Raw genomic sequence first — 70,675 nt, 5'->3', positions numbered from 1 at the left:
TTTCACTAAAAATTTCATTTTCATTCACTGATGATTTCTATTATATCATTCTGTAGAGACACTGATACATTTTCGGTCATCTCAACCCTATCAAAATAACACTTGATACTTGCATACACATTGATCAAATTAGAGGCTAAATCATACTCAATAAACAAATACCAAAATGATTAATTTCATTCAATATTATCACTTACTCGAAATTTCGCATATCCATAAAAATGTTTACCATGATTTGTATCTCCATATTTTGACAAGTACATGACAGTAGCAATTCATTAAAGTCTCAATATTGTCAACCTCAACTCTTCTGCATAAACTCATTCTTTTAGAAGTAAAGGATTGTGCCGAAGATGAAGAAGAATTCATTTCTTATTTCAGTCAGCTCACCAATACTCACAAATGGATGATCCAATTTTCTCTGATAAATTTTTAGGATTTGTTCATGGAAATGAAATAGAAGAGGATGACAATAAATAGTTAAGAAAGCAAACAAAGTTATCGGTTATGTGATCACATGCTTAACTTTTGGTTTAATATTATATAATTTCTATAAAGTTTAGAGTTTTTTATAAAGTTTTAAACACTTAAGGGGCTTATATGGACCTAACAAGACTTTAGAGGTTTAAATGACTATTGACCATAACTTTAAAGGCTAAAAATAGCTTTTTGCCTAAATTTAGTTTTAATAGTGAAATAAGTCTTTAAAAAAAATTTCTAATTAATTAGGTCCTTCATAATTCAAATTCACCCAATTACCCTTTAACTTTTATTTTTACCCAATTTAATTTTTTAAAGAGATTCCATTAAGTCCCCATTTAATCAAGTATACATGTGTGGCTCACAAAAAATAAAGTAAAATATTACCTTTAAAAAAAAAAAAAAAACCTTAAGCCCTTTTTTAGTCCACCAAGTGAAATCTGCCGGAATGATGAAGTTAACAAACTTTGAACAATTTGAACCATAATCAAAATTCCATTAAATAAAATTTATCTGTAAGAATGAAGATAACAAAATCTGAACAATATTTAGGCTTTTTATATTTTTTTCAGTATTTAAAGTATTCAGGAAAATAGATATACATAAGATATTTTCTTAATAAAAAATAGATAAATAATTTTTAAGAAAAATAATTTTTTCTATTAATTTCCTTTTCTTTTTATAAATAATTCATTTAATTAATTTCAAATAAGTCGAATCTTGGTCAGACTAATAAATAGAACTAAGATCATAGTTAAAACCGCTATTGGAAAACCAAAATAACTATATGAAAAAGCTAAATAAACTTTTTTCTATATCTATATAAATATGTTTGTAAAAAAAAAAAAAAAAATTCCTAATTCCTCAAACACAGATTGCAACTTTTATCGTATTGTGTTCTTTAAATAGCAATTCTTTTCAAAATCTCAAAACAAATCCCATTCTAACTAAAGATTTTTGTGGTTTCGAAAGATCTAGCTATAGGAAAACTAAGAACGAAGAGCTTCCACCTTTCCACTCACTTTTTGGTCTTAAGAATGTTGGTTTTAAGAATGAGTGATTATTTTTTTCTAATTATTTTTTAAATTTTAATAATTTTATTAAAATATGAAAACACTTATACATGTATAACGTAAATATGTACTATTAGTTTAATATGACAAATTAAACAATAAAAAATATTTTATACAAAATATTTTCATATATTTTATTTTTAGCAAAAACAAACTGAGCATAAACAATAAAAATTATATTTAATACAAATACAAAGGAAGGCCCAATTTTCATTTTGATCAACGTAATAAATCATAAAAACCAAAAAGGGACATAATTTCATAAAAAAATTTTAAGTTAAATTTTTTTTGTTTATTTTTTTATTTAGGAGATTAAGAATTTTTAAATTTAAAAAAATTACTTTTTAAATATACAAATAATATTTTGTTTATATTTATAGTAATTTCCTTAATTAATTTTTTTAATAACATTAATTAGCATGTTAAATTTAAATTTATTTAATGAAAATTAAACTGGGAAGGCTTTAACTGCTTGTCAAAAAAATGTTAGGAAGGCCTTTGGCCTTTTTTCTTCTTCAGGTACATATTTGCTTCATGATCATGAGTGTGCTCCCATGGCCATGAAGAAAAGAAGAGCCTGTGCATTTGCATTTTAAGGTCGAAGGGTGACCCATAATCTTTAACTTATCATAATGACTTGATATTTGGGAGGCCCTTGAAGCTTGAGGTCCATGTTCTATAGGCCATAATTCCCCTCTCAGAGCCCCTCTGACTCCTCTCGTGGGATTCACGTTTTTAGACTATATGTATGCTTGCTGCCTCTTTTGTTTCTAGCGTTTCTGTAGTCTATTTTGTTCTTTTCTTTTTCGTTTCCTTTACTTAGTGTTTCAATTTTTGTGGTTTTTTTTTTCCCTGATAACCGCAGCCCTTAAGATCGCCTTCCAGATAACTATGAAAGCGTTTTGAGTCATAGCTGCGCTATATTAAGCTCTAATTGGGTTTTCTTTTTAGGGTTTTCCTATTGAGTTGTCCTTCTTGTCCCACTGGAGATTGCTTGAGGCATTGCCTTGTTCTCTGTGCCTGTGCTTCCCATTTTGTTTCAACTAATGGGAATCAGGTCCGTTGATACTTTATCAAATGGTTCGTTCTCTCTTGGGTGGGAAACAAATGTAAAATTTTGCCCAGATTTGTATTTGTTTTCTTGGCAAGAATGATGAATCAATTAGATGTTTGAATGGAAATAATCCATTACCCTTTGTTTGAATCCTTAGTTGTGCAGTGGAAATGAAGAGAAAAGAAAAGAAAGGAAATCTAATTTCCATTATGAACTCTACTAGTGAGGCATATTAATTGTTTGACTTGCCCATATTTTGCTAGTTGATTTCAATCAAGTATTTGTTTTTATTGTCTGTCTGAACTGAAATGCTGTCATAATTGTGCAATTTCGTGTGATTTGAATCATCTGTCTTTGTTCTGTTGGTTTCTTACCTGGTTGTTGTAAATTCATTAGCTTTATATGTTATTATTCTGTGAGTGGCGGAAAGTCTTATTCACAGACATCTTCGTTTCAGCAACAGAAACATTTCCACCTGATGCGTATGTGCACCATCACGGCTGCCAATCCCTATTTTATGGAATGGAGCTTTTAAATAAGTGAATTGGTTAATGAAATATATGTTGATGATGACAAATACAGGGTTGTTTCTCAAAACATTTGCAGTGGCCGCCTAAGAGCTTTCACCTTCGCCGGGCTTGAGAGCTGGTGCTGCTTCAATGCTTCCTTGGATGTCTGAGACTCCAATTCCCAAATAAATAAGAGAGTTACAGCACTTAATTGCTTCATTTGATCAGGTTAAACTCTTAGGTAAATCAAATCTCCGTTAAATATTACTTAAATTCTCCGAAATTGTTTACTTTTTTCACATCTTTTAGGTTTTCTGTGTCCTGAATTTACCCTTGTACGATCAAAAGTCCACATTGGGCTTTTTACCGTACAAGGGTAAGTTAAAAATAAAAATTACAAAAAATGGGTGCGATATGAAAAATTTACGAGATCAGGGTGAGAAAAGTCAAGACTCCTAAAAACGCTAGTGTCAGTAGCGTTTTAATGCTCAAAACGCTATCATTGATAGCGTTTTGTGCAAATTAAAAAAAAAAAAAAAAAAAGCTGGACGCTACTATAAGTAGCGTCCAGCTTTGTTTTAATTTTTTTAATATTTTAAATAAAATATAAATATTATTTTAATAAATAATATTATAATAATTAATATTATATATTATAATATTTTTATTATAAAAAATTATTTTTTAATTTAAAATTAAATTAAATTTTAATTAAATAAAAAATATAAAATATTATTATAATAAAAAAATTAAAAAAATTAAATGAAAACCTGGACGCTACTGTAAGTAGCGTCCAGTTTCTTATTTAATTTTTAATTATTTTATTTTATATTTTAAATAAAATATAAATATTATTTTAATAAATAAAATTATAATATTTAATAATATATATTATAATATTTTTATTATAAATATTATTTTTTAATTTAATTTTTTAATTTAAAATTAAATTAAAATTTAATAAAATAAAAAAAATAAATAAAAAGTTTAAGAAAAATTAGACCCAATTTTTCTTTTAATTTTTAATTATTTTATTTTATATTTTAAATAAAATATAAATATTATTTTAATAAATAAAATTATAATATTTAATAATATATATTATAATATTTTTATTATAAATATTATTTTTTAATTTAAAATTAAATTAAAATTTAATAACATAAAAAATAAAAAAAAATAAAAATTTAAGAAAAATTGGACGCTACTATAAGTAGCGTCCAATTTTTCTTTTAATTAAAAGTAGCGTCCAATTTTTCTTAAATTTTTATTTTTTTTTATTTTTTATGTTATTAAATTTTAATTTAATTTTAAATTAAAAAATAATATTTATAATAAAAATATTATAATATATATTATTAAATATTATAATTTTATTTATTAAAATAATATTTATATTTTATTTAAAATATAAAATAAAATAATTAAAAATTAAAAAAAAATTGGACGCTACTTATAGTTGCGTCCAATTTTTCTTAAAATTTTTATTTATTATTTTTTTATTTTTTATGTTATTAAATTTTAATTTAATATTAAATTAAAAAATAATATTTGTAATAAAAATATTATAATATATATTATTAAATATTATAATTTTATTTATTAAAATAATATTTATATTTTATTTAAAATATAAAATAAAATAATTAAAAATTAAAAGAAAAACTGGACGCTACTATAAGTATAAGTAGCGTCCAATTTTTCTTAAACTTTTATTTATTTTTTATTTATTTTATTAAATTTTAATTTAATTTTAAATTAAAAAATAATATTTTATAATAATAAAAATATTATAATGTATAATATTAAATATTATGATTTTATTTATTAAAATAATATTTTTAATTGAATAAAAAATTAAAATTATTTTTCAATTAAAAATTAAATTAAATTAAAAATTAAAATTAAATTACATTACAAATTTTTTATATTTTTTTAATTTAATTTTAAATTGAAAAATAATTTTTTATAATAAAAAATTATAATATATGATTTTAATTATTATACTATTATTTATTAAAATAATATTTATATTTTTATTTAAAATGTAAAAATAAAATAATTAAAAATTAAATAAGAAACTGGACGCTACTTACAGTAGCGTCCAGGTTTTCATTTAATTTTTTTAATTTTTTTTATTATAATAATATTTTATATTTAATTAAAATTTAATTTAATTTTAAATTAAAAAATAATTTTTTATAATAAAAATATTATAATATATAATATTAATTATTATAATATTATTTATTAAAATAATATTTATATTTTATTTAAAATATTAAAAAAATTAAAACAAAGCTGGACGCTACTTATAGTAGCGTCCAGCTTTTTTTTTTTTTTTTTTTAATTTGCACAAAACGCTATCAATGATAGCGTTTTGAGCATTAAAACGCTACTGATACTAGCGTTTTTAGGAGTCTTGACTTTTCTCACCCTGATCTCGTAAATTTTTCATATCGCACCCATTTTTTGTAATTTCTATTTTTAACTTACCCTTGTACGATAAAAAGCCCACATTCCTCATTATCTGCAACTATGTTGAGTGCCATTTGCATCTCTACAAACCATTCCTTTTTGTGCCTTAATTAATTAATTGCCTCTCAATGCTGTTTTGACAACATAATTATGTGTGAAATCTTACTTTTTGAAAATAGGAGTGCATATTGCTGTATTGTTTAGTCTTGTTGATGATGCAAATTTTGGGTTTGTTTCACAAAACATTCGTAGTGGCCGCCTACGAGTTTCATTTTCGCCAGGCTTGAGAGCTCCGTGGATGTCTGAAACCTTCATTCCAGTCCTATTAGATTTAACATCTGTGGTTGTAATTACTGCCCACGATTGATTTGAGATGAGCGTTCTTTGGTGTCATCATGTTATCGTGGAAAGTTGCATGGTTATGGTATAATGTAACATGTGTGCAGAGCCCGCAGATTGAATTTTTGTTGATAGATGATTTAGAAATCCAAAGGCTTGTACCTCAAAGCATTTCTAGTGGCTGTCTATTTCACAGATGATTGAGAAGTTCCAAGGCTTTGTATCACAAAGCATTTCGCAGGACCTGAGAGCTTTTGCCACTTCAAATCCCCCCCTTAGATGTTTGTTTATTTAAATAGTTGTCTAAAAATGCTTTTTAAGAAATTTAGAAAATAGAGTTTCTTATTTTACGGGAAACTAAAAAATTAATTTTTCAATAAATTTTAATTAAGATTTACATACGGTTTATTTTTATTTTTCAACTGTTTTTAAATAGAAAATAATAATTTTTTGTAAATCAACTCAACTCAATTAAACTTTTATTTCAAAAATTTAGAATCGACTATATGAATTGGCTTTCTTCATTCTAAACGATTTTTTATTAAATTCTCATAAATGTGTGTAATGTTTCTAACTATTCTCCTCCAAGTTAATAATTTTTTATAATTAAAATTAAAAATTATTTAGAAAATATTTTTTACAATAGTAAAATATTAATTATATTATTATAAAAAATAAATAATACATTAAAAAATGCAAAAGTCAAATAAATTTTTTGAATTAAAATTTTTTTTTATTATTATTGATATTGAGCAAGTTTTTTTTTTTTTTTAATCGTCTCTTGTTTTTAGGTAAAATGAAAATTGAAGGCTTTTACAACATGAAAAATGAAAAATAAAAAATTGTTTTTTATAAATAAGCCTCACAATATTCCATATTTTTTTAAACCTTCAATTTGATTTTACATCAGATTGCCTACAGGCGGTATCATGAAGCACTGAAAGACTTCACAACTGATTTCAATCCAAAATTCATGAAAACTGTGTAAAATTAGACAATAAGATACTGAAGTTTCAGTAGGATTAGCAAGAAAACATTAACTGGCAGTGATGAACAACCATTAGAGAAGAAAAAGTGAAACTGTGGAGAACATAAAACAAAAGATGAAACCAAGAATTCAAGTTAATGAAGATCAGTTTATATTCTACTCCGAATCCAATCCATATAGATCATTCTGCATGATCCTACTGATTAGTGGTTAATATTCAATTCTGTTTCCAATTTTTTTTAAATCAAGGAACGAAAAAGCCAAATCACTGTATTAAATACCCCAGAATCACATAATTTCTTTTGTTTCTAAAGAAATAATGTATCAGTCAAGAAACCCAGTTTGGCGCCATACGGCATTCCTCACCTGTCTCAGATCCCTCCGCTTCAGCGTTCTTCCAACCCCTTCCAGCACCGAAAACGTTGTCTTCGGCGATTTTCTGGAAGCTCTGGCCACGATCTCGTGAGGCGGCAGCATCTCCTCATCTCCACCGCAGCGGCCGTCATCGTCGTCATCCCGGAACTTGCTATTCCTCTGCTTCGCCATGGCAATTGACAGTAACGGCACATTCATAGGAGCTGATTGGTTCAGCTTCCTCGCACCAGGAACAGACTGCGAAGCGTACTCTTTCTCAGCCTGAGGCGGCCTCGGTATTATCGGAATTGACTTCGAAGACGAAGGAATTGAAGGCTTGCGATAGAGGATAGAGTGGTAATTAGAGTCCGGCAAAGCCGCGAGAATCCCGGAGTTTCGAGAGAAAGATTTGCCGCGGTTGTTGTGGTTAATGCTTTCTTTGGCAGTTGTGGGGTGAGCGGGGCTTTGTTCGGTGTAGTCATTGGTCCAGAGAACGTCATCCTCATTCAGCTCATCTTCGTTACCGTTTTCTTCGACGGCGGAGGGGGAGATGTTAAGGAAGCGGTGGCGAAAGGTGGGGTCCATGTAAAAGCAGGAAGATGATGCGGCGGAGAGTCGCGGATCGTAGTGGAAGTGGGAAAGTAGAAATGGACAGTAGTTGTGTTGGGTGAGAAGTTTATTGGTTGATTTGGGTCCCAACGGCGAAGAAAGCGTGCATCGAAATCGTTCTTATCTCCATGTTAGCGTGGAATTTATCTACTCTGGTCGGTTTCTTTTCGCTGCTTTTCAAGCCCCACTTATCTTTGTTTGCTTGTTGCTAAAAAGATTGTTCGACATTTCCACCATTGCACAAAGGTTGTCGCACTTACCTATTTATTGAAATATTATAAATAGATACTGATAGCTGTTCGATGCAGTAATAAGCCTTACCCCAATATCACCTAGCATGCTAGCTTGATAAAGGGCTTATACCTTTTGGAAAAGTTATGAAGCGGGAAAAAAAAATTTATATTTATGTTTAATTAAAATTTGTAATTTTAAAAAATAATTTAATATGATAGACTCAGTTCACTTTCTAATATTGATAAATGATATACTTGATCCTTGGAGGGGACTCTACCTGACTGGTTACATAAGATGGACAGAGGTTAGTCTAAATACCTTAGTAATGACACAAATAGATTGGAAATTTGAAGTATTGTGAAAGTGATAAGATGCATTGGTATTAACCGTTAAGGTCAAAGGATAAGTAAATGTTTCGAACGAGATGTATATGATAGGTGCTACAGGAAAGTTACTCATAGGATGCCTTAGGATAAGGAACATAAGTCATATTTTGAGAAAACAGAGATTATTTAAATAAAGTAATGAGGACTGAAGTCACCAAGAGACGTTAGGGCATAATGAAAGTGAGGTAAGCGCTAAAATTGATTAAAGTTATCAAATATCAAGTTGAGAATAGTGGAGTTATAATGAATACTTGAGATGTCAGAACAATGGTCAATGAATAGCCAAGAGATAAGAGCATCTCTATGAAGAGATTATGACAGTTAGGACACTATAGTAGAATCAGAGAGCAGTAAAATGTCATATATAATATACAAGGAGTAATGATTGCACTTGTTCTAATAATCTTCTTTTCCTTATCTCTTGTTTATTCGAAAATTCGATGATGAATTTTTCTTAAGGAGGGAAGATGTAACAACCTAATTTTTCTAACAAAATATATTTTATTTTTCTTTTATTGACCTGATAATCTATTGATATTTTATTCATGAATTTAAATTAATATTTTCACAATGATAATTTTTGTTAAATAGGTATCATTTTGTTTTTCATTTATTATTATTATTATTATTATTATTATTATTATTATTATTATTATTATTATTATTATTATTATTATTATTATTGTTGTTGTTGTTGTTGTTTTTCTTAAGGAGGGAAGAATGTAACAACCTAATTTTTCTAATAAAATATATTTTATTTTTCTTTTATTGACCTGAAAATCTATTGATATTTTATTCATGAATTTAAATTAATATTTTCACAATGGTAATTTTTGTTAAATAGGTATCATTTTGTTTTTCATTTATTATTATTATTATTATTATTGTTGTTGTTGTTGTTGTTGTTGTTAAATTTGAACTTAATTTAGGTGCGATCGGATCGAGGATAGCTCACCAGCGTTGGGACCGCAGTTTCAGCCAAATCTGGCTACCCGGCGGCCCGTCTCAGAACATGATCGATATTATACTCAATTTTAGCATTGTCAGACGTTCTGGATGCGTTCCAGGTGTCAGAATTGACATAGGTAAACTCGAACTACAAGTTGCTCATTTTTTGCTAATACCTATTTAGAATAAAATTCATAAAATATTCGTAGATGATCAGAAAATTATAATTTCTTTTGCAATAGCCTTATTATATTATTAAGGACCGCAGGGCAAAATTTTAGGATTTTTAGAGCTCGTTCGGGTAGTTTTTGCAAAAGGATTAGTTATGGGGGCTAAATTATAATTTTTCAAATTGTGGATTATTGACTGTTTGGGTGGACCCATGAGGGGCCTTGTGATGTGATTGAGTTGTGATTATGTGATTAGCAGATATAGAAGTGTATTTTGAAGCCTTTTTCAGGTTGGGTAGGTCCCAAGTATAGGGGAAATTTTACCGGATTTTCGACATGAATTAGGCTGTCTGTTGCCTCTTTAGAGTTTTTTTTTTTTTACTTAGTACTAATAAATTTATAATTTAATTATTAGGTGATCGATGTCAGCTATTTTCCTCCATCCAGCAGCCACAATAGTCCTCGGTGTACTGTGAGTAAAATATTAATTTTAATTATAATTTCGATATTATTATATGTTCAAGCATGTCCATGCATCACTTATATATATATATATATATATCTATGTAGTTAAACTCTTGGCACGTTTTATATTGCATTCACAACTGTTAAAGTGCCATGGATGTTGTTGCGGTAATTTGGAGCAGTGTGCGTGAGTTGGCGTGCGTGTGGTGTGGTGTTGGGTATGGACAAGGCGGGTAGACACTGCTTGAGATTTTCTCTGGGACCTGGTCCTTCGGGGTAGACACGGCTTGAGTTCTTCGCTGGGACCTCGATTTAGTTTATTAAGCGAAAGTCCGGCTTAAGTTCTTCACTGGCACAGGTTGGATTAAGAGGGCTGTATAGGGAATCAGCTCCCATATATGTATTGTTTGACACTCTAGGATGTGTGAGTGCTCCAAATTACTTTTTTGATGTGGTTTGTATGAAATTTATGACGATGTTGCATTTCACTTCACAAGGTGCATTAAGTTTAGATAGCTATAGAGATTATGGTTAAAAATTGATATTTTACTCTCTGAGTCGAATGCTCACTCCTGTTCACCATATTTTTTCAGGCTACAGGAGAAAACCTTTTTTTCAGAATAACCTGTTACTTTCCTCGCAGGTTATGAAAATAAAAATTTATTAACTGTATTATTATTATCTAAATTTGTAATTTATAACTCCCCATGTACTAGTAGTCATATTAATCCTGTCAGGGACTGCATGAATTTAAGTTTTTATATTAACAAATGAAAATTTTTTATGAGTCTTGAATAGTTTGTAAATGATGTAACAGAGTTAAGCTGGGCTCCCCTAATTTTAGTTTCGGATAATTGTTGGGCTAAAGTTAGCCGGAAATAAAATCATAACAGTTTAATTTAAATTATTTTATATGCATATTGGGCCTAAATTGTGGGCCTGGTCATGGGTTTGAGAACAGTAAGGCTTACTACAGGTCTCGGGGACTTTATGCCGGCCCAGGTCCTAGTGCCGACCCAACTCCTAGTGCCGGTCCAGCCCATAGGTTGGGTCGTGACATTTTTAATTACTTATCGTAAATATAATAAATCACATAATCTATCAATGCAAAAATTAAAATTCAAAATTTCTTCATTTTATGAAGAAAAATCAATAAAGTTATCTCCTTTTTAACACTAATTATTGATTCTGCATTCATAAATTTTAATATGTAATAATAATTTGTTTAATATTCATTAATTTTATTTGAATTTTTTATGAGTTAAAAATCGCATCTCTAAATATAAGCATTTAGTCTATTCAGTTTAGAATTTAACAAAATTATTTAAGTTGAATTTTATAAAAATTAAATTAAATTAAATTAATCATTAACTAATGCTTCATTTATTTTATAAAAAATAATTTATATATAAAAAATATTTTTTATTAAAATTATTTTTTAAAAAAAATTTTTTCACAATAATATTTTTTATTATTTAATTATAATATTAAATAAATAATACGTATTTACAGTATGCATGCATAAATGTCTTAACATTTTAGTAAGGTTGTCAAAGTTTCAAAAATGAGAAAAAGTTATATTTTTAAAAAATAACTTAATTTTTTTAGTTAAAAAAATATTTTTCATTCATAATTTTTTTAATGCTTAAAATATTAAAAAATATAAAAAATATTTTTCAACAATATATTTTCCATAAAATAAATGGTTCAAATTAATTAAATCAAAACAAATTATAAAATAAAAATACTAGACATTTAATCATTAAAAGAATAAAATTTTTTAAGTCATCATTTAATTTTGAAAGGAATTTCACTTACGTCCTTTATTTTCACTTTGTTGTTACAAAATTATTTAACTTTAAAAATATTATATTAAAATCTCTAAATTTCAAAAGTGTTATACTAAAATTTCTCTTATTATAATTTGTTCAGATTTTCGGTAACATAACGTGTCAAATTTTAAAATTAAATAATACATTATAAAATACAATATTATACCTATTGCTATTAAAAAATTTATATATTAGCATTTAAATAAATAAATAGATATATTTAATATATAAGTTAAAAAATTTATTTAAAATAAGTCAGAAGTCATAAGTAAATATATAATTTATAATTTATATATTTATTTTAAAACTATTCTTTAACTAAATTAAAAAACTACATTATCATAATAATTTTTTAAAATATCAATATTATCCTCATTTTAATAACCATAACACTTAATTATATATTATTTTTAATAATTTTAATTAATTAAATTATTTTTAAGCACCGTTTAATCAAATATTTAAAAGTTATTATAAAGTAAATTTTCCAAATAATTGAGTATTTGTTTTTAATTTGATTTATAAATTAAAAATATATTTTAAATCAAAATTTAAAAATAAATAGATGTTTCTAGTTAATAAATGATAGCTAATAAATATTAATCATTTGGTAAAGCTTGTGTTAATGATTGTTGTCATGTATTAAACTACTAATAGAAAGGATAATTGTTCAAACATCAATTACTATATTATTATATTTTCCCTTTTTGACGTTCTATATAATTTAAATTATATATAATTTTATGTATAAATTGGCAATAAATAAATATATTTTTATTTACTATTATAAATATTATAATTATTGCAAGAAATATTTACATTATTTTAATAATTATTTAATATAGTTAATTATTTTTATTTAATAAATATATAATAAATAGATAATAACTAAACAACTCTTCTCATATTTTCATAATAAAAAATAAATAATTTCAAAATAAGGAAATAAAAGACTTAAATTCAAGATATTTTCACTTTTAATATCTTTTAAAGTTGAGAAAGACCAATTAAATTATTATTTAATTAATTTATAAATAATTATTTAAATAAAAATATAATATGGGATAAAGATGAATTGTTATTAATAAATTTTAATAAGGTAATTTAATATAAATAAAAAATAAAATAAAACTAAGCTGCGAATTAAGAAAAAGAAGCTTAGAATTTCTCATATCAGCAGTTGTTGTGCCCAATAATTATTAACGGCTACTTTTAATTTTTAATAAATTACTTTCAGCTACCTCCCAATAATTAAACCAAACAATCATTAAAATTTTTATTTAATTTTTTATTAATTAATAGCAATTTTGATTTTATTATTTTTTATATAATAAATTTTAATTTTTAAATTGAATACTTTCTGGCTTAATAATAATTTCAGTACTATATATAATTGTTGGGTCGCAATAATTATTAACGGCTACTTTTAAATTTTAATAAATTGCTTTCAACTGCCTCCAAATAATTAAACCAAACAACTATTAAAATTTTCATTTAATTTTTTTATTAATTAATAGCTATTTTAATTTTATTATTTTTATATAATAAATTCTAATTAAATTCAAATTCAAGACTTTATGACTTAATAATAATTTTAGTATCAATATATTAGAATGTATCTGATATAAATTTAAACTCGTATAAAATAGAACTTAACAATCATTAAATTAAATATTTATATATTAAAATAAATTATAATTAATTAAAATATATATATAAAGTATATAAATTTATATACAAATATTTAATTGAGTAATACTAAATAGCTCAAATTGAGCAAACTCAAATAAATTAATTATACCCTTAATTAATGAAAGTAATGAGAAGAAATATTTTTATGACTAATGTACCCTTATAGAAAAACTTGATAGCGTGAAGGTAGTTTTTGGTGCCATATATCACACATGTATTGATTACAGCATGATATTGTATATTATTATTTCAAAAATCAAATCGGCCTGATCAATCAGATAGTAATTGAAAATCAGATCAGTAATCAATCTGATTTAAATGTTAAATCTAAATTTTAAATAATTAGATTAAATCGGTGTGAACTACTCAAATAATCAATAAATAAAAAAATGACCAATTTAAAATAAGCATTGCAATCAAATTACACTTCAACAAAACCAAATGTAGAGAGGAGACGCCAAGATTCAATCCAGGCAGCTCTAAAGATATTTAAAAAAGACTGATGATTTTTAACTAGACCAAATCGGCTAGTGGTCTAGATTTTAGTTAATCCTACTCAATTGGCCAGTTTGATGACTATTGAAATTAATAAAGTTTTTCAAATCTAACCTGATCATTGAATCAATGAAGGTAGAGTAGTAAAAGTTTAAGGATCAACCGGAGTTGAATTATAGTTTAATCAATATACTAATTTTAACAAGTAATTAGTTTTATTATTTTAAAATGGAATTGAACCAGTTAATTAAACCGATTTAATAAAAAATTAAAATTTAACCTAATTCTTAAATAAAAACCCAGCCAGTGAAAAATATTTACAAAATAGGAGGTATTTTGTGAGTTTGATCCTGCAACCTTAATATATAGTAAATGCATTTTATGCTTATTTTTAATATTTTACTTTCAGTTTATTTATAAAACAAAAAAATTTTCTATTATTTAAATTATTTATATTAATTTAAAATAATTAAAAACTATTAACCTATAATTATTACAAAAAAAAATGAAAATTCTTAATTTTATCTATTTATAATTTAAATATTTAATGATGTAAATAATATGATATATTAATATATTAATTTGAATTATTAATTTTTTATATCATTATTAATTTTATAATATTTATTTAATGGTGTATCAGTTAAACTCTGGTTCAACTCTAATTAATCCTTAAATTCTCGACACTTTACCTTCATTGATTTAGATGATCAGGTCAGATTTGAAAACCTTGATTAATTTCAATATCTATCAAATTGGCCAGTTGAACTAGATTAACAACAATTTTTACCACTAACTGATTTAATCTGGTTAAAAATGATAAGTCTTTTCATCTGGGAAAAAAAAAAAGTATCCTTTTTTATAGTAGGTATCTAACCCTCTAGTTGCAGGGAAAAATAAAAAAACATTTTTCACTTTGTAAATACGTGCTTTTAATAGATAATTTATTTTAATATTATTTTAAATTATTTAATTAATTTTTTATTCAAATTTTTAATGTACAAAATTTAATATATTAAAATTTATCTTCATTAGTATTAAAATGATTATTTTATTTTTTACTATAAATAATTATTTTATTATAAGATAAACATTTATTTTATTATAAGATAATAATTGTTTATAAAATATATCAACATATTAATTATAATAATATATTATTATTGTTTTTAAAATATTATTAATTCATATATTAATACTTATCTAGTAGTATACTGATTAAATCCCGATTTGATCATAGTTGAATTCTAAATCCCTAACTCTATTTTAACTATTCAATGATTGAATTAGGTTTCAAAATCTTAATATTAACTCATATTGAACTCATTTGGCCATAACGTCCATTTTCTTATTCGTATAACCCTATTTCTCTTATTCTTCCTTCATCAATAATATCAAACATATGAAGTATTCGAGTTTAGTTCGAGTTTTACATGTTAGATATCTGTTATTCAAATCGGTTTATATAAATAATTAATTAAATATAAAATATATTTTTTATAATAATATTTATAAATTTTTATATATTATATTTTAAATATATAGAATTTAATTTGAAGTCTATACCATAAAATCTAAGAGGAGAGAGATAAGATACTTTAGTTCATACATATAAGAATTATAAGGGAAGAAATGGATTAGAAGCAATAGCAATATAATTACATATTGTCACGACCCAACCTATGGGCCGGACCGGCACTAGGACCTGGGCCAGCCTAAAGCCCCCGAGGCCCGTAGTAAGCCTTAACTATTCATTAACCCAACTCTAAGGCCCATTTGGGCCCAATTTCAAGAAAACAAACGGACAGAGTCCGGCCATAAAATGGACTTTCCAACGGGGAGTTTTCGACTCACCCGACCTGTAAACACAATAAACAATCCATTGGGGAGCTCAGCTCACCCTCCACATACTCATCAACATAATAATAAATGGGAGCTCAGCTCCCTCATCCAATCCATCAAAACAGACTTAAAATATTAAGTTTACAGGTCCAACATGATAATAATATTACAGACCAAATTCAAATAATTACTGCTAACACATGCGGAAATTCTAGGAGTAATTAAAATTACACAATATTGATAAACAACCTGCGAGGTAGAAAAGCAGGTTAACCCAGAACAAAATATCCTCCTGTGGCCTGTAAAAATTTTTGAACAGGAGTGAGCGTTCGACTCAGAGAGTAAAATATCAATCTTAACTATATTCTCTATAACTATCTGAAACTAATGCAACCTGTAGAGTGAAATGCAACATCAACATCATATTCACATCATAGCATCAAAAAGGTAATTTGGAGCACTCACGCACCCTGTAACATCATTCATAATATATGGGAGCTGATCCCTATCTGACTCTCTTAATTCCAACTTTGGTGCGTGAAGAACTCAGCTCGGACTTCCACTGAACGCCCAAATCGGGGTCCCAGCGAAGACCTCAAGCCGTGTCGACCCCGACGGACCGGTCAATAGAATTACTCAAGCCGTGACTGCCCCGTCCTATCCATAGTCCACACCACATCACACGCACGCCAACGCACGCACACTGCTCCAAATTACCACAACAACATACATGGCACTTTAACATTTATCAATGCATCATAAATCGTGCCTAGAGTTTAACTACATAAATATATGCATATAAGTGATGCATGGGCATGCTAAACATATAATAATATCGAAATTACAATTAAAATTAATATTTTACTCACAGACTTGACGACAATCACTGTGGCGGCTGGGCGGAGGAAGAAGGCTGACCCGGCTCACCTGACAATTACATTACATCTATTTAATAAATTTGACTCAATACAAACAAAGAAAAATATCAAGTACGTCCTAAGTCGTGCCGAAAATCCGGCAGAGTCTCCCCTATACCTAGGACCTACCCAACCTGCAAAAGGGCTAAAAACGCACTTCTATATTCACAATCCATATATCAACAGTTCAATCATATCACACAGCCCCTCCTGGGCCCATCAAATCAATCATCCATCACAATACGCAAAATTTCAATTTAGTCCTTATTATTGATCATTTTTGCAAAACCGCCCAAACAAGCTCTAAAAATTATAAAACTTTGCCCATGGTCCTTAGCAATATTACTAAACTATTGCAAAAAGAATCGTAATTTTCTAAGCTACCACAAATATTTTATGGATTTTTAATCCTATTTAAGCACTAGAAAATTACGTAAAAACTAGGTTCGGGTTTACCTTTGCCGATTCCGACTTCGGGGACGCGCTCGGGACGTCTGACAATGGGGGGCTAGCCAAAACCTCGGCCCAATTCGGAGACTTTTCAGAACAGTCCATTCGCCGGAATTTTGCGCACCGATCAATCGCCGAATTTCCGCGAATCGAGGATACCTACAAAGCCCATAACACGGGGTTAGTACATAAATTTTTCAGAATTTTCTAAGCTCATTTAATGCTCGAAAATACCGCTGCGGTTAGTGGACCCACCGAAAAACGGTGTCGGAAAAATTCGAAATTTATGTCGTTGCGAAGCTCTCGACGAATGGAGCGTGCTGGTGGCCTCGGTTTCCTCGTGGGATTCACGGTTTTCGAGAAATCTAGCCCAAAAGTCGAAATGGGCTAAAATCTTCCCGAGCAAAAATCGGACAATCCGCTCGATGGATTTGGCGTTCTTCTTTGTCTATGGAAAGCTCTCGCCGAGTAGATGATTTTGGACACAAGACCGGTCCAATTGGTGGCGGATCGGATTGGCCAAGGAAGTCGGGCGGCGCGGCAAGTAGGTACGCTTGCTGGCGTTCCGGCGTTAGGCGTTTAGGCTGGCTGGCGTGGCGCGCTCGTCATTGGCTGGGCTGCGGCTAGGGGCGGAGAGGAGAGAGAAACGAGAGAGAAGAGAGGAGAAGGCGTTGCGCGCGGGAGGAAGAAAAAGAGAAGAGACCGGTCCGATTCGACCGGTCCGATCGATCCCTGCTCGATTCGTAGGTTCGATTCGAAATACAAAATTTTGAATTTTTACTCTGCCTCGGGACCGAAAACGAGGTCCAAAAATTCCGAAAAAAATTCCGTAAAACTCAGAAAAATACGTAGACTCCAAATATATTTTTAGTTTTGCCACGTGGTCTTTAAATTAATTTTTAAAAATCATCAAAGTTTATATTTTCGGAAAATCGAACCCGATTTTTAAAATCCGAAAAATCTCAAAAAAATTCCTAAAATTCAAATAAAATTAAAATACCAAAAATACTCATAAATAATAAAATTTTGGGGTGTTACATTCTTCCCCCCTTACAGAAAATTCGTCCTCGAATTTTTACACAAGGCAGAATAAAGTACATGATTATACATTGAACAAGTAAGGGTACTTGCTACGCATGTCCCGTTCTGACTCCCAGGTGCACTCTTCCACCGACTGACTCCTCCAAAAAACCTTAACCATAGGGATCTATTTGGATCTTAGCTGTCTTACTTGGTAGCCCACTATGGCTACAGGTTGCTCCTCAAATGTCAAATTCTCCTTTAGCTCTATCACATCCGGCTGCAGTACATGAGAAGGATCGGGAATGTATTTCCTGAGCATGGAGATGTGAAACACGGGATGAACGTGAGAAAGGTTGGGTGGTAGCTCCAACCGGTAGGCAACTGCTCCAACTCTATCCGTAACCTCAAAAGGTCCAATATACCGAGGTGCCAACTTGCCCTTCTTTCCGAATCTCATGACTCCCTTCATTGGAGATACCTTCAGGAATACATAGTCGCCCACTGCAAACTCCACATCCCTCCGTCTGGGTGCATAACTCTTACATCTCTTGAAAGTCCTCAGTCGTTCCCTGATTAAAGGAACTACCTCTGAAGTGTACTGCACTAGGTCTACATCATGCACCCTTGCTTCCCCCATTTCTGTCCAACACAGAGGAGACCTACACTTTCTTCCATATAATGCCTCATAGGGTGCCATCCCTATGCTGGAGTGATAACTGTTGTTATAGGCAAACTCCACCAAAGCTAGCTGCTCATCCCATTGACCTCCAAAATCCAAGACACTCATGCGAAGCATGTCTTCCAGTGTTTGGATTGTCCTTTCAATTTGTCCCGTCTGCATCGAGGGTGAAAAGTCATCTTGAAGTTTAATCGTGTGCCAAGTGCCTCCTGCAACTTTCTCCAAAACCGAGAAGTGAATGGGGCCCTCTGTCCGATATTATGGGCGGAACTCCATGCAATCTGACTATTTCTCGAATGTAGAGCCGGGCATACTGTGCCACAGAGTAGGTAGTCTTTACAGGCAAAAAGTGAGCTGATTTGGTCAGACGGTCTACAATTACCCATATCGAGTCATATCCTCGCGTGGTACGAGGCAACCCAGTCACAAAATCCATAGTGATCATTTTCCACTTCCATTCTGGGATAGGGAGCTCTTACAGCTTCCCTGACGGTTTCTGGTGTTCAAACTTCACCTTCTGACAAGTCAAGCACTTGGACACAAAGTCTGCTATGTCTCTCTTCATGCCATTCCACCAATAGCTATCTTTCACATCATGGTACATCTTGGTGGAGCCTGGGTGGACACTGTATAGTGTATAGTGTGCCTCTCGCATGATTTCATTCCTGAGGTTGTCCACATCGGGCACACATATCCTAGAACCTTGTACTAGGGCGCCATCATTGGCAAATCCAAACTCACCACCTTCACCTTGCTGTACTCTCTCTATAATCTTCATCAATTGTTGGTCTCTGTGCTGGGAAACTCTAACTCTGTCCCTCAAGTCTGGCCTCACTGAAAAGTGAGCCAACAATACCCCCTCATCTGAAAGATCTAGGATTAAACCTTGATCCATCAACTCATGTACCTCCTGAATCAATGGTCTCTTCTCTACTGAAATGTGCGCCAAACTGCCAGAAGATTTTCTGCTCAAAGCATCTGCCACAACATTGGCCTTCCCAGGGTGGTACTGGATGGTGCAATCATAGTCTTTCAGAAGCTCCATCCATCTCCTCTGTCTCAAGTTTAAGTCCCTCTGTTGGAAGATGTACTTTAAACTTTTGTGGTCGGTGTATATCTCGCACACTTCACCATACAGGTAGTGTCTCCAGATTTTAAGTGCAAAGACTACAGCCGCCATTTCCAAATCATGGGTGGGGTAGTTCTGCTCATGCCTCTTCAGCTGCCTTGAAGCATAAGCCACTACCTTTCCATTCTGCATCAAGACACACCCTAGGCCAACTCTGGAGGCGTCACAATACACGGTGTATCCTTCACCACTCACAGGTAGTGTCAACACAGGGGCAGTGGTTAGACACTCCTTAAGCTTCTGGAAACTCATCTCACAGTCATCTGTCCAAATGAATGGAACATTCTTCCTAGTCAACTTAGTTAGGGGAGCCGCTATCCTGGAGAAATCTTGTACAAAACACCTATAGTAGCCAGCTAAACCCAGAAAACTTCGCACCTCAGTGACTGTTGTAGGCCTAAGCCAATCAGTTACAGCTTCAATTTTCTTGGGATCCACTTGAATGCCGTCACTAGAAACCACGTGTCCCAAGAATGAGATGCTTTCTAGCCAAAATTCACATTTTGAAAATTTGGCATATAGCTGGTGCTCCCTCAACGTCTGCAACACCACCCTCAAGTGCCACACGTGTTCTTCCTCGGTCCGAGAGTATACCAGAATGTCATCTATGAATACGATGACAAAACGGTCCAAAAATGACTTGAACACCCTGTTCATCAAGTCCATGAAGGCTGCTGGTGCATTAGTGAGTCCAAAAGACATCCCCAATAACTCATAATGACCATATCTTGTCCTGAAAGCCGTTTTGGACACGTCCTCATTCCTGATTCTCAACTGATGGTAGCCTGATCACAAGTCTATCTTGGAAAAGAATCTAGCTCCTTGGAGCTGATCAAACAAATCATCGATCCGAGGAAGTGGATACTTGTTCTTCACAGTCACCTTGTTCAGCTGTCTGTAGTCGATACACAACCTCAATGACCCATCCTTCTTTCTCACAAATAGAACAGGAGCACCCCAAGGTGAAGTGCTCGGACGTATAAAACCCTTGTCCAGCAGCTCCTGTAGTTGCTCCTTTAACTCTTTCAATTCTGCTGGGGCCATCCTGTAAGGTGGCATTGATATGGGGTTTGTACCCGGAACAACATCAATGCAGAACTCTATTTCCCTTCCTGGTGGCAACCCTGGAAGCTCCTCAGGAAAGACATCCATGAATTCTCTGACAACAGGAACATTTTCCATGCTGACATCTTCTACAGATGTATCTCTCACCAATGCCAAATACCCTTGGCATCCACGCCTCAACATTTTTCTAGCACTAATTGCTGACACCAAATTATATGGAGCCACGCTCCTGTCACCATCAAAGCTAAACTCTTCCACACCAGGTATGTGGAAATACACCTTTTTGTTCCTGCAGTCTAAGGTGGCATAATGAGTTGCCAACCAATCCATCCCCAGGATTATATCGAAATCCAATTCTCCATCCACTACCATTGGGCTACCCGGAAAAATCATATCTACCTCTATGTTATCACTAAGTGGGGTAGCTACTGACAAAGGGCATTCTAAAGTTGTAGGGTTTCTACCCAACCTCATGGCAAACACAGGGGAGACAAATGAGTGCGTAGCACCCGGATCTATCAAAACACGAGCCTCATAAGAATGCACTGGAAGAATACCTGCCACAACTGCATTTGAAGCTTGAGCATCCTGGTGGGTCAGGGTGAAAACTCGAGCTTGACCCCTACCTTGAGTGGCAGAACCCTGATACTGACTTCTACCTCCTGATCTGCCTCCAAATCCACGTCTCCCTTGTCCTCGGCCCTGTTGGCCATCGAATCACTCGCCATGTTGGAAGCACCGGATACAATCGGCGAGGAACATTTGCAATGTAACCTGTGACCCCATCCGTGGCTCATTGAACACGGGGCAATCCCTAGCAAAGTGACTGGTTGGCCACACTCAAGCATACTCGACCCCATCAAACAAGGTCTGAATGTCCTCTTCCACCTTGTGCACACACGGTGCCAAAGAGGATCTGAACCAGAGCGAATCGCTGCGTGCTCGAATCGTTACCGCTGGATCCGCACTCGGTGCGAACCCTCGGGATTTGTGTCTAAAACCACTCCTCTTATTTCTGCTTCTTCCTCTGTAAGTAGTTTGGCCACCACTATCCGTAATACCCATGTGGGGAACACCTGAAGAACCCTCTGCTCTGTTTTTCTTTGCTCTTCCGCTGTCATCTACAGCATAACTGATCTCAATCTGTCTAGCTCGATCAACCACCACATCAAAAGACTGATCAGACATCATGGCCAGGTTTGCATATCTCCTGTCAAGCCCCTTTAGGAACCTCTTCACCTTCATAGTTTCTGTAGCTACTGCTGTAGGGGCATATCTGCTCAATTCCAGAAATTCTGTAGCATATTCATCTACTGCACCGCCATTCGCCTTAGGGCCTCAAAGGCCCACGCTTTCGATCTCTCAAGCTTTCGCACAAACCGATTGATGAACAGTTCCACAACCGAGCCCATGTCAAACCCTCCATCCGGTAACACGTAGTCATTCATCCATTGTCAGGCATGGGCCCCATGACGTCCGCATACACTCTATCAATCTTCTATCACCAATCAGACTGTTCTGCTCTGCTCAGAATTCAAAACGATATGCATCGTCGACACATCATAGGTACTGTGCACCAACTTCTTGAAATTTATGATCTGTTTGTAAGATTCCTCTCTTGGTGCGGTGGACTGCTGCTGCTGTGGAGGATGGACCATATACTGAGCCATCATGTCGATGGTTCTCTGCAGACCAGCTAGAGTAGCTGCCATGGGGTCCATGGGACCCTGTGCCATAAAGGATTCTGCTCTTGGGGTTGTTGCTCCTCTACTTGAGCGACTCTAGGCCTCCTACCCCGCCTCCTGGGCGGCGCCTCATCTGTCGACACCTCGTCAGCACACATCGTTCAGTGCGATGGCAGCTCTCCGCTTCTACGCATTTTCACGAAATTCAAAGATTAGCCCACAAAATTCAAATCGCACATTACACACTCTATAGACTCATATTTATACATAACATATGGAGTAAAACTAGAAGCAAAGATGACAATGCAAGACGAATGTGGACCCTATATTTCCGCATGTGACTCTAGTAGACTCTTCCCAACACTTTAGACAACATTCCTAAGAACTGGAGCCTAAGCTCGATACCACATTTGTCACGACCCAACCTATGGGCCGGACCCAAGACTAGGACACAGGCCACCCTAAAGCCCCGAGGCCCGTAGTAAGCCTTAACTATTCATTAACCCAACTCTAAGGCCCATTTGGGCACAATTTCAAGAAAACAAACGGACAGAGTCCGGCCATAAAATGGACTTTCCAACGGGGAGTTTTCGACTCACCCGACCTGTAAACACAATAAATAATCCATTGGGGAGCTCAGCTCACCCTCCACATACTCATCAACATAATAATAAATGGGAGCTCAGCTCCCTCATCCAATCCATCAAAACAGACTTAAAATATTAAGTTTACAGGTCCAACATGATAATAATATTACAGACCAAATTCAAATAATTACTGCTAACACATGCGGAAATTCTAGGAGTAATTAAAATTACACAATATTGATAAACAACCTGCGAGGTAGAAAAGCAGGTTAACCCAGAACAAAATATCCTCCTGTGGCCTGTAAAAATTTTTGAACAGGAGTGAGCGTTCGACTCAGAGAGTAAAATATCAATCTTAACTATAATCTCTATAACTATCTGAAACTAATGCAACCTGTAGAGTGAAATGCAACATCAACATCATATTCACATCATAGCATCAAAAAGGTAATTTGGAGCACTCACGCACCCTGTAACATCATTCATAATATATGGGAGCTGATCCCCTATACAGCTCTCTTAATTCCAACCTGGTGCCAGCGAAGAACTCAGCTCGGACTTCCACTTAATTACCAAATCGGGGTCCCAGCGAAGAACTCAAGCCGTGTCTACCCCGAAGGACCGGGTCCCAGCGAAGAACTCAAGCCGTGTCTACCCGTCCTATCCATAGTCCACACCACATCACACGCACGCCAACGCACGCACACTGCTCCAAATTACCACAACAACATACATGGCACTTTAACATTTATCAATGCATCATAAATCGTGCCTAGAGTTTAACTACATAAATATATGCATATAAGTGATGCATGGGCATGCTAAACATATAATAATATCGAAATTACAATTAAAATTAATATTTTACTCACAGACTTGACGACAATCACCGTGGCGGTGGCGGAGGAAGAAGGTCGACCAGCTCACCTGACAATTACATTACATCTATTTAATAAATTTGACTCAATACAAACAAAGAAAAATATCAAGTACGTCCTAAGTCGTGCCGAAAATCCGGCAGAGTCTCCCCTATACCTAGGACCTACCCAACCTGCAAAAGGGCTAAAAACGCACTTCTATATTCACAATCCATATATCAACAGTTCAATCATATCACACAGCCCTCCCGGCCCATCAAATCAATCATCCATCACAATACGCAAAATTTCAATTTAGTCCTTATTATTGATCATTTTTGCAAAAGCGCCCAAACAAGCTCTAAAAATTATAAAACTTTGCCATGGTCCTTAGCAATATTACTAAACTATTGCAAAAGAATCGTAATTTTCTAAGCTACCACGAATATTTTATGGATTTTTAATCCTATTTAAGCACTAGAAAATTACGTAAAAACTAGGTTCGGGTTTACCTTTGCCGATTCCGACTTCGGGACGCGCCGACGTCGACAATGGGGGCTAGCCAAAACCTCGGCCCAATTCGGAGACTTTTCCAGAACGGTCCGGTTCGCCTAATTTTGCGCACTGATCAATCGTCGAATTTCCGCGAATCGAGGATATCTACACGAAGCCCATAACACGGGGTTAGTACATAAATTTTTCAGAATTTTCTAAGCTCATTTAATGCTCGAAAATATCTGCGGTTCGTGGGACCCACCGAAAACGGTGTCCAAAAAATTCGAAATTTATGTCCAAGCGAAGCTCACGACGAATGTAGCGTGCTGATGGCCTCGGTTTCCACGTGGGATTCACGGTGTTCGAGAAATCTAGCACAAAAGACGAAAAGTGCTAAAATCTTCCCGAGCACAAATCGGACAATCCGCTCGATGGATTTGGCGTTCTTGGTGTCTATGGAAAGCTCTCGCGAGTAGATGAATTTGGACACAAGACCCAGTCCAATTGGTGGCCGATCGCGTGGCGAGGCGCGCGGCGTGGACGCGGCGCGCGCGTGCGGCGTTCATTGCGGCATACATACCGTTGGCTGCCGGTCAATGCGCTACGGTGGCGCTAGGCGAGAGCGGAGAGAGAAACGAGAGAGAAGAGAGGAGAGGGCGTCGCGCGCGGGAGGAAGAAAAAGAGAAGAGACCGGTCCGATTCGACCGGTCCGATCCGGTCCGGTTCGATTCGGCCGGTTCGATTCGAAATACAAAATTTTGAATTTTTACTCTGCCTCGGGACCGAAAACGAGGTCCAAAAATTCCGAAAAAATTCCGTAAAACTCAGAAAAATACGTAGACTCCAAATATATTTTTAGTTTTGCCACGTGGTCTTTAAATTAATTTTTAAAAATCATCAAAGTTTATATTTTCGGAAAATCGAACCCGATTTTTAAAATCTGAAAAATCTCAAAAAAATTCCTAAAATTCAAATAAAATTAAAATACTAAAAATACTCATAAATAATAAAATTTTGGGGTGTTACACATATGGTATAACTTTAAGCATAATCTAATTGAGTTTGTGAATATGATTTACGATTTCAAAGTTTTATATTAAAATTATACTTAAATAATAAATATTATTATACCATTATATATTATATATATTTAAATAGTATATATTGTAAAGGTAATATGGCCCATAAACTAATTTTTAGTAGGTGTTGAATAAAATTTTTAAATCCGGTCTGATTATTGAACCGGTAAAGATAGAGAGCTAAGAATTTAAAATACAACCAAAGTAGAGTTAAGGATTTAAAATACAGCCGAAGTCGAACTAATATATTATTATATGAATAATAATAATGTTTACATTATAATTAATAATTTTATAATTTTATAATTTTTATAAATAATTATTAAAATAAATTTAGTTAATTTTTAAATATTTAAATATTTTTAGAAAATAAATAAAATTTAAAATAATATTATTTAATTATTTTTAAAAAAATTTATAATAATAAATTTATTCATATTAATGAAATATAAATATTAGTATATTAAAATTATATAACACAACAATTAGAAATATTTTATATACTTTTTACTATTTAAAAGATAATAAAATAGAATAATAATTTAATTTAACATATTAGTAAAATAAATTATTGATATTATTAATTATTTAAATTAGAAGTGAATGAAGCTAATTTTTTTAAGGTTAATAATTGTTAATATTGTATATTAATATAATATAATTTAATAAAATAAATAATTTACATAAGAAGTAACTAATATAGTAAATATATTTATTGTATTGAATTTATAAGGTGTCGCCTTCGATCATATGTTCATTGTTTACAAAATATCCTCTCTACATTTTTTTTAAAGTATACTAGTTCGATTGTAATATTTGTTTCAAATTGATCAAATTTTTGATTCCTTAGTTACTTAAATGATTCACATTAATTTAATTTGATTATATAAAATTTAAATTTAACACTTAATTTAAATTAATTATTGATCTAATTTTAATTAAATCAATTTGATCAACAAGATTGATTTAATTTTTACAATAATAATTTATTACGTCAAATTATAATCAATATATATATAATATAAGACACTAAAAATTACTTTCAAACCATCAAATTTTTCTATAAAGATAATTAGTCATAAAAATATTTTTTCTCATTATTCTCATTAATTAAAGATATAATTAATGTATTTAAATCTATTAAATTTGAGCTATTTAGTACTGTTCTTATTAGTTATCACTCCGCAACTGCTAAACAATAGTTAAAAGAAAAAAACTGAAAAATCCATCACGTGGCGTGATGCCCAATCAGTTGTACTTTAGGTACGGAAAAGCATATTAATTTTAATTTTTATATTTTAATAAAATTAATTATTTAATAAATTTATTTTAAAAAATATACTATTAAATTTTTTTATTAGTGAACTCATCCATCATTTCAAATTAAAATTTTTTAATCATTGTGATTTTAATAATTTAATTATTTAATTCTCATAATTTTAAATTTATAACTTTTATATAGAAAAAATTAAATAATTTAAAAATTAAAAATAAAAAATTAAATAGTATATATTTTTAAAATAAAAAAATAAATAATTAATTTTGTTAAAATATACAACATTATCAAAAGAGTAAATTTTCCGGTCGTATACAATGTGCTCCAGATCCATCCGCGCAAAAAAGAACAATGCGGGTCCGAGTTTAAACGTACTGGCAGTGGTAATGTACTCACCTAAAAGTGCTGAAGTACACGCCACGTTGGTTGAGGACACATGTCACAGCTTTAACCAATGTCTCTCTATCTCTCATTGAGCTGCACGCTGCGTGTGCGTGACTCAGTTGACGAACGACCTGTGCGGTTGCTCTCTGCCTTTTGCTAGCCGGAATAGCTCACTTCTTCGCCCGGCGTATCACTTATGTTGGCCAGACCCATCAATTCACCCTCCTCCGATTCACTCTTTGGATAAGAAACAGCCCGTTTCTGTTCTATCGACTCCAGTGCAGTAGTAAACTAGGCCATGATTACCGCGGTAAATTACCAAGTTGCCACCCTTTTCTCTCCAGTGCTTGCAATTGCGATTAGTTAAAGCCTGATTATTTTGGTGGCTAATTTTTTGTTTTTTTTGGTTAAAATGGAGCAGCAGAGAAGCTCTTCGGGGTCTTCCCATAGTCCTAGATCTCCCTCATCGCAGCCTTACTTGTCGATTTCGGTGACTGATCCTGTGAAATTGGGCAATGGTGTCCAGGCTTACATCTCTTATCGCGTCATCACCAAGGTCATCTTGAATTTTTTTTTTTAGTAGTCTCTGTGCTCCATTTTTATTGAATTGGGATCCTAGTGTTGTGCGTTTCTTTGTTTTCTGCAGATTCTTTGTTGATTGTTTTAGTAATTATAGCTTTGCTGCAATGAATTTGCATGTATGTGTTGGGTTGTTGTGATTTTCTGGCTGTTCATGCGAAGTATATAATTGCTTGAATACATTATGCCTATTTGTTGTTTGAACTAGCCTTTTTTTTTTCCTGGGAATCCATAGATCCTATTTCTTGATTTGATTCCTACTGATTTTCATCCTGAGAGATTTGGTTTAAGTTGCGAGTACTTGCTTTTGTGTGTTTCTGTGTACTGAGTTGGAAAGAGGAAAACAGACATGTAATATTTATGAATAGGAAAGTGCATGTTAAATGTTCATGTATAGTGAAATTCGTGAATCTCATGAGTTGCCACTATTGACTGGGTTCTCTTGCCAAGTTCATCAAATTGAATTTGGTTTAAGATTTGTTGTGTTGTTTGGCCCAGTTTGTGTCAAATGTACATTGTGATTTGAAGTGCCAAAATTTATTATGTTGGTCTTGCAAGTGAAGGAGTGTTGACATTCTTAGGCAGTTGGTGATGGTGAAAGCTGAAAAGCAAAGTTTTTGTGTCTCTACCCATTTGGTTTTAGAGATGTTTTGTTGTGTGTCAAAGGTTCGAATTTGTGTTATCATGTCGACATTACAAGTGTCTAAATTTCTCACCGTTAAACTTCTGAACAATCCCTTTGAACGTTTGCTGTAGCTAACGACACTTTTAATTTTTGGTTATTCATAGATTAGTGTGATATGAGTTTTGTTCAACTTAAGTTGGACGATATGGCTTCATGAAAATGTGTGCCATCGATTAAATATCATATTGATGCCTCTTTGGCAGGTTGTTTGTGCGGTTATTTTCATATTTTCTCATAATTGAATGTGTAATACAATTTTTATGTTAATTCCTTCTATTTATTTCTTTCCTTCTTTTTTTTTTTCTCTTCCAATTTTATTTCTTTTTGCGTATTTGCATTTGGATGTAGAAGATAGAGATCTTATGCCCAGTCACATTTTAATGGTTATGAAATTGTTTTGGCAGACAAATTTTCCTGAATACCAAGGGCCTGAAAAGATTGTTATTCGGCGTTACAGTGATTTTGTTTGGTTACGTGACCGTCTTTTTGAAAAGTACAAAGGTGTTTTCATTCCTCCACTTCCAGAGAAGAGTGCTGTAGGTAAGAACTGGAAATTGTCATTTTTATTTCTGGAGTTTTCTTACTTTTCTATCAATCTATTATTATTCACTATGCTTTTATCGGGAAGGGAAGCATCAGTAATATATAATGCCTTCTTTCACATGGCTAAAAATTTCCTTGAGTTTCTCATTTGGCCTAGCCACATTGTGAATGCATCTTGTTGCACACTTCACAATTTTATGAGCATGTTAAGAACCTCATGCAATTATACAATGCTCCTAGTTATTAAAGGCACAAGAAACATTAGGAAATAAAGGAATCTTGGAGCCTAGGTACAAGGCGCGCCTGTTAGAGGCAAGGTGCAGAAGAAATGAATTTAAGATTAATTGTTAATAGTAGAAGACAATTAATATTATATAAAATTTCTCATATTCATAATTCAAAGCATTTAGAATCTTAGAATCAGTTTTTTGTTTGAAATCCGAAATAAAAATGAAATTAAACATGTTAAAAAGACTTAAAACCACAATCTTACATTCTTACTAATTCCTAAAGGAACTATAAGACAACTACATATTATCAAGCATAACAGTCTTCTTTATCATATAGACTACTTCCATTGTTTCTTTTTCTTCATCTTCTTTATATTCCTCTTGAAAAGCATTAAAAAAGAAGCATCCAGAAAATGGTATTGCTCTGGAAAAAACAATATTTCTCTGACTTAAGTCCAGTCTATTTGAGTCATATTTCTCTGGCCCTAACAATATTCACTCTGGCATTAGCACCACCATGTTACTTTTTATGTTTCTGTATCACTCTGCCATTTATTGTACCCAAATATGATTTGTTCATCATCTGTAAAAGGATTTCATTTGCTAGTTGAAATGCTGGTGGAACTTGCAACATACTCTGCATGTGTAAACATGGATTCAACTTATGTCTTTTCTGATACTGACACAGACTTCGCTTGCATTGATAATGAGACTTCTCTTTCTGATATGACTTGTACTTTTTGAAATTTAACTTGGACTAACTGCAGTTTTTTAATGCAGAAAAGTTTCGTTTCAGTGCTGAATTTATTGAGTTAAGGCGTCAAGCACTAGATGTATTTGTCAATAGGATAGCCTTGCATCATGAGCTTCAGCAGAGTGAGGATTTAAGAACATTTTTGCAAGCGGATGAAGAGGTGAACTATTTATTTGTGGTGCTTTGAGAAACTCAATTGTGAAGGCTTATTCAGAAAATATCTGTTCTGTTGTCTGGACCTCCCAGTTGTAGATACTTGGACTGACTGTACCTTCCCACACAGGACACACATGCACACACCCAGTTCTCACTACATGTCTCTATATTTTTCCATCAGTAATAGAATTTTTTTTTTTAATTAGCAGTTGTTTTAGGTGTTTCACTTATTCTTTGCAAATTTGTTACTATTATTTTCTTTCGATGTACACCATATTCACAAAAATTTCTTGTTTTCCCAAGTATTAATAATCAAAGTTTGAAATATCTGGTGTACTTGATCATGAAAATAGAAAGAAAGTAAACAGGGTTATGTCAGGATATCCCGATATGGCTTCATTCAAAAGCTTCTGTTTGGTTGCCATGCCAATGACTTGAAAATATTCCTTAGAATCTTCTGCATGCGATCTTACCAAAATGTTTGACTAATTCCTTTGGTAGTTTGGAAAATTCCATAAGTGGATTTCATGAGCCTATCTGCTTCAATCCATTTTTACTATGTTTTCATTATGGCATCGGCTGCACTTGGACACAAACTGCCTACTCCATGAAGTCTTGGAGACTAGGACTACTAAACTATATATATATTGCAATAAGCTATTGATGGTGTTTTAGATAGAGATATGAATTTAAGACAACTGCTGGCCATTCAATTTTAAGCAGCTATTGATATTGCATATCATTGGTAACTTCAGAATGTGGATTTCATGAAATCCCCTTTAAATTTTGAAGTTTAGGAAGATGTTAACATACTGCTTCACTTAACCTTATTTAATGTAAACAGATATTTTGCTTTATCTTCTTTTGAAGAAAAGTTTGTCACTGACAGAATCTATCAGCATTGCTTGTAATTCCTATTTTTGTTAATGTATTTGATATTGCTAGGGTAGTGTGTGTAGTGTTGGTACTAATATATTTCCTATTTTTCCAGACAATGGAGAGATTAAGGTCTCAAGAGACTGGTATTTTTAAGAAGAAACCAGCTGATTTGATGCAAATCTTCAAGGTGTGATGAATTCTGCATTGATCTATGGTGATTTGCATTTTTGGTGATAGATAACATTATAATTGTAGTTAATGAAACATTGCCATAACCAATTGAGTACTTTTTGGCTTATTATGAAGTTTCTCACCTGATCATTGACTCAAAAGTTTCCATCATATTTTAGGCCTGTGATATTATAACCATATAATTAGATGTTGGATGGTTGCTTCTTGGTTCTTAATGTTCTTTGCTGGTCACTTTCACTGATAAAAAATATATGTTTTGGTGGAATCTATAGCAACTTGTTTCTAAGGTCTGGGATCAAATTCTGTACATTTAATTGGGAAACTGTTCCACTGCCTGTTGGTTAAGTTTAACAAAAGAGACAGTGCTCATTTCTGCCTGTGTGGTAATACAATATTTGAATGCACTCACCATCAATTTGGGGATGCAATTTGATGCAATGATATAAATTTTTTACAGGAGGTGCAAACTAAAGTGAGTGACGTCGTTCTTGGGAAGGAAAAACCGGTTGAGGAATCAAATCCTGAATATGAAAAGTTGAAAAACTACATCTTTGAGCTTGAAAACCATTTGTCTGAAGCTCAGAAACATGCATATCGTCTTGTAAAGAGACACAGAGGTAACGGATTTTTGTTATGATGCAACTATTCATGATTGTTTTCCCTGTTTCTGGTTTCAATTTCTTTAGACATGTTAAAATTCAGTTGATTAATTGTAACATGATTGTTTATATCTTTAGAATTGGGGCAATCTCTATCAGATTTTGGAAAGGCAGTGAAACTTCTTGGAGCTTGTGAAGGAGATGCCCTCGGGAAGGCATTTTCTGACCTTGGGGCTAAAGCAGAGACGTTATCTGTTAGGCTTCAGAAGGAGGTAGGCTTTAAGTTGGAATATTGTCCTTCCACATTCAGAATTTGTTCTGTTCTCTGACTGTAGAATTTGATTGAAGAGCTAATCAGGTTGATGCTAAATTATCAGACATTTTTTCCTCTTGAATTTGCAGGCCCATCAACTTTTAATGAATTTTGAAGAACCTTTGAAAGATTATGTTCGTGCCGTGCAATCTATTAAAGTGAGTTTGGCTTTTTCCTACCTTTCTGTTTCCTATCTCCTTCATTTTTTATTTACTTTTCATTTTTCATAGAAGCTGATCTTGGTTTGATTTTTCAAAGCAGGCCACCATAGCTGAAAGGGCCAATGCCTTCAGGCATCAATGTGAACTGGCTGAAACAATTAAGTTGAAGGAGATAAATCTGTATGGCATTCATACTTTCTTCTTCTCATAGCTTCATTATATTTGTTGTTCGTGGCATCTTGTAAGATTATGATTGAATGTTGCATTATATAGTGACCTGCCTTTTCTGTTCATATACAAAAATATGTACTGTTGATTGTGACCTATGATCTTTGTTTTATTCAACTTGAATGTGGCATAGGTAGACATATTAATCCACGGAATTGTGTTCTGGCAGACTGGAGCTTTTTTGGTTAGGTTTTGCGGTGCATGTTTGTCAAGCACCATACTTCACCCGTGAGATATTTTCAGATAGTGCACTAGAAGAGGTCATTTTAACAAAAATGTAACTGCAGATCATTCTTAATATTCATGTGCTTGTATAAAACAAAATTCTTGAGTACTGAGAATCTCTCATAACCATTGTTAAAAAATCTGTTTAGCTATCAAGAAAGGGGATGAATGTTGTAAACTTTATTGAAAATTGAATGCAAAAATAAAGCTTGGAAAATACTAATTGGGCTCTGTTTGAATGGGGTGGTTCATCTGATTTTCCTCTCCAGATGGACTATCAGGAGTTTCTAATTTAGATCTATTTTCTGCAGTGACAAGCTCATGTTGACACGATCAGATAAAGTGGGAGAGGCTGAGCTGGAGTACAGGGAGGCAAGTTATCCTTTATGATTTTTCTTCACTTCACTTCTTCCAAATCTTGGTTGTCCAACTAAAAGTTATTTGTGATGCAGTTGAAGTTAGAGAGCGAGGAAGCAACAAGAAGATTTGAGAATATTGTGCGATTGATGAATGAAGAGATGGTGCGTTTTCAAGATCAGAAAACACTGGATATGGGAATTGCTTTCCACGAATTTGCGAAAGGACAGGCACGTTTGGCAAATAACATTGCAGATGCTTGGAGAAGTCTCCTTCCTAAGCTTGAAGCATGTTCGTCGTAATGTGGAGATGCCAAAAAGGGAGGACTAAGGAACTGTTCACATTCTTGGTTCCAACTTCCAAGGAATGGAAGGTGCAGCTTTTGTATTGTAAAGACTTGTTACTTACAGGAGTTAGTTCAAGATTTGCAATTTATGTTGTACAAATTGGAAGCTAATGGAAAAGGCTGAGTTCATCCTCTGATATATAATTAAAAGGGAACAAAACATGTGAAATGATCAAAATGTATCTCAATCTTCAGACCCGTTGTCGAAATTTTCTTCACAAGAATTGAATGAATCAATTATATAATTAGTTAATCTTCAATCTTCCCACAGCCTGGGTTTGAATTTCTCGTTGGATATTGTAGACTGGTAATGTGGAGAGGGGCAAGTCTTATCCAATTCCTACCCCACCAAATATCAACTTTCATTGTTCCTCTCCTATCCTCTGTCCGAACTACCAAGATGCTTGATTGCGACCTGTGAGCCAGGCCAGCCATGGCGTGTGCAGTGAGCCAACTCGTTCACCCAACACATGGGTCTTCCCACGTGCAATTCTCTCCTGCTCTTACCGTTTCCCGCCCATTCCTGTAACCACTGCTGGAGATAATAACTGCCTAGCCAGGCTATTTTAATTTTACAGCCACCAGAATTTGGAATCCTCTCTGGAAGATGACGGCATTGTGGCTGCTGACGGGGACAATGAAGATGGCATCTCTTTGGGGACCTCGAAATAGTGACTTTGACAGATTTGTGGAATTGCTCTTCCAGGTTCTCTTAATCCTCCTCTTCTTTCTTCTTCTCTACTGATTTTTTGAAATTGCGTTGATCTTTTTTCTAAGTTGCTCTCCCTTCTTGTGTTTGTAACAGTGGGCAAACAGTTTGCCAAGGAGCTGCCACTCCCAGTGACATTAAAGGTCAGTTAAAATTTTTGTCCTAAATCTCTTAAGTTAGAAATTGAACTCAAAGTCACAGTATTAGTCAGATCCTAGAGCCCAGATATTAGCAGTGCAAGAACAAAGGGACTACAGCTGCATTTTGTGCAAGTCAAATCCAATTTTAATATATGGGTTTCGGCGGTAAGGTTAAAGTTAAAACTCCACTCCAAGAACCAAAAAATAAAAAATAATCCCATTTTAGTGCATAGTAGCCTGCTTCTCAGGTCACGCTGTAAATTAAGCGATAGGAAACAGACAATGAGCTCTATCTCGGCGCTGTAAATTCTTGTAAGACCATATAAGTTGTATTGAAATGATATTCTCTTCTCAGTGGCGTATTTATATTATCTTTTTCATTGAAAAATAAATTTTGAATGACGAAGTGTTCTGATCCCCAATCTTGTCGCATAGACTTTTTTTTTTTCTTGGTTTGATACCTTGATGTTGGATTCCTGTCGGATTCGTTTATTATTGTTTCTCCCTTTTTCTGTCTTAACTCTTAACTTTCGATTTGTGAAGCATTTTTCAATAATTTTGGCCGGTACTCCAATGAAAAGCTCACCTCTTGGGATCTCTGCATGTATAATTAATGATTGATTGTATCCCCAAACAAATATTATTTTTAAGTCGATATGTGGGTTGAAAAAGTTGCCAGTTGTCTAGACATTGCCTTTATCATCAAATACTCATCATAAAATTTTGATAATCTTTTGGATTATTCCAATCAAATCTACCCCTTTCAGTGACTTCTTGGGATTCATCTGGGATATTTTTTCCTTTTATAGTATGCATTGCACGAGGAACCCTGAGAAAATGCTTCTTATAATAGCCTAATATCATCTGCATCTCAATATAACGGGTGGTTAAAATACCAGATTGGGTTTCATTACAATTGTAGATGTTAAGACAGAGCTTGGTTTTCCCAGCAACTGCTGGTTCAGGTCCTATTTTCCGAGCTATAAGAAATGGACACTTAAAAGATAGATCAGCTCCTGGTGAGCCTAGAATCATGAGAAGTCTTATGCAAGCCCCCTAGAAGTCTATTGAAATTGCTTGAGTTCAAATTATTTTGTTACTTGAGATGTAAAAATAAGCTTAGTTCTAGTGCAATATATATTATTTTTTTATCAAGAGATTGGTCTGTATTTGTTTTCTTCAGGAATAAATGTTGGTCTGTATTTGTTTTCTTCAGGAATAAATGTGGCTCTCTTTGTTTCATTGATAATTTTGTGAGCAATAATATCAGATCCTTTTTCTTTACATAACAGGGATGTGAGACAGTACGTTGCCCACAAATAGCATTTACATCCGTCCTTATCTTGACTACAATCATTCCTTCACGGAAACACAATATGGCCCCACTCCTTGAGTAATACGGACAAGCTGTATTTCATTTTCATGTTGGCGATAGATTTCATGTTGGTTGGCTATAGATTTCATGTTGGCGGTATTTTTACCTAAATTTTACTGAATCTGAAACTTAAATTGTTCCCCTGTTCCTTTTTGCTTGTTCCCTCTCTGTGTACCATATAAAAGTTACTGTGGAAGAACTAAATCCTGGAATATTGTTCTTTCTGGGATTAAAAGAAGAAATGGAAACGGGAGCATATTTAGGAGGAAGGATGGGGGATAAAGAAGAATGTGGTTATGATGCTATTGTTGTAGGTTCTGGATATGGTGGCTCTGTTGCTGCCTGTCGAATGTCCCTGGCAGGAATAAAGGTCTGTTTAATAGAGAAAGGCCGAAGATGGAAAGCTGAGGATTTCCCAACTGATGCTATGAAGATCATGGCAGCTGTGAGGATGGAGAACCAGAATTTAGGCATCAGTTTTGGCCCCAAACATGCTTTGTTCCAGGTCATTCTTTGTTGTCTTTACTTTCATTATCTAGCTGTTGGATTGCATCCATTAAAAAACAATTTAACAGGCCATAGTCTCTTAAACTTTAGAATCTACGTAACAGTATAACACAATCCTTGTATCTATATGTGCAAGAACATATTCAAGTCCCTTCAAATTGCTATAGTAGTACTATCATGTGGACTTGAAAGCCCAAGTAAAGCATTGTACCTGTGCTTTTTCATGGAACTTAGTGTGTTAATAGCTGACTTTGGTGATTGAAATTATAGGTATATGAGCAAAATGATTCTCTAGCTGCAGTGGCCTGTGGGCTGGGTGGTGGGTCACTAGTCAATGCAGGAGTAATGATGACAACCCCAGTTCGTGCTAGAAGGAATGCTAAATGGCCAAAGGAGTGGGACAGAGATTGGGATATTTGTGAAGCTTCTGCTGCTGTAATTCTGAGAGTACAAGGTATTCCGGTCAAGTTTCCAATTGCCAAAGTAATGAGAGAAATAACTGAAGGAGAGACTGAAGAAATTTGAGACAGCTTATTGAAGCTCAGTATGAATTTTCATGTTGAAGATCCTCCATCAAATTCAATGAAGCTTCAACAGATGAGTAGTTGCTTAGCCTGTGGAAATTGCATTGCTGGGTGTCCTCATGATGCCAAAAATTCTACCGATAAAAATTACATTCTTTCAGTAGTCCAGGCAAATTTTATGCTACTTCTATTATCAATTGATGGAAAGATACTTTATTTACGTGTTAAAATGTTCCATAGATGATTTTTTTTTTTTTTTTAATTCAAAGATTTCAAGCTAAGAAATCTAGATATAAGTGATAGTAACAGATTTAGGTAGTATTACTTCATTTCGAAGCTAATAACCATACCAAAAATTTGTAATGAGGGTTGTAAAATTCTGCAGTAGATAATTCTTGATAGTGATTAGGTATTTACAAATGCTTTATGAGAAATATAAAGTAATTAATAATGACATGCTTTTATTTGAAATAATAATGTCTTGTGATGCAGGCAGGATGTACTGTAAGAACTGAGTGTCAGGTTCAGTATTTGACTGGGAACAAGCATGAAGTTCTCCAACAAGAAAGAATCAATAGAAAAAGAAGATGGCGGACCATATAGCTTCTGATTTCGTAATCCTATCTGGTAGGAAAAAGTAGCTATAGGTAATTTGCTCATTATTTTGCATGTAAAATTTCTAACAAGCTCCTAACCTATTTCCCACAGCGGGAGTTTTTGGCACAACAGAGACACTTTTTCGATCACAAATGAGAGGATTGAGGCTTTGAAAAGCTCTTGGTTCTGGATTCAGCTGTAATGGGAATACAGTTGCTTATCTTGCTGGAAGCAGTGCACCCTTGTGTGGTTATGGATTGGATAGAAAACAAATGTCAAAGATTTGTTTTCAAGATAGGCCAGGGCCATCAATCTCATCATCCTACACTACTTCATTGGGCTTCACCATCCAGGTTGAAAACTTCTGTGTTTGCGAAACTTAATTTGCTTTTAGTTCCACTCTATGTTTAGTTTATGTTGCACTATGGTGAAGTATCAGACTTGTGGGACCGCAATAATACATTGCACAACATCTCTTGTAACTGGTTTTAGGTTGAGCAGTATGCTCATTTGACTTGAAGCTCACCTTAATTAGTATGTTTTCTTATTGATTGATTTGACTCAAGACGCTACCGGGACATCTTCACAAAACACATTTATGCCAAATAAGATTAGGGGTGGCCACGGTTCAGGAACCGCCGATTCAGGTTCAATGAAATCATGAACCTGAACTAAACTGTCATGGGACGGTTTGGAAGACGGTTCTTGAACCGCCGGTTCCGGTTCCAGCCCCGGTTTAAATTGGTTTAAAGGACGGTTCGAAAAATAACAGTTCAAAACGGTTTGAAAGCGGTTTAGGGGCGGTTTATCAGTGACTTAAAGGAAAAAATTAGAGAAAAATTTTATTGATTTATAATTTAAGTTATATTTGTAAAAATATTTTAATTTTTCTTAGAAATCTTTCAATCAAAATAAAATAAGAAAAATAAGAATAAAAATAACTTATTTTTAAGAAAAATTTAATAAGCAAAAACTTGAACTTATTAAAAAATTAGAGATGAAATTAATTTAAAAAAAATTAGAAAAAGGTGCATGAACTTAATTTTGCCTATGTATCCCTTTAGGATTTAGAGGAATCAAAATTTTCAGTTATAAGTTGAGAGAAGGGGGATTGAGGTGGTTTGGTCATGTGAAGATAGACATAGGAAAACTTCAATTAGACAAGTAGAGCATATTGGGTTGAGGATAGAAAGAAAATAATAGGTAAACCTAAACTAACTTGGAGGAGAATAGTACAATATGACCTAGAAGCATTACACATTTCCGATGATTTAACCCAAAACCGTTTAGAGTGGAGAAAGAGAATCTATATAGCCGACCCTAATAAATTTTTAGGATAAAAGCTTAGTTGAATTGAGTTGAATTGAATATTACTTACCCTTTTTAAAAAAATTATATGATAATTGATAATTAAAAAATATAAAAGAAAAAAAATCAAAATTGAGGGTATTGAAAATTTTATTGAAGATATAAAATAATAACAGAATAATTGAGATAGCATACAAATAATAAAGTAGGGGAATTGTGAAAGTACTGAGAATTAAAAAGAATGTAGAAAATAATTATTTAGAAAATTTGAGAAAAATTGAAAGAGTATTAAGAATTAAAGAGAGTATAGAGAATAATTGTGTAGAGAATTAATGATATATATATATATATATATATATATATATATATATATATATATATATATATATGAATTAGGAGTAGAGTGAAATATTTATTTAATTTTTTTGTATTTAAATCGCCGATTTTTTTTCGGTTCGAAATCGTCTGTTCAATCCGGTTCGGAACCGCCGGTTTACGGTTTCTAAAAATTATGAACCTGAACCAAACCGTAGAATGACGGTTTCGGTCCGGTTCGAAGCCGGTTCCGGTTTTGACCGGTTTCGGTCCGGTTTTGACTGGTTCGGTTCCGGTTCGAAACCGAACCGTGGCCACCCCTAAATAAGATGCACCATAATCATCTATTCATCAGCAGCCTTGCTGGTTTGTTTCACATGGCAAGAAAGGTTGTGGAATTGAGCAAAGTGCTATAAGAATAGTACAGGACTTAATGAACAAATGCATATGAAAATTGAAGCAAGCAGATTCTTTTACTTATACTAGCCTCTCCTTTCTAGCTGTTTTGCCTTTCAGTGCAGAGTGCTGTACTTCCAACGGCTTATCCTTACCTGCTGTTTAAAGGGATTGTGAGTTAGGGATGGCCAACAGGATACAGGTTCTTTCATGGGATTATTGACAAGCTGAAACGTATCATAGGTCTTAAATCAACACAATCAATTGCCCTCAATGCCCTATGGTGAAAGTGATGGGAATATTGTGTTAGACAAAGAGACAGAAAAAATATGCTTTACTCCACCTCATGATCCTTTACTCCCAAAAAAAATTGAAGCCTATCAGAAGCTCACCAAGAAATTGGGGGGAATCCTCTTCATATCTAGGTACAGGAGTACAGCAGTTCATCTTTTAGGTGGATGGAATGCATCACTGGATTCTTCAGCTGGGGTTTGTAACCACAAAGGTCAGGTTTTTGAACCAAAAACTCCTACCTCTGTGTACCCAGGCCTCTATTTGTGATGCTTCTTTAATCCCATGTTCTGTTGGCATAAACCCATGTCTTACTATTGCAACAGTAGCTGAGCATGTAAGTAAGCACCTTGTGCAGGATGTTCTTGACTACAAGAGCAAAAGAGATAGAAATTTTGAAATTTTAACTGTTGAACAAGACCCATGTTTGGATGCTGATAAAAATGTGGATAATGATCACAATGCAACTGTTCTGTTCAAAGAAACCATGAGAGGCTATGTGAAGGTGAAGTGGATTTATGCGTGGTGGACCACAGAACTCCTTACACACAGTATATTTACTATCGTCTTCTTCTTGTAGCTTCCTCTGGTTCAAAGTATGCTAAAGTCTGAAGTAGAATCCTTTTCATAGTACCAAAGAAAAATCCTTGTCATTTTATCTTTAACTCATGGAATCTAATTTGGTGCAGATACATTCTTGAGGGGAAGAAGATGATGAATCCATATCTCTTTGCATTATATGCTTGGAAAGAGACAACAACACTGCATGTAACATTTAAAAAAGTTGCAGTGAACTGTACAAGGGAGACAATGGTGAATTTAAAAGGAGAGCTTCGAGTTTCCTTCTTGGAGCTTCTTAAGAGCTTCTTAAGCCTCAAAGGAGACAGCTCATGAAGGTTCATATATATCCTTCTACAGACTTTTGTGAGAACGTAAGTCTTACAAATACCACGAGGGAGTCGCAAGGGCTTCACACCAAATGATTCTTGCCATAAACCTTATTCAAGCAGCACACTCCATAAAATAAATACAGGTATGGCCAAATTACAGATATTTTTTAAAGCTTGATATTGACAAGAAAAGGTTTACACATTGAAAAGCAATTAAGACAAGCAAGGAAATCAACCTAATGATTTGAACTAATGCATTTGGTGATTTAATTTATCAAGAAGAGGATAAATAGAGTACGAAACTCTTTTATCTTTCATTTCTTCTGCATGAGTACTTGGGTTTTTAATTTTGTCTGCTTTGGGTTCTGCATTTTATCCAGAAGATGGACATTTCATCAGTTGCAGGCAATGGAAATGCTTTCAGAATCCACTGGGGCTTAAAGGAGAGAAACAATTAAATCCTGTCCTCCTTCTCAACGGTCATTCAACTGAAAGTTACCGGCTTCCAACAGAACCACGTGATTTGATCAGAACCTTACTGGAAGAAGTGCATGAAATATGGCTACTGCAACCAAGATTGCACCCGATGAATCCAGTAAACAGCTTTACTATTGAAGATATTGGCAAATATGATATCCCTGCAAGTAAAGAAGATTGCAAATGAATATTACTTAATTAAGATTATTATAGATTCATTATTTTCTGTAAATGCATTTTCCTTAACCTTATTTTCCATATGCAGCAATTAATATGATCCTTGAACTGCATGGTCCGAGCGCAAGGATACATGTAGCCGCACACTGTGTTGGAGGCTTATCCATTCATATAGCTCTCATGGGAGGTCATGTGTCTGCAACCCATATAGCTTATCTGTCTTGTACCAATTCTTCAATGTTCTTCAAGCTTACTACACTAGCTAGATTCAAAATGTGGCTTCCTCTAGTCCCAGTAAGCTCTTAATCGCTGTTCTCTTTCTATGTGGAACTTAAGATTTTTTCTGGAAATAGTTTTAAAAGATCTAACCAAATAACGAGGAATTGTTGTTTATTGCAAAAAAGAAATAAACAATCAACTGCAATAATGGAATTATTGTATGTCTTGGAACAAAGAAGTGCATCCCTTATTCTCAGACCATACAACTACTTTATTCTCGATTGACCCAGTATATGAAGCATCCTACACTTTTAAGGAGGGTTGATGTATGCAGAGGCTGTTTCTGTGGCTATAACCCGTGACATCCAGGTCACAAATGCATATAAGATAGTTTCTAATTATTGCACTTTAGGGGATAACACTGGTTACCAAGCTGACAGAGTTGGATATAAAATGGAAAATTTTCAGGTTGTGGAAATGCATTACAGTAGCACACCTTGACTGAACCAATGCTGTTTTCATTAATTTCTTGGGCAAATGAAGATAAAATAGGGTTCAAAACAACTTGAACTAACATCGGGCTCAGACTGACTTGACTTAATTTGGAGTGCAGGTATCAATGAGTATACTAGGCAAGAAGAAAATCCTGCCTTTGTTGGAAACATCAGACAAGTTCTCGGCACAGGCTCTTGAAATTCATTGCCTGTTGCATACCAAGATGCGAGAGATGCACCTGCAAGGAATGTAAGATCTTTTCTGGAATATTTGGGAGTACATTCAGGCATGAAAACGTGAGCCCTACCTTGCATCAATGTTTGAATGAATATTGCTCAACAAAGCTCCCCATGGGAGCATTTCCTCATCTTGGAAGAATCTGCAACTCTGGATTTATTGTGGACAAGAATGGTAACAACTCATATTTAATCCATCCAGAAAGGATGGCAGTATCTATGCTATATATTTCAGGTGGACGGACTCTCCTCGTGACTCCAGAGACTTCATTTCTAGCTAACAAGTACATGAAGCTGCACCAACCCAATTTTAGACATGAAAGGGTAGTTGTAGAGGGGTTTGGACATTCAGATTTATTAATTGGAGAGAAATCTTATGAAAAGGTTTGTCCACACATCTTGTCTCATATAAGAATAGCTGAACAAGAAGGAAAAGGTGTGATGAGCTCTGAGAGAAAAAAAAAATACAGTAAAGAGGCATTATATTGGGGTAATGATCCTTATGAAGATTGCATAGGATTTAGAAGTTGGCTCTCTCCTATGGCTATGGCAATTGTTTCGTTGGTCTTGTTTTTGCTGCTGTTATTTTCTTTATTGATGTGATTTTTTACAAACTTTGTATTTCAAATTTGCAGTATTTTCGTTCTAGGAATGGAAACAACTCTCTAAAAATTACATATTGGAAGAAAGAAATGGATTTCCATACAGCGATTTCGAAAATTTTCAATTCCTTTGCCATATATACAAACAAAATTTTATAGTTATAAAGTGAAATACAAACAGAGGGTTTATATATAAATCCATTACCATTACTCAGTCATATTGGAATTGTCTTTATTAAAATCGCCTTCCTGTCTGTAAAATCTCAAATTCAAATAAAAAAAGAGCCAATTAAAGAAAAAAAATACACCATTATCATTGCTAAAGTAAACTCCATTTTTCTGAGTCATTGTGCAGATATGATCTTTTTCAGAAATTGTGGGAAAGGTGGAGGTTTTCATCATAGAAGGAAAGGCAGAGACTAGTTGGTAGGCTTATCTCATGGGAGAAAAAAAATCACCACTTGGGATGAGATGGAAAATTTTCCCTGTGATCTACTGGAAGAGAATATCAAGAATGAAGCATCTAAATAAACGACATGTCTTTTACAAGACAACAATTAGGCTTCAATATGTTTGATTCAATTTTATAATAAAATTTATTTTATTTACTAGATAAAATTTATTTATAAATAAATTTAAATTTATTTTATTTATATTTAGAATAAATAAATAAAATAAAATAATTTATAAAAATAATAATTTTATCACTTAAAATATATATAATTTTAATAAAATTTAATTTAAATATAATTAATTTTATTAAAAATTACAAATAAATTTTTATTAAATTAAATATTAAAATTTTAAATTTATAAATTAATTTCACAAAAATTTTATGTAATTCGTTTATACAATATGTTATCGTGTAAATTGAAGTTAACGGACTGTGTGCGAAATTTAGCCGTAACAGTGGCATGGCAATTTGGCGTGTTCAAGCTTGAACTGAAACACTTGGCACTTTGCAGGAGCCATGCTTATGTGTTAATAGATGCTCTCTTCTGTTTCTCCAGATTCCTCTCAACCTTTTCCTTATCTTTTTCACAGCAATAAATGAACACCTCTCTCTCTCTCTCTCTCTCTCTCTCTGAATGAGCTAACACTACAATCTACAATGGCTGCTTTCTCTCTCTTCTCTAACCATCATCTTCTTCCTCCATTCCCAATTTCCTCTTCTAAATCTAAACCCCATGCATATCCTAATCGCTTCCTCTTATTACCCAACCGCTCCTCGTCTCTATTTCGCATCCTCTGCTCTTCTCCGATCAACTCCTCCGATTCTGTTCCCTCTGGCGATAGCTTCTACAGGTTCCTACTTATTTATTAATTTCTCTTAGTTTGAGCAACAATGCAAATTAAATTTGAATTCTCATGCCAGCGTCATGAATTTTTTTACCGTATCTTGTTCAGCAATTTTTGCATCATAGAAGGGCCCGAGACTGTTCAGGATTTTGTTCAGATGCAGCTGCAGGAAATTCAAGATAACATAAGGAGTAGGCGCAATAAGATCTTTCTTCTCATGGAAGAGGTTTCTATTTCTTTTAAATGCTTTTCATTTCCGATGGAAATTTATTTGTATAATTCGTTGTATAAATTCTGTGCTTTCAATGGTGTTAGGTGAGGAGACTTCGGGTACAGCAACGGATAAAGAGTGTGAAAGTTATCGATGAAAACGTTAAAGAAGAAGAACGAGAAGAGGCAGATGAAATGCCTGATATCCCATCATCAATCCCTTTTCTTCCTCGTGTGGTGAGTTTTAAACTTCTGTGTATTCACACCTGTTATATTGATATCTACCCATTCTGATGGCACACATGGACATTGACTTCTGTACCTTGCAAGTTCTGTAAAGAAAAGTGTTTTTGCTTGTAAAGGAAATTCTATGTTCTCATTTCGAATATTTCGCTTAGTTACTCTTTTTAGGATGATATTATTAAATCAAAATGGTATTTTTGTTTTGACTAATCATGCGTAATTCACTTTTGAAGTAGACATCGAAGACATTGAAGCAGCTTTACCTTACAAGTTTATCTTTTGTATCGGGGATTATCGTATTTGGGGGACTAATTGCTCCTACAGTAAGTTATTTCTCAGTTCATTTCATCATGCTATTTGAGGATATATGGATATTTGCAGCCAACTAGTTGTTCGCCTATATATTTATTTAGTTTCAGGATAACTGTTTTGCACCATGTATAGCTTATATATGGAGTCATTTTACTCAAGTCTACATCAATGAAGGCATTTTCCCCTTCACATCAGTTTTTTTCCCCCTTTGGTAAATATTGAAAATCAAGTTTTTATTTTTAAGATGGCTGGTATGATTGAATCTGGTTTGAAGGGCTGAAGTGTGATTGTGATACATATGGTGAGAAATGTAAGACGGAGATGGGAATGAGATAACTGTGCTGTAAATAATCATATTTATATGGTGTATAGCCCTGCAGTTGATACGTATCAACTCTGTTTGTGGGTTTTAAGGCTCATAATATGATTTAGAAGTCTTCTTATGAATTTGTTATGATGTCCTATTTGGGTCACCTATTCCTTAGCCATTTGTGGCACTTCTAGTGCAACTCATACTTTCTGTTTAACATGATCAAAGAAAGCCTTTATTATATGCCAGTTAATTCCGATAGGGATTGATTTTGTTTATCCTACTAGATTATATAAGGAATAATCTTTCTAATTGGATAGTGTCGCCTTCTTTATATGATAGGTTAAGATTGTAGCTGCAGAAATTGTTTGGACTCACAAATTCTTACCTCTGTGGGTCAGAACTTATTCTTTGTACTTTAAGTACAAACAAATTTTGAAGAGTTCATTTATGATAATAGAGTCTTTTGATACACTGAACAATCTTAAAATTTCATGTGCTTTATCTCTAAAATTATGTTAGAAATTAAAAAAGCTTCCCAAAATTGGGGATGGACACTTGATCAATTGGCAAGAGAAGGAAAATTATATAAACAAGAAATTGACATTAATAAATTGTGGTATAGTTTGGGTGTCTTTGACCAGTGTGCCAAGTAATAAAAAATTGATGGTCAAATGATGAGGCATAGGTGGGGGAGAATGTGGAGAGAATGAGAGCAGCTGTTGCTTTATCACAGAAGGGGCTAGTCCATCTGGAACAAAGAATTCTTTTCCTTCTTTTCTTCTTATTAACTCCTAATGCCCTATAAATTGGATACATGATTTCTCTGATATGCAAAGTATAATCCATATTTTATACTCATTGGAATTCAATCTTGATTTATAGAGCTGAACTCTTTGTCTCCTTGGAATTGTCATACATGTTGAATTGTTTTTTCATTGGCAGCTGGAACTAAAATTAGGTCTTGGTGGCACCTCATATGAGGATTTTATACGTAGCATGCATTTGCCGATGCAGCTGAGGTAGCATTTCCCCCAACTTAAAATTTAGACCTCAGGCAAACCAAATCTTTTGCGCTATTCTGCTACATATTTGCTTCGACTAAAGCCTTGAATTAGACTTGTAACTCATTGATTTCTTAATTCAGTCAGGTGGATCCCATTGTGGCTTCCTTTTCAGGTGGGGCAGTAGGTGTCATTTCAGCCTTGATGCTGATTGAAGCCAATAATGTCGAGCAACAAGAGAAGAAAAGATGCAAATATTGCCATGGAACGGGTATTTTCCATTAGTTGTGTGGATATCTTTTTGTCCATCAAAAGAACTTGAATTACTTGTGCTGCATTTGATACTGCTTTCGTTTTTCCTTTTTTTATATCCCCTCTCTGGTTGTTGCTAGTTTATGCGTTAGGAGTAAATGCGAAAATTGCAATAATGATGCTACCAGATCAGAATTTTATCCATTTTAGGCTTGAATCATATATGCTGAAATATTTTACGAATTCAATGTGGTTGATTTGCCGAAGCCATTTCATTAATGCAATTCAATTGGCTTGCTTTTTTGTTACTTCTATCAATGCTGAAAACATTATAGAATCATTAAGATATTGTGATATTGTGGAACTTATGCTTCCGGATTGCACAATACAATCAGTATCATGATATGATATTTTAGCATGCTTATATATTTTCCTTTTTCCCTTGCAATCACAATGGGTTTCAATGAAGAAATGCTCATTTTGTTTTCCTTCCCCTGTCTGAAGTTATAACAATACTTTGATCTGATTTTATATGTAGGATACTTGGCCTGTGCCCGATGTTCATCAAGTGGTGTGTGCTTGGGCATTGATCCCGTCTCACTATCCAGTGCTTCCAATCGCCCCTTGCAAGCACCAAAAACTCAAAGGTGTGCAAACTGTTCTGGTGCTGGAAAGGTAAAAGAAAATATGAAAAAAAAAAGCACCATCTAATTCTTCCTGAAATATGAAGTGGAAATTTTCAAGTTCTATTGGTGCATTTGTTCAAAATTCAAACTTTTTCTAAGTTGTAGCAATATGGTGTTAAATGGTCTGCTAGCTAGATTTGTTGGATCACTCCCATGTTAGTTATAGAAGTTCGGTTCCAATGCAAATTATGTTTGTGGCTCAGTGATTCTTTGGTTTTATGGTTTTTAAGGTAGTTGTGGTTTATCTATTCTAGCTCAAAAAGGAAATTATGATGTTGATGTTGGCTGCATTTGCATAGAGACTAATCCAACCATGATGAGTACATGTTACTGATTTCTTGTGTTTGCACATATAATGTTTGCAGCATATCATTTGTGATATCTACTTTCTACAGTTGACATGATCTGTTACTGTTCCACTTCTAATCTCCAGCATGGCAATACATAGAAGAAAGCTAATCATTCTTTATTCTTACCTTACAATGTCTAATACTCTGTCATTGTTAAATTAGGTAATGTGCCCTACATGCCTGTGCACTGGGATGTTGATGGCAAGTGAACATGACCCACGAATTGATCCATTTGACTAGGGAGGATTGAGGAACACTCACTTTGGGAATGTAACTTTCTAGTATGTGGTTAACGTTTATTTGGCTCAAAATTTAGGAACAATCTCGTCTGTCTCCGAACCCCTGAAAGTAGAAGTTGTAAGAAAGGAACAGGTATATATGCACTGGTTAAGAAAGGTATCAACAGAGTGTCTATAAGCATGCAAACCAGCATGGTGGAAGCTAAATGTCTGGCTTGGAGAATCCTGTTGTGCACTCATCCCTGCGAAGAACAGGCAATTTACAGAATGTGCGATTACCTTGTGAAATTATTGTCTGAAGTAGTGGATTTGCTGGGTTTTGTTTCATGTGATGTAATTGGGATCCGCTATTGTGAGAGAAATAGAAATTTGTTTGGTGCATTGCTCTCGCATTTTTGGCAACTGATGCACATTTGATGTGTTTTGGCAATTTTTTTTTTTATCCATTTTTAGTTAATTATAGATTTTTTCTTTTTTTAAATTCAAAATGCTTAAAAGGTTCTCCTTTGAAAATTAAAAGCCCAGCACTAACTTTGAGTTCCAAACTCCACCAACATTGTCACATACGCTGTAACTAAACATATTTCATCCACTCTTTTGCTTTTGCATTAAGGAATCAATCTGATAAATACAACTTTGTGTATATCATAAATGTTTATATTTCATGTGAGATTCTGTAAGATTTTGATTCTCAATCAAATTCAATTATAAATAAATAAATAAATAATAAATGCTTATATTCCTGCAGCAATTTGTAGTTGCTGGTTTTGCAAAGATTAAAATTTTGCTTCCTGATGCGAGGTCAGCTCCAATGGTGAAAGTCTGAATGGTTTTGAACTCCTTAAGTCGCTTCCTCCCCAGGCGTCAGAGTTCAGGCTTCCTTTACTAGGCCTCATGGCTTCAAATGCTTAGCAAGCAATAGGTAGTTTCCATTATCTTGAAGATTGTCGAAGCTTTAGGGACATTGATAGAGTGGAATGTACGAGGAATTATTAGGTCAAGGAATTAGAGCATCTTGACAATTACAACCTTCACTGCTATGGCATCTGGCTTGACTTGCTTGGAACTGTGTAAGGTCCTAGGAGGAGGACACAAACTGGAGGACTTGTTATACTCATATTTTATAGGCATTTAGGGTATATTTTCATCCATTTTATAAAAACTCAATTATTAGATAGATTGGATTAAAAACTGGTTAATAAGAGTGTAAAAATCTCAACTCTGAAATTATATTTTAATTAATTTATTTATCTTTAAATAAATTAATTTTAATTAGTCATTCTTGTAATTTCTTTACTTTTTATTATTCTTTCATTTATTTACATAGTTTAAATAATCAAAATAACCATAGTGTGGTAATTAACACAATTCTCGCGGAAATAATACTATACTCATTACGTTTACAATAACATGTCTACTCCCTTTGTTATGTGTTCGCTATGGCCAAATTAGTTCCACTAAATTTGAAATTCAAAATGAAATGGGCATTCAAACATTGCATGGGAACTGAGTTTAGAATCCTTCTGTTCTTTGATTTAATTTGCAGCTTTTTTAATCTCTAATTCTGAAAATTCTTGATGCTTTCTTATACCATTAATTGTTGGAATTGTATTTGAAATTCTGTTCCAATTATTGGAAAATTGAAATTGATTTATTAAAATTTTGCAACTTTCAATTTAAATGGAGGAGACAAAAATGGGGGGAGGGATAACAAGAGACAAAAATGAAGAGAGAGGGAGAGAGAAAAATAAAAGTAAAAATTAGTTATAACTGAAAAATCGAATTGAAATATTTTAATTTGATTTTTAATTAATATTTTTTTAAAAAAATTTGTTTTTCAGTTCTATTACTTTTTTTAAATAAAATAAAAACTGAAATGATTGATTTTTTAATTTGTGATTATTTTATTTTATGAGTTTTTATTTTGTGTAATATATAATTTATTTGTTTGTTTTGCAACGGTAGTTATTTTAATAATTGTCAATTATTATAAGATTTATTTGATAATATTAGTAATTTTAATAGTTATTAACAGTTATATATTAACTTATAGTGATTAGTTGTTTATATAGTAATTTAAAGTAAAAATATTTAATAAAAATAATAGTTGAATTAACGGTTGAATATAAAAATATTGATAACATCTTTTTATCACAGTTAAAACACTTCTTCAACATCTAAAAGTTCAGGAGAAGTAAACGTTTTATTAATTATTCTCTCAACCTCTAAATATTAATATAAATACTATACCCCCGAACAATATAAATAAAACAAGTAGTATTAAACCTTAGCTCAAAAGTAGTTGTTGAATATGGCCTCAATAGCTATTAGTTGATTTATTAGCCGTTAACTATTACATATTAATTAACTATTAGCTATTGACTATTAATTATCGGTAGTTAATTGTTTGTGTATTGATTTAAAGTATAAATATTCAGTAAAAATAGTTATTCGACTAGTTATTAAATGAAAAAATAATGGTATTATATTTTTTACCCTAATTAAAATATTAAATACTTATGCTCGTCAAATAATATAAATAAGACAGAAAGTATTTTGATATTAGTAAAAAAAAATTAATTACTTTTTTAAAAGTTATTACCAAATAGAGTGCATATAGTTTATAATAAGTCCAAAGAAGAAAAACATATAAATTAAAAAATTTAATAAAATATATCCAAAGATTATTATAAAAATACATGAAGTAAATTGGTAATTCTCCCTATTTTTGAATAATAAGAATTAAAGTGTGGGTTTTAGTAAATCTCAGGAATCTTTTTCCTTTAAAATGCTAAAATTCGACGTCGTTCAATTAGCGGTCAGGAGCCTCAAAGGGCAGGGTAGTCCGTCGCCAATTGTCAACTCGACATGGCAACTCTCAAGAGCAAAACGGGTTTGAACCTCCTGAATCGCTGCCTCCTCTGGCGGAGTCCAGGCTTCAGTTACTCAACCACACGGACGCTTGAAACCCTAGCTTTCGAAGAGCTCCGATCTTCCCCGGACAAGCCTTACACTTCAACGGCTTTTATTCTCCACGGTCTCTTAGGATCTGGCCGCAACTGGCGTTCCTTCTCTCGAAATCTCGCTTCCTCACTCTCCAATTCGTCTTCTTCTGGTACCCCTCAATCATTTTATCTCTTAAGTTAAGCGCATTTTTCGCTTGATTGCTTATGCCTTTGTAAATGCATATAGAGTGGAGGATGGTGCTCGTGGATTTGAGGAACCACGGGAAATCTGCCAATATTGAAGGTCTGGACCCTCCCCATGACATGTTCAATGCGGCGAAAGATTTGGCTAATTTGGTTAAATCTCATGGTTGGGCTTGGCCTGATGTTGTTATTGGTCACTCCATGGGAGGCAAGGTTGCTCTCCAGTTCGCGCAGAGTTGTTCTCGTGGTGATTATGGGGAATCTGTTGCATTGCCGAAGCAGGTATCTTCATTTAGTTTCGTATCAAATCCTAAAGATAAATGAAGAATCCAATTCCATGTGGTTGTTGAGTGTTAGTTCTAATGTGTTGATTTATCATTGCTGCTTTGCTTGATGATACCATTCGTTATTTGATTCATTTCTGCTCTGCCACTACAACTTTAAAGGAAGTGAAAGGAATAGGTTAATGTTAGATGGAATAGCCATTTTGGGTTAAGTCATAAGTGTATCAGAGGCTGCAACTTGAAACTTTGAGTTCACTTTCCTATATAGACAATCTCCTTCCAAGCATGGTCCTTGGTGAAACGGAGAAATAACTGGCTATTTCAAACCAAAGGGGGCACGGATAAGCCCAATTATAAGTTATAACTGCTTAAAATAGCAAAATTTTGAATGCATAACTTTCTAATACATTCAAATCCATGGCAAGATAGTGTTTTTCCACCCTCCATATAGTAGCATGATGACATGATGTTGAGAGATCATGCATGATGGCATCTACTTTGCTTTGGGAAGTTGTTTTATTTCCTACTGTTTTGTGATGCTCTTATTGCTTATAAATGTTGCTTATTTCTTTAACCTTTTGCACCCAGAATCCTGAAATATCATTGCTTTTATTTAGGCATTTTGCATAAAACATCATTTGGACTTGAAAACTTCATGCTACAGTTTTGTAGAGAGTCCTATTTTATAAAGTGGAGCTGAAATAGCAAGCTTGGTTATAGGTGGCTTGTGGGTCTAGCTATTCTTTTTATTTGTAATAACAAGAGGATCATGCTTATCCTGTAGTTAAACATCCTATGCTTTTTGGACATGATAATGGATGCTTTATATGCACAAAAGAAAATTTCTGTGCTTTCATATTTTATTTTCTGATGCAGAACAGCTGTGGGTTTTGGATTCTGTCCCTGGAGACGTTAGCTCTGAAAACAGTGATGGAGAAGTGGAGAAAGTCTTGAAGACATTGCAGAGTTTACCTGCATCCCTTCCTTCACGAAAGTAGGTCTTCTCTCCTTGTAGTAATGTGTTATATTTTTCAGCTTTACTTGCATGGCTATTGTACTTGCTTTTATTGCCCAGTTAAAGAGGTCCTGATGCAGTTGTCATTATAGCTTTTTTGGTAATCGCATTTGTAATTGACTTCTCAAATAATTTTCTCATATATTAGTTTTTTTTTTTAATGTTCTCATATATTAGTTGTTAGAAACATGGTGGAATGTAATTTCCGTACATTAACATGAATATGGAGGAGAGAATTCATGCTGCACTCACCGCCTTAAGATTCTGGTACAAACCATCTCTATAATTTGTTGAACTTCCCAATTTTCCATGTAGCCAATAGTTAATGCTTACCTTTTTCATCTAAAATGATTCAAACCATATTGCAAGCACAGAATTCGGGGCATCAAAATTTCAAAAAGGTTTGAGGTTAGGTTTCAGTTACTCAGACTGTGGAAATGAATTTAAATAATTTATTTAACTTTTTCCTGTTTCACCTTGTATTGATCATAGAGGTTGTTAATCAACACAATTTCAATAAAATAGTGGTAGGTGACAGGAAGAGCAATTACAAGTGCCTGGAGGGTTCTTCTGTCATCTGCTGTGGTTTATTGACCTCGACACAATTTAGACTTGATCACCTTTTTACTTTGAAAATTGATTTTGTTTTGGATGTTTCTGATTTCAGGTGGCTTGTGAATCACATGATTGAACTCGGGTTCTCCAAGTCATTATCTGAATGGATTGGTAGCAATCTTAAGAAATCTGGAGAACAGGAGACTTGGTCTTTTAATCTTGAAGGTGCCATCCAGATGTTCAATTCTTACAGGTCAGTCTCTCTTCCTAGTGAATCAACTTCTTTAGATGACCTCCTTTGCAGAATAAATAATGGCAATAATGATGCTTTAAGTTTTGTTTTATGCTTTTTACTTCCCTTCCCCTACCCTTGTACATTTTCCCCTTTTTAGTTTAAAGAATGGATGTTAAATTCTGTAGGGAGACATCATATTGGTCTCTGCTGGAGCACCCACCGAAAGGAATGGAGATGGGTATCGTGATCGCAGAAAAGAGCGACCGGTGGGAGCCTGATGTAATTCAGCGACTCGAAAGTCTTTACAATCAGAAAGAAAACGGATCTGAGGGTAAGGTTGCCGTTCATGTTCTTCCAAACTCTGGGCACTGGGTTCATGTGGACAATCCAAAGGGTCTTCTTGAGATTGTGGCGCCTAAGATCGCTTCTCTTCCAGCGTAAGTGCATAGTCGTAGCTTTTGTTTTAAGGGATTCATTATGAAAGGAGTATTATGATTATGGTCTTTATCCCCTATTGTAATAAAATACAATGACAATGTTGATTAATTGACACATATCATGATTCATGAATAATCTATTTTTTTGGTAAATCTCTGTTGCTTATTCTTCTATGACAAGTTTCGTTTAAAAGGACTGAATCTAGTGTGACAAAATGAAAATACAACAGAATGAATGTGCTAAATCTGGTGGAATGGAAGTATGATCAAGATCGAATACATTTAAAATGAATTCCATTATATGATATGACATAATTTAAATTAAAAAATTCAATTGAATCTGATATGATTCATGTTTGCTATAATTTTAAAATTAAAATTTATTTGTCCTTATTTTTTAAACTACATTCAAAAATAAAATTAAAAAATTATAATTTTTTATATAATTTAAAAAAATTATATTAATAAATTTACAACAATTAATAAAATATAAACTAACTAATAATATAGTAATAAATATAACAATAATTTATATGTCTCATAATATAGGAGATTTATGTAATAATATAAATAATATCATTACTAAGTATATAATAAGTTTAAATATTAAAAAATTAAGAAAAATAAAAAATATCTTATATACTTATCAAACATGTTAATGATAAATAGATAAAAAGTTAGTTTGTGGTTTCTATATTTTCCTTTAGTCGATAGAGTTTAATTGAGAGAGTTTTTTTTTTTTTTTAATATGAGCATTTTAGTCTAAAAAAATGTTATGTAAATTATATGAAATTCATTTTAAATTCAATCAATTTTAATAGAAATTAATCAATTTTTAGAATTAAATTTTTCTTAAATAAAATACCTAAAATATAAAATTCAATTGAATTTTATAAAATTTTATATTTTAAAATTAAATTAAATAAATTTTAAAATAAATATTTATATTAAAATTGATGCATTTTGATCAATTATTAAACTTATTGACCCAGCCCTAATCAAGGAGATCTTGGCCCTTGTAAGTGCTAATTAAATTATTCTATCAACTACCCCGGAAAATTGAAGAATTTATTTATTTGGATGGGCTCGTTAGTAGGGTCTGTGACAGGGCAGGCATCTGCTGGTGCTTAGGGTACCCTGTTTGGGAAGCTGGACTTTTTGGTTCTTTTCTATTGCCATTTTGATCAAATCGATTTACTTTTTATAAGCCAATGGACGACGATGGAATAGGAATCCTACCGGAGCAGCAGCGATTGATCTTCGCTGGGAAGCAGCTTGATGATGGCTGAACTTCGGCTGATTACAATATCCAGAAAGGTTTTTATCTCATTCAATTATTAGCCTTGGTATTTGCTTGATTTGTGAAATCCGCCTTTTCTGAAGAGGAAAAAAGAGAATAATTTCGTATGCTGATAAAAGTGGATTATTTGTTTACAGTTGTGCAGCAGAATGACCCTTCATCTTTTGTCGAGACGTAGCGCTTAGGGAATGAATTAGAGAGCCTTCTCTCGTGGCTCTGGCTAGCAAATACAATCAAGACCAGATGATCGGCCACAAGTATGCCCTTTTTCTTTGGTTTTTAGTTTCAATATTTTATTTGGATGATACTGCATTTTTTACTTTTCTGTTCGTCGTGAAATTTGTGAAATGAAGATATTGGTAAGTAGATCATCATTTATTCATTTAGCAAGCTTTTGGGTTCAGAATTTTGGAAACTTGTTTTAGATCATTTGCCATTTTTACAACTTGAAGGGACTTATATAGCTTCTTTGCGTTTAAATTTGCACAAGAGGTTATAAAAGCTCCCAATATTGATTTCCATTCATCTTTGTCAGCTGAGATTGTTTACATTCAGTTGATATTAATGGGTGGTAAATTATCTTGACCGAGTGTGTTTATATTCAATATTTTTCTTCTGCACAAATCCATTGTTCACAGATAATGGCATAACTGTTGTTTTCCACCTTTCTTGACCAAACTAATAAAGGGATTGAAACAAGGTCTCGACTTTGTGTGCGATAAAATGACAATGCATTTGCGTTACCAATGTACCCATTTTGAATAACTGATTTAAGCTGAGAGTGTGAATCATATGTGCTTATGATGGTACATCTTTTCAGCCTTTTGTACCTTTCTTCCATCATTGTTCTTGTTTTCTTCTCCTTTTCCCCTCATTTTTGGTGTACATATGTGTTCCAATGGTTTGCTGATGGGACTACTAGTTGAACCCTTTTTTTTACTGTTGCCAGTGCAACAGAGGGCATCCTAGTGCAACATTGAGTTCTATTCTCATCTGTAGTGACTACGCATTTTCTGGCAGTTGATTGTCATGGATGTTAATCTTTTTGTCTTTTCATATAAATATGCATGCCTGTTGATATTGCTGCTATTGTGTGTGTGTGTGTGTGTGTGTGTGTAAAATTATAGATGTGTATTAGGATTACTTAAGACTGTTGTTGATGGGATCACATATTTGATGCCAGTTATATCTGTCCCATGCTTAAGTATTATTGTGTTTTCTCAATGTTAGTTAGCATGTTAGCACCTGTAGTTTATTCTTTGCCTGGTTCATCACTATTTGCAGCATTGGTTACTTGACCATATAATATGTTATTTATTACAAAATTATTGAGCGCACCCTGTGCTATGCACCTTTACTCATATTATAAATAATGGCAATTGAATCATAGCAGTTAATTCTTAACTGACATAACTTCTTAATTTTTGGTTTCAAGGTCTTATGCTCCTCTGCATCCAGGGCCAGTAAACTGTTGCGAGGAGAAATGTGGTTGTAGCAATCGTATTCTTTTTGTTTTGAATTGAACAAATGAATATTGTTTTGGGTATCCATTACTCAGGCATGTTTAACTTCTATCAATTTGGCTCTGCTATTATGTTGCATTGAAACTAGATTCAAACAACTGAACCCTTTGTTTTCTTCTTTGCAGTTTGAGGCCTTAGGAGAAGATCAAGTAAACTCTCGTGTCAGATTCGATTTATCTTGGCACTTTGATAAACTTTTTGTTGAATGCTGTGAAGTTAGCAGGCTACTAATTTTTGAAATTGTGATACCTTTTAATCACAATAAACTTTTTGATTATTGTGGGAAGTGTTTTATTGATTTTTTTTTGGAAAAAAAAAAAATAGGGCTAGTTGATGTTTCTGATTTATCTCAACTCCATGAAAAGAGACATGCTACTAAACCCAAGGTGGCATTAGATGAAACGAATCATTATACAATAAATGCTAGTGGAAGGAGTTAAACCAAGATGGAATAAAACTATTTCACCAAGTTAGCATGTATTATTAATAAGATGAATTTTAATTCTATATTATATATATCTTACGCTTCCAGTACTTGAAAAGTTAAAAAAAAAAACTTTTAAAATATTATTTTAAATATAATTAAAAAATAAATTAAACAAAAATATTTAATTATTTTAAAATTTTTATAATGAAAATATATTAAAATTTATTTAAAATCAAATTTAACTGCTCTTATGAATATAATAAAAAAATTATTTTTCTTAACAATTCTAATAATAATATGAAACAGATTATCTATATACTTTTTCAGTGTTTTTATTTTTAATTTTTTTTTAAGTAATAGCACACATGGAAGCAAATAAAAGAAAAATTGGGCTTTAAATGGGTTTCACACATTTTCATCAAAACCCTAGACGGCCCAAAATAGGGACCATCAGTTATCGACATCTTTGAAAACCCTAGCTCTTAGGACCCGGACTATAAAAGCTTAAAGATACGTGCGGCTACCTCCTGTCTTTGCCATTGAGAGAGAGCGACAGAGGAGAGCCAAGATGCAGATTTTCGTGAAAACCCTAACTGGGAAGACCATAACTCTCGAGGTAGAGAGCAGTGATACCATCGATAATGTCAAGGCCAAGATCCAGGACAAGGAAGGTATTACCCTTTTTTTGTTTTTCCATTTTTACTTAATGGATTTTCCTTTCCCTTTCTGTTTGTTTTCTAATATGGGAATTGATGAGTTGAATAGGAATCCCACCGGACCAGCAGCGATTGATCTTCGCGGGGAAGCAGCTTGAAGATGGCCGAACCTTGGCTGATTACAATATCCAGAAAGGTGGGTCTCTTTCTTTTTAATCAATAAATATGTTAGATTTATTTTTCTAAATAATTGTTTAGTTGAAGTTGTTTCGTTTTGTTTGCTTTTGTGCAGAATCAACCCTACATCTTGTGCTGAGGCTTAGGGGAGGAATTATAGAGCCTTCTCTTATGGCTTTGGCTCGCAAATACAATCAAGACAAGATGATCTGCCGCAAGTATGCCTGTTTCTCCTCTTGTTTACTTTGGATCTTATTGGAAATTCTTTTATTAGTTTGTTAAACCTGCATATAGTATAAGTGATTAGTTTATATGTTTTATTTTCATGATATTTCGCAAGAGTTGGGTGTCGGAATTTAGGAAGCTTGTTTCAGATCATGTACCGTTTCTTTAGCCTTGGGGAACTTACTTAGCTTCTTTGCTCTTAAATGTGCACAAGAGGTCATACATGTTCCCGATATTAATTTCCATTCTTCAACTTTGTCAGCTTGAATTTTTCCATTCAGTTGATTTTCATGGCTGGTACATTTTCTTTCCTGCATTTGTTTGAATGAAATATTTTTCTTCTTGACAATCTATTGTTCATATATGATGGAATTGTTTTCATTTCCCCTTTTCTTCTTGTCTATGTGATTTGTCAAGAGAACAAATTTATGTGGATTGAGACCAGATCTTGAGTTTAATTATCACCAAAGGACTGTTTACTTTCAAAGCTGAACCATTTTTCGTATCGAGCTGTGAAAAGAAAAAAGAATGAGTACTTTACATCCTGTAATTAGAGACTTAAGTCAAGAGTGTGAGGGGTTCTGTGCTCAGGATGATGGTATATAACTCTTAATAGTACCTTTCTTCATCCTTATTTTTCCTGCTTCCGTCAACACTTTTTGTTGTGTTTTTTTTGTTGGTGGGACTCCTAGTTGAACGGTCTTTTTCTCAGTAGTGCAACGGAGGGCATCCTAGTCCCAAGATTGATTTCCATTCTCATCTTTATTGATTGGGCTTTGCTTACTGTTAATTTTACTGGACAGTATATATTAAATGTAAATGTGCATGCGAGTTAAGATTTCAGTCATAACTTATGAAAATGTTCTTGGCTTTGGTTGCTTATTCTCTGACTAGTTCATTTTCTGTGGCATTGGTTGCTATAATACCATATGATGTGCTGATCACAACCAGAAATACTGTATTTTAGGGCATATTTTAATTAGTGGGCATTTAACTACAGCATTCAATTAATCATTAGCTCTTTTTCATATTTGGTGTCTAGATGTTATGCTCGACTGCATCCAAGGGCTGTTAACTGCCGGAAGAAGAAATGTGGTCATAGCAATCAGGTTCTTGTTCTTCTTTAATTCGACAATTATGATTGTTACTTGGCAGTTTTCTATGTTGCATTGAACCTCCTTCAGAAGACGTGAATCTTATGTTTTTCTTTTTCGCAGTTGAGGCCCAAGAAGAAGATCAAGTAAACTCTGATGCAGAGTAGTGCTTTTATGGCGTTTAAAGATTTGAGTGTTAGATTTTTTATTTTATCCTGCATGTTAGGTTTGGATTTAGCAAAAGCCACTGTGGTTAAATTTTATCGAATCCTGTTATCGATCAGATATTTTATTTTTGAAATTGCTATATGACATTTTGTTTTTGTAGCAACTATCCACTAGTCAAGCATTATTCCTTTGTTTGATGAATGGAATATCTCTCTGCTTCAATTGGGATGAAAATTTCCATATAAAGTTGAAGTGAAAAGAAAAAGAATCGTTCAGTTCTAGAAGTAGAAGGGATGTAACCCTACACTAGAAAATTGTGTATCGATGGTGATGACTTGCAACTTTGAGCTTTATTGCTTCTTTGATCTTTGACACTTCAGATTATAACAATAAAAAGCCCAAACTGGATCATAATTTGCAGGAATCGACTGGTTGGGAGCTGAGTTTCATTAATGGTGCCATTAAAATTGGCCTTTATTTAACATCTTTAGGCTCGCCTATTGTAGCTAATATTTTTACGAATACCACAATACGGGTGAATATTGTATTCTGAGTTTGTGGACGAGGGACTTGCTATCAATTCCCTTGTTCTGAAAGTTGTAAGGAGTTCTTGTAGAGTGAATTCTTTGAAAAGAGGTGGTTTTTCCCTCGACAGAAGCTCAGGCAGAGACTAAACTGTTTCTTTCCATTTTCCCACGTTGAAAAACATGACAATTGAGATTCTTGGTTCCTTGGAAGTGCTGGCCAAAACTCGACGTTCCACGCTCTTGTACTCATCGTTTGAAATTATCTGCAAATGTGAAAGGAGGAAAAAAAAAAGTGAATAAATGTAGATACTTGCCGATAATTAAATATATGTTTAATTATTAAAGTTAATAATAATAATAATAATTTTTTCCCCTTTTCCCTATTCTCTTCCTCTCTTCAGTGCTCTTTTCCCTCTGCTCCAAAATTGTTCCTCTCCTGTTATCTCTCTATCTTTATGATCAGACAAGAAGCCACTAATTATCTCATATAAGAAATAGAGGGAGCAATTATGTGTAGTGAATTAGCAAAAGCTGTGCGTGCTTGATATTCAGCAATTAATTAATTAATTAGTTGATGGATGAAATAACGTGATCTTCACCTGACAAAAATCACCAATGTTTATGGTCAATGCTCCATGAAGGGGCTGAACATCCACCCACTCCTCTCCATGCTTCACTTGAACCTGATTCTGCATCAACACAGTTATAACTCCAGGATCGGTGTGAGACCTTATTCCCATCGTCAGATCCGGCTGTGGGCAGAACGGATAATAATGCCCCACGAAAACCCTACCTTCCGAAAATGCCAACTCCTTAAACTTTCCACTCTCCAACCCTAACCCTTCACTCAACACCTCCATCAAAGCCTCAGCAAATCCGGTAGCACACAAATCCCATTCGACCACCTCTCTCCTACATATCTCCGGTATATCCTCCACCTCCGCCGCCTTTATTCCTGTCCATACCTGAAACAAGTCGTGCCAGCTCGCAGCTTTAGTGCGATACAAATCATTATTGCTTGCAAGTATGACACCTCCCATCCCATTTTCACGTTTGTAGTACTCGGCCTTCATTTCTGGTGGTTGCTCATGGAATACTCTTTTAGCTTGTTGACCCCGTGTAGCTCAAAATGAGCATTGATATTGATTTTGATGATAACAAAACTCAAATAGAATCTATCTAACCCAATTTTAAAGTGATGTGTAGATTCTTTCTCTTATTCATAAAGAATATTTGAAATTGTATCTAAGGAGGAAGAATACTTAAAGGCATCTCAAGACAAATCCAAGATGAGAAAAGACAAGATTATGTAAGCCAAGACTCAAGGTAAAGGTATGAAAGACATAGAGTTAGAAATTGAGTCTTAGGACTTATGTGAAAAGAATAGATGAAAGTTTAGTCTAATGAAGCTCAAAATTAAATTTTCTTTTAAAAAATTTCTCTCATCATGACCTTAGATATTACTATTGGAAAATATTTTTCTAAAGGTCTAAATCAGATTTTTTAAATATTACAAGTTGAGACATGCAGCTGTTGAATTAGTTTGCTAACTTGTTTGCTAAAGCATTAGTTTGCTAATGTATTTGCTAAAACATTAGTTTACTAACTAGTTTACTACTGTTGACAATATTTCATTAGTTTGTTAAATGATCAGAGTTGCTCAACTTCGCACAAAAAGACAAAATAACAACTATTTTGTCTTGAGCAGAGTGTATAACATTCCAAAAAGGTTTCAAACAGACTAAAATGATTTAGGACTATAAATACACCTTTACTTCATTTTACACTTGATGAAAGCTTACATTTGAACTCCAACTTTGATTTTTCATTTATTGCTTTCATTCAAGAGCTTTAAAGTCTTTGAGCTACCATTGGCAAATCTGCTCATCTCTTCTTTATAGCTTGATTTGTATTAAGTGAGAGTGAGTACTAAAACTTTGAATTGCATTTAAGAGAGGTTGTACAAGCACCTATTGAAGCTTGAGAGTGTGAGTGCTTGAGATAGCACTTGTCAAAGTTTCAAGCTACCTTGGTAAAAGCTTGATGTTGAAAAAGTGTAAGGGGCTTTTGGTCTCTTGCCTTTAAAAGAGTAAATAGTGGAGAGAAGACTCAAAGAAGGTTCTTTGAGAGAGTGGATGTAGACTAGTTAAGCCGAACCACTATAAAAATCATTGTGTTTGATCTCTCTAACCTTAACCTCTTTACTTTTGTGCAATTTAATTTTTATACATGACATTGAATATTGAATGAATAGATTGAGCTGGTATATTTGAGGATTTATGAGTATGATGAGAAACTAGTTAAATATCTTGTGATGCATGTTATGTTAAAAATTGCTATAAATATTGATTAAAGCTTGAATTGCAATTTAGGGACACTTTATTGAAATACATATCACTGTCATTATATATTAAGGAGCACCTAGTTGAACAAAGTCACAATTTTTCATTAGCCTACAAGCAAGGGCCGAAAAATTGTTAAAGTCCAATTCACCCCCCTCTTGGACTATTTTGGGACAACATAGCTTGAGTTGTTTGGTCCAGCACTGAAATGGGTATCCCATGGTTGATAACTTGGAAACAAGCCCCAGGTTTTGGCTGCATCTTTGATTTGTTCAACGATCTTGGGATGGTGGGTAGTGGAGATTAGGTTGGTGAGATAAGTAATTGGTATATTAGTGTGTGTTTGACAGCATTTCAGGTCAAAAAGGGTTTCAGCCGGGTGTACGAAGAGTTTAGGAATAGAGGTGATGCCGGAGTCTGCAAGGCCCTTCACTCCGATCTTTGATTCATCGAATTCTTTCAGTTGTTTCACCACATCATTGCCTGAGGTGGTATTAGCAGCAGCTGCCATCTTCTGCACCTGGTGCCTTTGTGCCTCGTAACCGTAAGATATATAGGGGTATAGAAGCTGTGGTTTGGTTCTGAACCGAGCCCAAATCAAAATAATGTAAAATATTATTCGATTTAAATTGACAAGGAATCAATTTGGTTCCAATAGATTTTTTTAATTATTTTTTATTTTTAAAGTTATTAATCAAATCGAAATAAAAATTTAAACTAAAAAAATTAAATTAACTCAATTGAATTTGATATTTCAATTATAACCGATATTGAAAAAGATATATATATATATATAAATTTTGTATTCACTCGTTACAAGTTTGTGTGATTACCAATAACCCCACTTACCTGTGAGTATACATTAGGAAGTTAGGATTTGAATTCGGTTAATATTTTTAAAATTTAAATTTATTTTAAATTAAATTAAAATTTATTTTAATTATTTAAATTCACTTTAAAATTAATTATTATTATTAAATTTTTATTTAATTTTATATATTTTAATTAATAATTTATATAAAAATTATTTTTTATTTATAATTTATTTTTTAAAAAATTTAATAACTCTATAAAATATTTAATTTTTATTTTATTTAAAATAACATATATAAAATTTTATAAATATTATAATAAAAATATATTTTTTATATTTAATTAAGTAATTAATATTTCAATTTCTGCATTTTGCCAAAAAAAATACCAAACTGCCTTTGACTAATTAATTGAAATGTTGAACATGCTTTTTTTTTTTAATTATTATAAACTATGAATTTTATTAAAATTAAGAGGGAAAATAAGGGAGGAAATACTCAAACTACCCTAAAGAGCCAAACCTCCCCTGCACAAACAGACATCGAACCAGAACTATTCATAACAGAGGCAACAAAATCCTAATTAAGATCTAAGATCAGCAGCAGCTCAAGAGCCATAAGGATGTTGAACATGCTTTTATTGCATAAACTTTCAGGATTCCATCATTCCTTTTCATAATTCTAATAATGATTTCTTCATAATGATACTAATTTCCTATTTTGATTTTATCCAGAAGAGACTTGCTATCCAACCCCTTACTGTAAAAATTATCAAGGCACTCTTGCATCGTGAAATCTCGATACATGGCTGGTTTTTCATTCGATATCAGCTCTGGTAAAGGCCCATAGCAACCACTTTCTCTCCACCTGCTTAGATTGAAAAATTCTACTACTGAAATTCTTGGTTTCTTACATGAGTTTGCTACCACTCTATGCTGCACACTTTTGTACTCCCCATTTGACACTATCTGCAACAATTTAATCAACTCAATATCTAATCCATTTCTTAAATTCCTCTACTTTGACAAAAAAAAAAAATTCCTCTAATATTGTAACTGAATATAAATTCAAATTGAAATATGCATTAAAATTTGTATTATTATTACCTGAAGAAAGTCCCCAACATTAATAATTAACCCACCATGCACGGGCTTCACCTCCACCCACCCATCACCATGCTTCACCTGCAGCCCACCAATCTCATCTTGTAACAGCAATGTCACCACACCAGGATCTGTATGTGCCGTAATCCCTACCGTCAGATTCGGCTGCGGACAGTACGGATAGCAGTGACCTACCATACACCTAGAATCACTAAACGTAAGCTCCTTGAATTTCCCTGCCTCTAGCCCTAATCCTTCACTCAACAACTCCATCACAACCTCACTCACTTTCTTAGCACACACATCCCATTCCATCACCTCTTTTCTGCATATCTCCGGTATCTCCTCGGTGTTCAACGGCACCGGAGCCATCCACATCTGCAATGAGTCGTGCCAGCAAGCAGCCTTTGTACGGTACAAATCATTATTACTAGCATACATTACACCACTTCCTTCTTTTCGAGTATAGTACTTAGATTTTACTTCATGTGGTTGCTCATGGAAGGATTTGATAGCTTTCAAGGTTGAGTCAAGAACCGATTGACAAATACCATGGTTGATCACTTGAAAGAAACCCCAGTTGGTGGCAGCTTCCTTGACTTGGCTAATGATTTGTTCTCGGTGGTGGTTGGAGTAGATGTTGGATAGGTCGATAATGGGTATGCTAGGAGATGTATGCGATGAGTTTGGCTTTAGATCAGCTAGAGTATCTGGTGCGTGAATGAAGATTTTGGGAATGGAAGTGATGCCAGAATCTGAGAGGCCCTTGACACCCATCTTGGATTCGTCGAATTTTTTAACTTCTTCCATTCGATCGTAGTCTAAAGTAGGAGTTGCAGTGGCCATTTTCTTTTGTTTTTAGAGTGATGGATGGACGATGGAAGATATGTTGGTTTTGGATTTTCAATTACAACAAAGATGTCAAGTGCTATGTATCTTCGTTAAGAAAATGACCAGAAAGAAAGATTGAGAATCGTAAGCTGAGGATTTTCCTTTTTTCTTTTAAGCAATGGCCAAAGCCAACAGAGGTTAAAGTCCGAAGATGAACAGGTCAGCCCATACAATAAACTTGCTGTTGATAAAAAAAAAAAAAAAGAAAAAAAAAACAGACAGCTACTCAGAAAAATAGCAGAAACTTAGAAATCTGAAGTATGATTGTCCGAGAAAGGAAAAATTATTGTGTACTTCCCAGCACATGCTCTTCCCTCATAAAGTCATAGGATCCATTGCTTTTTAATGTATTGCTTCACCGTAAATTTAAAATGGAAATGTGTGAAGATTTATATATTTAATAGTAAATTTTGTTATATTATTTAATTTTTAAATATATATTATAATTTTTTCAAAATAATTAAATATTAAAAAAATTAATTTATTTTTTTTAAAAAATAAAATTTATTACTTTAATTATATTAATTATTTTTTTTAAATTATTTAAAAATATAAGTAGCCCTATTGCATATATGCATTCATGTATTATTTGACATTAATCTATTGAATATGTGGATTATTTTTTCTATTAAATATCTAAACTTATTAAAATTTTAATAATTAAATATAAATTCACCATGTTAACAGTGATTTATAAAATTAAGAAAAAATTATTAATATCTTTTTATTTTATTATTTTAATCTAATTTTTTATTAAAAATTGAACAAAAAATTATAGTGTATTCCTTATCATACCAAATTAAGATTAAAAAAACTAATTATCATAATTAAATATATTAATATAAAAAATATACTTTTTGCCTTTATGGTTTTTTTTTATGAATTTGAATTATGACTTGAGTTGAAAAAGTCTACAACCTTCTTAGCACACACATCCCATTCCACCGCCTCTTTTCTGCATATCTTTGGTATCTTATCTCCTCGGCGTTCACCGGCATCAGAGCTGATGTCCCAAAATATGTCCAAGAGGGGGGTGAATTGGACTTTAAAAATAATTTTTCGATTTTTGCTCAAAACTTTTAAAAAATTGCAGCTTGGTTCAACTTAATTGTCTAATGTGAAATATGAACAATACAGCTCTATTGATAAGTTGATTCAAAGTTGGGTCATAAGCAATCAGTATACTGATCTAACAGATTATATTGGCATTCAGTAGAAATTTCAGTAATCTGAATAAGTTTACAACACAGCAAACAGAGCAGTACACCAGATATATTAATTGACAGCAAATCAAACAATAAGCAAATTAAATCAGATGTCAGCAGATTCAGCAGTAAACCAATTTTTTCAGTTTGCAGCAAGGTTAACAATAAGCAGTATCAACTTTCATATCAGCAAAAGCACCTCAATCAGAAAGATAAAATGCATAAATGTAAAGAGTAAGGGTTGAGAAAATTAAACACTGAATTTTTATAGTGGTTCGGCTCAACTAGCCTACATCTACTCTCTCAAAGATCCCACTTTGAGTCTTCACTCCGCTAATTCTTCTCTTTTAAAGGCAAGAGACAAAAGCCCTTTACAAATCTTCTCACCAAAGCTTTTTACAAGTAGCTTCGTACTTCTACCAAGTGTTATCCCAAACACTTTTCACAATCAAGCTTCAATAGGTGCTTGATTGACCTCTCATAAATGATAATAAAGTGTTTAAAACTCACTCTCACTCAATACAACAGAATCTATAAAGAAGAGATGAGTAGATAAGCCAATGATGAGCAATAAAAACACTTTGAGCACTTTGAATGAAAGCTTTTATGATTTTGAACAGTAGAGAGACTTTCATTCAGTGCAAAATGACCAAGGGTAGGTGTATTTATAGTTTTGAAACGTTTTTTACTGTTTGAGAACTCATTTGAACGTTACAATTACGAATTTCAAGAAAATAGCCATTATTTTGTCTTTTCTGTGATGTTGTGCAGAGTTGAGACAGTTATCATACTGAAAAAAGTAGCAAACCAGTTAGCATACCAAAAAAAGTAGCAAACCAGTTAGCATACCAGGAAAACTTTTCTGCATAACTTTGAAAACTTTAGAACTTTACACCAAATTATAATCAAATACTTTTAGGCCATTGAAGATATTTAAAAGAAAATTTTTTGAGGGATTGAAAATAAGTATCATTGACTTCTACTCCTCAATTCTTTTCACAAGCAATCCTAAAAGTTAAAACTAACTTCTATACTATATGTACCTTCAAATTTGATCTTCAATACAGCTTTGGAAGGCAACCTTTTCTTCTTTTATCTCCTTTGATTCATCCTGTGTTATCTTTAAAATGTCATCCTTTCTTCAAAAGCACGAATCCATCATGAAATCCTTGAGTCTTTTTCTTTATTCTTTGTGAAGCATAACACTTAAAATAATGTTAGTTTGATTCTAGTTGAGTTTTGGTATTATCAAAATCTATGCTCCTTTGAGCTTGTAGGGTCAACAATTTCCTCATTTTTGATGATGACAAAACTCAATCGAATCACCATGTAAATATTGACAAGTATGAGTATGTGTATGAATGTATATGTGGGAATAACTCCCCCTATGTATGTGCTTATATCAACATTTAATTCACAAATAACTCCCCCTATGTATGTGCTTATATCAACATTTAATTCACAAATAACTCCCCCTAAATAATTTCAATGAAATATTCATAAGCATTTTCTGTCTCAAGGAGTTTTAGGCAAGTGTGACTAAAATACTAACTAAATATGCACAATATATTAATCACAAACTACATTAATCACAAGTTATACCAACAAGATTACTCATTCATCTCTCCCCCTTTTTGTCAGCATCAAAAGAACATGGGAGAAAACATGCACATGTGTATAAATCAAAATTTAGTTTAAGTGCAGTAAACAAAATAGTCAAAGTAGTAGATAATATGGCAAACTAATTAAAGTTCAGAAAACTAAAAATAGCAAACGAAGTAGCAAACTAAGAGACAGACTGTCAGACAAAATTAAATCAGTAAACATGCAGTATGGTTATTTATCCTTTCAGCCTAGAGCTTCTTCTGATTTGTCTTGGAGCAGCCATCTTCACCTTTTTTGGCTTGACAGGTTTATCACTCAAGGTTTGAAGGATTTCAGCAGCCATTGCAGTTGCAGGTGTTAAGGGAACAATAGGGCCAGCAGCTAACTCGATTCTGTGATAGTACGGTCTGCCAGTAAATTTTTTGCTAGTTTTAGCCTTTTTGCTAGATAGTTTACCAGTTTGCTCTTTCTGCTTGCTTCTTCATTCCTTTTGAGCTGTTTTTGCCTTTTCTTTTGCAGGTGTTGCAGGAGCAGGAGTCTGCGATTCTGGCTCAGATTCAGAGTCACTCATATCCTTCCCATTTCCTTCTTTGCTGCCTCCTTTTCCATCTCCATCATCGGAATCTTCTTCATCTTTTTTAGTTTCCTCTTCTTCTTCCTCTTCTTCTTTCTCTTCTTCCTTTTCTTCCTCTTCCTCTTCTTCTTTTTTTGTTTCCTTTTCTTCCTCTTCTTTTTCAGTTTCTTCTTCTTCTTCTTCTTCTTCTTCTTCTTCTTCTTCTTTTTCTTCTTCTTCTTCTTCTTCTTCTTCTTCTTCTTCTTCTTCTGTTTGAGGAACAGAACCAGTAGCAGCCTTACTGGTTTCTCCAGCTTCAGTGCTTGAAATACCCAAATGAACTTTGATTTTGAATAATTCTTCCACAATTTTATACATCAACATCAAAGTTCCATCAATCTTAAAATCAAGAGCATTCATAAGAACAGTTTGAAAAGCTCTAAATTTCTGTATTTCTTCAAATTCAATTTCAACAAATTCCCTTAAGTTGTTCACTTCTTCCAGAATTCCTTCAACATTAAAAGTACCACTTGCACTATCCTTAGAACTAACACCTTATTCAAACCTTAGTTTTCTGCCATCATCATCTTTCTGCAGACTTGTAATTGGGATCATATTTGTTCTAAGTTTCTCAGTTTCCAGAGGTATCCCAAAGTCTCTAAACAGGCCATTAAGAAGATGGGCATAGGGTAGTTTGTAAGGTGGTTTCCATTTCATAATTTGCTTCAACATAAAGTAGGCAAGATTAAACTCAATTTGATTCACAATATGCCAAATTATGCAGAGATCAAGTGTACTTAAATAGTTTGGACTGCCAGTTCTAGGATTCAGCACATAGATGATAAAACTATGAAGAATTTTGATGTGTTGGTGAGCATGGGCAATGCTAGTCTTATCTTTTACTTCTCCTTTAAACACTTCAGCCTCAAAATCTCTTTTATTGAATCCGCCAACAGCAAATACTTCTTTATGAGAACAAATTCTATTCCCACTGTTTGGGATGCCTAGGGCTTTTGCTAATCTTTCTACTATCACCTCATAGACTTTTCCTTTTATTTTTACCTTAAAAGATTCATCTCTTTTAGCATCATTAACTCTTAAATTCTTATAAAATTCTTGAACTAAATCCACATATACTCCTTCAGTGTTAGAGCACAATCTGTCCCATTTTGATATTCAAACAAAGATTGTAAAGGAACAGAGACTTCAGTAAAAGCAGGCCAGTGGATGTACCTTGGTTCATGAATGGCCCTTTCCATATGCATAATTGGAGCTTTTGAAGTCTTTTTCTTCTTGGATCCTTTTTCATGGACAGGCTCACTGGTCATTTTCTTGGATTTTTCTTTTGATTTTCCAATTACCAGAGGAACTTCTCTTTGTGGAGGAGGAGATGCAGGAACACTCGCATCAGTGGAATCTGAAGATGATGAGGGTGTAGTGACTTTTCCTTTGCCTTTTCCTTTTGACCGTGCCATGACCAAACCAGAAGAAAATTTGACAGTAGGGATAGAAAAAGCTAGGTTCACAAATTGAACAATGTGAGTAGTCAATGTATAATCATTAGAAGCATATTAGCACAATGTTATGTAAAAAAAAAAATTTAGGACTGATAGTAAGAAATATTCGGGTTTTTTAGAATCAACAACAACAAATTCATGAGTTTGTCATATGGTGCATTTTTGCGTAATGTGAATACTCAAACTAAGAAAATTTAGCAGCTAATTTTGAAAGCAAAACAAATAGAACAATCACAAAAAAAAATGTAAACACGCTTCCATTAATGTTTTGGATTCAATACCTGAGACTTGTAGAGAGAGAGAATACGAATCGATGATGACAGAAGAGAATGTGTCAAAAAATTTTAATCCAACGAGAATCACCTTGAATGGTTTCTTTTGGCAGATTTAGAGAGATAACGGGGAATGAATAAGAAGATTTTAGGGATTTTCTAACTTGAAACGATCGATTTGATTCAAAGCCAATGGGTTTAGGAAATTTTTAAGGAAGATGAAGGGAGATGATGGTTGTGAGGGTTGTGAGTGAAATGGGTTAAGAAATGGAGAGAAGATGCATCCTATCATGTTTTGGGAGGCGATGTTTCGGAAAAGAGAAGTAATTTTGAATTTTAAACTTGAAAAGACATAAATGGAGATTTTTGCATAGTGATGGGTACCGTGTACTAGTGGAGAAGCAGAGAGAAGGTTGATGGTTCTGGAAAAAAAAATTTGAGTCCCGTGCTGTTTAATATGTCAAAAGTCTGTTTTGCCCTTAAAACACATAGTGATGCAATGCTTTAAATAGAGGGGTATTTAAGTAATATGCTTTTTAAACATGCAAAATAGGTGCTCGAAAAATAAAAATAATCTTAGAGTTTTAGTACAATCAAACCTGACTGCCAGTTTGCCAAC

General features: G+C 33.3%; 7 protein-coding genes, 1 long non-coding RNA gene, 2 other non-coding genes and 1 pseudogene across 18 annotated transcripts; 8 read left to right on the top strand and 3 right to left on the bottom strand.

Annotated features, from left to right (window-relative positions):
• Positions 1–2,095: 2,095 nt before the first annotated feature.
• Positions 2,096–6,115, top strand: LOC131178598 (uncharacterized). Its single transcript, XR_009147529.1, has 2 exons — positions 2,096–3,357; positions 5,876–6,115. It is a non-coding gene; the product is annotated as an uncharacterized LOC131178598 (long non-coding RNA).
• Positions 3,169–3,290, top strand: LOC131179025 (small nucleolar RNA SNORD14). Its single transcript, XR_009148032.1, has one exon. It is a non-coding gene; the product is annotated as a small nucleolar RNA SNORD14 (small nucleolar RNA).
• A 910-nt stretch (positions 6,116–7,025) lies between the features above and the next one.
• On the bottom strand, positions 7,026–8,132 carry LOC110648566 (protein S40-7). The gene has a single exon (XM_021802849.2). The coding sequence runs from the start codon at positions 7,858–7,860 to the stop codon at positions 7,246–7,248; it is 615 nt and encodes a 204-aa protein (XP_021658541.2). The 5' UTR covers positions 7,861–8,132; the 3' UTR covers positions 7,026–7,245.
• A 19,460-nt stretch (positions 8,133–27,592) lies between these two features.
• LOC110662408 (sorting nexin 1) lies at positions 27,593–34,074 on the top strand. Of its 2 annotated transcripts, none has more exons than XM_058143663.1 (11): positions 27,593–27,884; positions 27,996–28,130; positions 29,243–29,378; positions 30,392–30,525; positions 31,513–31,587; positions 32,050–32,209; positions 32,330–32,463; positions 32,594–32,662; positions 32,763–32,845; positions 33,430–33,490; positions 33,571–34,074. In XM_058143663.1, the coding sequence occupies exons 1-11, from the start codon at positions 27,873–27,875 to the stop codon at positions 33,775–33,777; spliced, it is 1,206 nt and encodes a 401-aa protein (XP_057999646.1). In that variant the 5' UTR covers positions 27,593–27,872; the 3' UTR covers positions 33,778–34,074. The 2 variants fall into 2 exon arrangements, with proteins under 2 accessions (XP_057999646.1, XP_021677122.2); XM_021821430.2 differs by having other exon boundaries at positions 27,597–27,884; positions 32,766–32,845.
• A 354-nt stretch (positions 34,075–34,428) lies between these two features.
• On the top strand, positions 34,429–35,730 carry LOC131178807 (uncharacterized). Its single transcript, XM_058144750.1, has 3 exons — positions 34,429–34,527; positions 34,599–34,673; positions 35,593–35,730. Exons 1-3 carry the CDS (start codon positions 34,429–34,431, stop codon positions 35,728–35,730), a joined length of 312 nt encoding a protein of 103 aa, XP_058000733.1.
• Positions 35,731–43,995: 8,265 nt separating this feature from the next.
• On the top strand, positions 43,996–48,365 carry LOC110662274 (protein ORANGE-LIKE, chloroplastic). 2 transcript variants are annotated; one of them, XM_021821237.2, is made up of 8 exons: positions 43,996–44,384; positions 44,487–44,604; positions 44,694–44,825; positions 45,068–45,154; positions 46,399–46,475; positions 46,601–46,728; positions 47,248–47,384; positions 47,908–48,365. In XM_021821237.2, exons 1-8 carry the CDS (start codon positions 44,191–44,193, stop codon positions 47,983–47,985), a joined length of 951 nt encoding a protein of 316 aa, XP_021676929.2. In that variant the 5' UTR covers positions 43,996–44,190; the 3' UTR covers positions 47,986–48,365. The 2 variants fall into 2 exon arrangements, with proteins under 2 accessions (XP_021676929.2, XP_021676995.2); XM_021821303.2 differs by having other exon boundaries at positions 44,060–44,384; positions 47,248–47,356.
• Positions 48,366–50,785: 2,420 nt separating this feature from the next.
• Positions 50,786–56,533, top strand: LOC110662195 (uncharacterized). Of its 7 annotated transcripts, none has more exons than XM_058143662.1 (8): positions 50,786–51,099; positions 51,177–51,415; positions 52,299–52,411; positions 53,100–53,240; positions 53,408–53,659; positions 54,868–54,976; positions 55,108–55,216; positions 56,395–56,533. In XM_058143662.1, the coding sequence occupies exons 1-6, from the start codon at positions 50,853–50,855 to the stop codon at positions 54,887–54,889; spliced, it is 1,014 nt and encodes a 337-aa protein (XP_057999645.1). In that variant the 5' UTR covers positions 50,786–50,852; the 3' UTR covers positions 54,890–54,976; positions 55,108–55,216; positions 56,395–56,533. The 7 variants fall into 7 exon arrangements, with proteins under 7 accessions (XP_057999645.1, XP_057999644.1, XP_057999642.1 ...); XM_058143661.1 differs by having other exon boundaries at positions 55,105–55,216; XM_058143659.1 differs by having other exon boundaries at positions 54,756–54,976; positions 55,097–55,216.
• LOC131179003 (small nucleolar RNA snoR99) lies at positions 55,441–55,538 on the top strand. The gene has a single exon (XR_009148010.1). It is a non-coding gene; the product is annotated as a small nucleolar RNA snoR99 (small nucleolar RNA).
• An 865-nt stretch (positions 56,534–57,398) lies between the features above and the next one.
• LOC110652410 (ubiquitin-60S ribosomal protein L40) lies at positions 57,399–59,430 on the top strand. The gene is made up of 5 exons (XM_021807996.2): positions 57,399–57,580; positions 57,675–57,761; positions 57,858–57,960; positions 59,010–59,076; positions 59,185–59,430. Exons 1-5 carry the CDS (start codon positions 57,478–57,480, stop codon positions 59,209–59,211), a joined length of 387 nt encoding a protein of 128 aa, XP_021663688.1. The 5' UTR covers positions 57,399–57,477; the 3' UTR covers positions 59,212–59,430.
• LOC131178597 (1-aminocyclopropane-1-carboxylate oxidase homolog 4-like) lies at positions 59,376–62,609 on the bottom strand (annotated as a pseudogene).
• A 924-nt stretch (positions 62,610–63,533) lies between these two features.
• LOC110652406 (1-aminocyclopropane-1-carboxylate oxidase homolog 6) lies at positions 63,534–65,114 on the bottom strand. Its single transcript, XM_021807994.2, has 2 exons — positions 64,017–65,114; positions 63,534–63,878 (listed from the first exon to the last, which is right to left on the bottom strand). Exons 1-2 carry the CDS (start codon positions 64,857–64,859, stop codon positions 63,618–63,620), a joined length of 1,104 nt encoding a protein of 367 aa, XP_021663686.2. The 5' UTR covers positions 64,860–65,114; the 3' UTR covers positions 63,534–63,617.
• Between the last annotated feature and the right edge of the window lie 5,561 nt (positions 65,115–70,675).

Source organism: Hevea brasiliensis, chromosome 3 (assembly GCF_030052815.1).
Source record: "Hevea brasiliensis isolate MT/VB/25A 57/8 chromosome 3, ASM3005281v1, whole genome shotgun sequence".
Lineage (NCBI taxonomy): Eukaryota > Viridiplantae > Streptophyta > Magnoliopsida > Malpighiales > Euphorbiaceae > Hevea > Hevea brasiliensis.
The sequence above is the reverse complement of the archived record's forward strand: the minus strand, read 5'-3'. Positions and strand labels throughout refer to the sequence as shown.

Coding starts and splice junctions, on each gene's coding strand:
- LOC110648566 (XM_021802849.2), bottom strand. CDS start 7,860: ATGGACCCCACCTTTCGCCACCGCTTCCTTAACATCTCCCCCTCCGCC.
- LOC110662408 (XM_058143663.1), top strand. Junction 28,131..29,242: donor CTTATCGCGTCATCACCAAG/GTCATCTTGAAT, acceptor TTGTTTTGGCAG/ACAAATTTTCCTGAATACCA. Junction 33,491..33,570: donor CTGAGCTGGAGTACAGGGAG/GCAAGTTATCCT, acceptor TTTGTGATGCAG/TTGAAGTTAGAGAGCGAGGA.
- LOC131178807 (XM_058144750.1), top strand. CDS start 34,429: ATGACGGCATTGTGGCTGCTGACGGGGACAATGAAGATGGCATCTCTT. Junction 34,528..34,598: donor TTGTGGAATTGCTCTTCCAG/GTTCTCTTAATC, acceptor CTTTTTTCTAAG/TTGCTCTCCCTTCTTGTGTT. Junction 34,674..35,592: donor CACTCCCAGTGACATTAAAG/GTCAGTTAAAAT, acceptor TTACAATTGTAG/ATGTTAAGACAGAGCTTGGT.
- LOC110662274 (XM_021821237.2), top strand. CDS start 44,191: ATGGCTGCTTTCTCTCTCTTCTCTAACCATCATCTTCTTCCTCCATTC. Junction 46,729..47,247: donor CAAATATTGCCATGGAACGG/GTATTTTCCATT, acceptor TTTTATATGTAG/GATACTTGGCCTGTGCCCGA. Junction 47,385..47,907: donor ACTGTTCTGGTGCTGGAAAG/GTAAAAGAAAAT, acceptor TTGTTAAATTAG/GTAATGTGCCCTACATGCCT.
- LOC110662195 (XM_058143658.1), top strand. CDS start 50,853: ATGGCAACTCTCAAGAGCAAAACGGGTTTGAACCTCCTGAATCGCTGC. Junction 51,416..52,298: donor CTGTTGCATTGCCGAAGCAG/GTATCTTCATTT, acceptor GATGCAGAACAG/CTGTGGGTTTTGGATTCTGT. Junction 53,241..53,407: donor CAGATGTTCAATTCTTACAG/GTCAGTCTCTCT, acceptor TAAATTCTGTAG/GGAGACATCATATTGGTCTC.
- LOC110652410 (XM_021807996.2), top strand. CDS start 57,478: ATGCAGATTTTCGTGAAAACCCTAACTGGGAAGACCATAACTCTCGAG. Junction 57,581..57,674: donor CAAGATCCAGGACAAGGAAG/GTATTACCCTTT, acceptor TGAGTTGAATAG/GAATCCCACCGGACCAGCAG. Junction 57,961..59,009: donor GACAAGATGATCTGCCGCAA/GTATGCCTGTTT, acceptor TTTGGTGTCTAG/ATGTTATGCTCGACTGCATC.
- LOC110652406 (XM_021807994.2), bottom strand. CDS start 64,859: ATGGCCACTGCAACTCCTACTTTAGACTACGATCGAATGGAAGAAGTT. Junction 63,879..64,016: donor ATGTTGGGGACTTTCTTCAG/GTAATAATAATA, acceptor AAATTGTTGCAG/ATAGTGTCAAATGGGGAGTA.